Genomic DNA, 72089 nt, shown 5'->3' on the forward strand with positions numbered 1-72089 from the left:
CCCGGACACGATCGGTGGCGACGTTTCGCGCGGTTCGGACCGTACCAGAGCTCCGGCCGGCGTGCGTGGCAGTTAAGCCGTAGAGGAGCACCTTCCCCGGGCGCGGGCGGTGCCAAGCGGCCCCTAAGTTTAACCGAATGGAAGCTCCGGAGGAGGAGGGCATGCTCGCGTCACAGTAAGCCGAAGAGGAGCACCTTCCCCGGGCACGGGCGGTTCCAAGCGGCCCCTAAGTTTAACCGAATGGAAGCTCCGGAGGAGGAGGGCATGCTCGCGACACAGTAAGCCGAAGAGGAGCACCTTCCCCGGGCACGGGCGGTGCCAAGCGGCCCCTAAGTTTAACCGAATGGAAGCTCCGGGGGAGGAGGGTGGGCGTGTGTCACAGTTAAGCCGAATTGGAGCACCTCTTCCGCCCGGGCACGAGCGGAGCGCGAAGCTGTCAGTTATGAATGAATAAATGAATAAATAAATAAATAAATAAAGAATGGCACCTTTCATTTCACAGGGCACACCAGACGGTGTACCAGCAGGTAAAAGTCTGAGTAATTAAATAAATACAAAAAGAATGGCTGGGGAATAAAAAAATAATACGTTTTAATAATAATTTGTTTTTTTTGTTATAACATGAATTTCACTCTCTCTCTCCCCGTATATATATATATATATATATATATATATATATATATATATTATATATTTATTATATATATTGTATTTTTTTTTTAAGCATTTTTGAAGGTGCGCCGCTACTTCGCGGATTTTCAGTTTTCGCGGGTGGTCTCGGTCCCCATTAACCGCGATAACCGAGGGTTCACTGTACTCCATAAAATTTACAAAAAGCGAGGTGAAACACTCAACCAGGGCTGCTCTGCATGTTGTGCTGGGCCACCTGGAACAACAGCGGAGCTATGCAAGGATGCTCTTTGTGGACTACAGCTCGGCATTCAACACGATCATCCCAGACATCCTCGTCGCCAAACTGGACACTCTCGGCCTCCCTGCCCTCACACGCATCTGGATTAAGGACTTTCTGACCAACAGACCCCAGACTGTGTTGCTCGGCCCCTACACGTCCTCCACCCTCATGCTGAGCACCGGTTCCCCCCAAGGATGCGTGCTGAGCCCTCTCCTGTACGCCCTCTACACCTACGACTGCAGCCCGGCCCACGGCAACAACACCATCGTCAAGTTTGCTGACGACACGACAGTGGTCGGTCTGATCTCGGAAGGTGACGAGACAGCCTACAGAGAGGAGGTAGGGAGACTGACAACTTGGTGCAAGGACAACAGACTGCACCTTAACTCTGCTAAAACAAAGGAGATTGTCGTCGACTTCAGGAGGAACAAGACGCTGCCGCCCCCCCTCTGCATCGAAGGCGTGTGTGTGGAGAGGGTCCACACGTTCAAGTTCCTGGGAGTACAGATCTCCGATGACCTTTCTTGGAGTCACAACACCACAGCAGTGGTAAAGAAGGTCCGCCAACGTCTGCACTTCCTGAGAGTCCTCAGGAAATTCAACCTGGACAGGAAGCTGCTGCTGGCCTTCTACCACTCGTCCATCGAGAGCCTGCTGACGTACTGTGTCTCCACCTGGTACAGCGGCTGCACTGAGGCGGACAGAGTGAGGCTCCAGAGGACAGTCAAAACAGCGCAAAGGATTATTGGCTGCCCTCTCCCCTCGCTGTCGGACATCTACACCGCCCGGTGCCTCAGAAGGGCTCTCAACATCGTCAAAGACAATACCCACCCAAACTCACACCTGTTCGACCTGTTGCCCTCTGGCAGGCGCTACAGATGCATCAAATCAAGGACCAATAGACTGAGAAACAGTTTCTTTCCGAGAGCCATCTCCATACTGAACTCTCACACACACACGAGACCACCCTAACCTTGCAAAACAGCATTGTGATGTGTTTCTATATGCCCTATTCAGTACTGAATTCCATTGCACTGTCGTATTTATTTATCTAATTTATATATTGTCTGTATTATTGTTGTATTGCACTGGAGAGGGGAGCCCTCTAATCTCGTTGCACACTTGAGTACAATGACAATAAAGGGATTTCTATTTCTATTCTATTCTTTTTTTTAACTTTTCTCGAGGGCCATGGCGAGCCATTTCAAAAAAGCTGCACAACTAACGTATAAAATATTGATAAATTTGCTCTGCCTGATGTGTGTGTAAAGTTTCACGAGTTGTCGTTCATATTTAGAACCTCATAATCAGCGTTGTTTTATTGCCGAACAGTGCAATGCCACTCCCACAACTTTTCACGAAAAAGGATGAATTTCGTATTGTGACATCCTCATGGCCGAAACAGTCATCCGAGCATATATGAGGGCGACCTTGTTGAGTTGCACGGAGAAAAACATCCAAGAAAATAACTTGTATTAGCTTTTACCAGTTGGTGGCGCTACTACTACGATGAAAAATAAGTTGGTAGATGTCTTCAGGGCTGAAGTATCCTCAAATGTGTACAACTTCGAGAAGATAGGATCATCTGAGTCATGTTGCCGGAGCTTTTGTTGCCACAAAGTACAATCGGATTTTTCAGCACCGTAATAGCCACGCCTTTTGCCAAAACGTCACAAAATTCGGCACAGAGTAAGATCATTGTCTTGAGTCTTTTCTGACTAATTTTCAGTCGGATTCGTCAAAAGGGCACCGTGCAGTACGTGAAAATTAAAATAAAAACAAATTTTTGATTCCACTTGGCGGCGCTGTGTGTATAACAAAATAATAACATTAAGATGTCTTCAGGTCGGGACGTTTTATTTACAGGTGAAGGTTTGGATTTTTAGGAGCATGTGCAGGGGCGTTATTAAGCATTCATTTATTTGTATTAGGTTCATTTTGTCTTCTTATTATTGATATTTGACTGATTCATTAAAAGCAGACAATTATGTTTTAGGTTAATTTTTTACCTGACATGTTTCGGCGAGTCTTTCGCCTTCTTCAGAGTGTCGCATGATGGTGTCTTGAGACCCGTCTTTATCAGCTGATGTTCCATGAGGGTGTGACTTACCTGTCAAAAAAATGAAAAATCAGAGCAGTAAAAGAACAAGCACAACATGAACATTACAAATCAGCAATCACTGACCACTGCAAAAGGGAAAACCACATCATGGACCGGGAGAAGGGCAGGGTCATCCGCACCGAAGAGAACAAACAACAGCGCTGGATCAGAGAGGCCATTGAGATCTGCAAGCGAGGCATAAACACCATGAACAGAGACAAGGGAGCCTTCATCCTCTCTACCACCTGGAGCAGCATCTTGGCGGAGTGAACGGACAGCGGGGGGCGTGACTTGCCTTCATTCTTGTGACAGGTAAGTCACGCCCTCATGGAACATCAGCTGATAAAGACGGGCCACAAGACACCATCATGTGACACTCTGAAGAAGGCGAAAGACTTTCGTATTGTGACATCCTCAAGGCCTAAACACTCATCCGATCAAAAATAAGTTGGCAGCCGTCTTCAGGGCCTGAATATCCTCAAATGTGAAAAATTTCGAGAAGATGGATCATCTGAATCATTTTGCAGGAACTTTTGTTGCCACGGAGAATAATCAGACTCTGCGGCACCGTAATAGCCACGCCCTTCGAAGGAAAGTCACAAAAATAGGGATAGAGTAAGATCAATGTCTTGAGTCTTTTCTAGCCAATTTTCAATCGGATTCGTTAAAAGGGCACCGTGCAGGACGTCAAAATGTAAAAAATGATATTGATTGGCGCAAGGTGTATAACAGAATATAAACATATAGATGTCTTCAGGTACCGACTCTTGATGTACATGTGAAGTTTTGGATTTTGAGCAGCATGTGCAAGAGAGTTATTAAGCATTTTGTCCATTGCGGCGAAGGAAATCTTAAGTGAAAACTTCGAAGCCCCGCCCCCGTCATATAGTATTTCGGAAACAAAAAATTTTAGCCCCAGTGTTTGTCCCAGGTCTTAAGATGCTACAGACAGAATTTTAAGGCAATCAGATGAAGCCTTTAGGATCAGGGTGCAAAAGAATGACCCCTGTAAACATGCAAAAAAGGGCAAAAGTCGGACTTTCAAAAATTCATAACTCACTTCCTGTTCATATTAGACGTTAAAATATCAAATTTTTCGCCATGCCCGATGAGACTGCCAAGTTTGGTGAATTTTTGTGCATGTTTCGGGGGTCAAAAATGCAATCGAACAATCGGAAAAATAATAATAATAATAATTTCTACAAAAACAACAGGGACTTCGCAGCGGTCGCTGCTCAGGCCCTAATAATAATAATAATAATAAAAGTATTAATATTTTCTACAAAAACAATAGGGACCTCGCAGCCGTCGCAGTTCGGGCCCTAATAACAATTTCTAGAAAAACAATAGGGACCTCGCAGCGGTCACTGCTCGGGCCCTAATAATAATAATAATAATAATTTCCACAAAAACAATGGGGACCTCGTAGCGGTCGCTGCTCGGGCCCTAATAATAATTTCTACATAAACAATAGGGACCTCGCCGCGGTCGCTGCTCGGGCCCCAATAATAATTTCTACACAAAGTCCATTGTGGTGACCCGCCCCTTTTAAGTAAATTCAAAATGGCCGACTTCCTGTAAAACCTAGCTCATTGCTCCAAGAGACTTTTTTGTAGGTCTTGGTCTTATACATACAGTGAACCCTCGCTACTTCGCGGTTCACCTTTCGCGGGTTCAGTGCTTCGCGGGTATAAAAAATATTCGGGGGCATTGTAGTTTCGCCGAGCGGCACGACGGGCGCTGGAGCGGTTAGACGGCCGGCGTGCGCCGAAGAAGAGCGTGGGCGAAGAGGAGAGTGGACGAAGAAGAGCACGTTCCCCCGGACACGATCGGTGGCGACGTTTCGCGCGGTTCGGACCGTACCAGAGCTCCGGCCGGCGTGCGTGGCAGTTAAGCCGTAGAGGAGCACCTTCCCCGGGCACGGGCGGTGCCAAGCGGCCCCTAAGTTTAACCGAATGGAAGCTCCGGAGGAGGAGGGCATGCTCGCGTCACAGTAAGCCGAAGAGGAGCACCTTCCTCGGGCACGGGCGGTTCCAAGCGGCCCCTAAGTTTAACCAAATGGAAGCTCCGGAGGAGGAGGGCATGCTCGCGTTACAGTAAGCCGAAGAGGAGCACCTTCGCCGGGCACGGGCGGTTCCAAGCGGCCCCTAAGTTTAACCGAATGGAAGCTCCGGAGGAGGCGGGCATGCTCGCGTCACAGTAAGCCGAAGAGGAGCACCTTCCCCGGGCACGGGCGGTGCCAAGCGGCCCCTAAGTTTAACCGAATGGAAGCTCCGGGGGAGGAGGGTGGGCGTGTGTCACAGTTAAGCCGAATTGGAGCACCTCTTCCGCCCGGGCACGAGCGGAGCGCGAAGCTGTCAGTTATGAATGAATAAATGAATAAATAAATAAATAAATAAAGAATGCCACCTTTCATTTCACAGGGCACACCGGACGGCGTACCAGCAGGTAATAGTCGGAGTAATTAAATAAATACAAAAAGAATGGCTGGGGAATAAAAAAATAATACGTTTTAATAATAATTTGTTTTTTTTGTTATAACATGAATTTCACTCTCTCTCTCTCTCTGTATATATATATATATATATATCAATATATATCTATATATATATCTATATATATATATATTTATTATATATATTGTATTTTTTTTTAAGCATTTTTGAAGGTGCGCCGCTACTTCGCGGATTTTCAGTTTCCGCGGGTGGTCTCGGTCCCCATTAACCGCGACAACCGAGGGTTCACTGTACTCCATAAAATTTACAAAAAGCGAGGTGAAACACTCAACCAGGGCTGCTTTTTTGAACATTTCTCGAGGGCCATGGCGAGCCATTTAAAAAAAGCTGCACAACTAACGTATAAAATATTGATAAATTTGCTCTGCCTGATGTGTGTGTCAAGTTTCACGAGTTGTCGTTCATATTTAGAACCTCATAATCAGCGTTGTTTTATTGCCGGACAGTGCAATGCCACTCCCACAACTTTTCACGAAAAAGGATGAATTTCGTATTGTGACATCCTCATGGACGAAACAGTCCTCCGAGCATATATGAGGGCGACCTTGTTGAGTTGCACGGAGAAAAACATCCAAGAAAATAACTTGTATTAGCTTTTACCAGTTGGTGGCGCTACTACTACGATGAAAAATAAGTTGGTAGATGTCTTCAGGGTTGAAGTATCCTCAAATGTGTACAACTTCGAGAAGATAGGATCATCTCAGTCATGTTGCCGGAGCTTTTGTTGCCACAAAGTACAATCGGACTTTTCAGCACCGTAATAGCCACGCCTTTTGCCAAAACGTCACAAAACTCGGCAGAGAGTAAGATCATTGTCTTGAGTCTTTTCTGACTAATTTTCAGTCGGATTCGTCAAAAGGGCACCGTGCAGTACGTGAAAATTAAAATAAAAACAAATTTTTTATTCCACTTGGCGGCGCTGTGTGTATAACAAAATAATAACATTAAGATGTCTTCAGGTCGGGACATTTTATTTACAGGTGAAGGTTTGGATTTTTAGGAGCATGTGCAGGGGAGTTATTAAGCATTCATTTATTTGTATTAGGTTCATTTTGTCTTCTTATTATTGATATTTGACAGATTCATTAAAAGCAGACAATTATGTTTTAGGTAAATTTTTTACCTGACATGTTTCGGCGAGTCTTTCGCCTTCTTCAGAGTGTCGCATGATGGTGTCTTGAGACCCGTCTTTATCAGCTGATGTTCCATGAGGGTGTGAATTACCTGTCAAAAAAATGAAAAATCATAGCAGTAAAAGAACAAGCACAACATGAACATTACAAATCAGCAATCACTGACCACTGCAAAAGGGAAAACCACATCATGGACCGGGAGAAGGGCAGGGTCATCCGCACCGAAGAGAACAAACAACAGCGCTGGATCAGAGAGGCCATTGAGATCTGCAAGCGAGGCATAAAAACCATGAACAGAGACAAGGGAGCCTTCATCAACTCTACCACCTGGAGCAGCATCTTGGCGGAGTGAACGGACAGCGGGGGGCGTGACTTGCCTTCATTCTTGTGACAGGTAAGTCACGCCCTCATGGAACATCAGCTGATAAAGACGGGTCACAAGACACCATCATGTGACACTCTGAAGAAGGCGAAAGACTTTCGTATTGTGACATCCTCAAGGCCTAAACACTCATCCGAGCAAATATAAGGTAGATTTTGTTAACCTGCCCGGAGAAAAACATCAACGAAAATAATTTGTATTTGTTTTAACCAGTTGGTGGCGCTACCACTGCGATCAAAAATAAGTTGGCAGCCGTCTTCAGGGCCTGAATATCCTCAAATGTGAAAAATTTCGAGAAGATGGATCATCTGAATCATTTTGCAGGAACTTTTGTTGCCACGGAGAATAATCAGACTCTGCGGCACCGCAATAGCCACGCCCTTCGAAGGAAAGTCACAAAAATAGGGATAGAGTAAGATCAATGTCTTGAGTCTTTTCTAGCCAATTTTCAATCGGATTCGTTAAAAGGGCACCGTGCAGTACGTCAAAATGTAAAAAATTATATTGATTGGCGCAAGGTGTATAACAGAATATAAACATATAGATGTCTTCAGGTACCGACTCTTTATGTATATGTGAAGTTTTGGATTTTTAGCAGCATGTGCAGGAGAGTTATTAAGCATTTTGTCCATTGCGGCGAAGGAAATCTTAAGTGAAAACTTTGAAGCCCCGCCCCCGTCATATAGTATTTCGGAAACAAAAGATTTTAGCCCCAGTGTTTGTCCCAGGTCTTAAGATGCTACAGACAGAATTTTAAGGCAATCAGATGAAGCCTTTAGGATCAGGGTGCAAAAGAATGACCCCTGTAAACATGCAAAAAAGGGCAAAAGTCGGACTTTCAAAAATTCATAACTCACTTCCTGTTCATATTAGACGTTAAAATATCAAATTTCTCGCCATGCCCGATGAGACTGCCAAGTTTGGTGAGTTTTTGTGCATGTTTCGGGGGTCAAAAATGCAATCGTACAATCGGAAAAATAATAATAATAATAATTTCTACAAAAACAACAGGGACTTCGCAGCGGTCGCTGCTCAGGCCCTAATAATAATAATAATAATAATAATAAAAGTAATAATATTTTCTACAAAAACAATAGGGACCTCGCAGCCGTCGTAGCTCGGGCCCTAATAACAATTTCTAGAAAAACAATAGGGACCTCGCAGCGGTCACTGCTCGGGCCCTAATAATAATAATAATAATAAAAATTTCCACAAAAACAATGGGGACCTCGTAGCGGTCGCTGCTCGGGCCCTAATAATAATTTCTACATAAACAATAGGGACCTCGCCGCGGTCGCGGCTCGGGCCCCAATAATAATTTCTACACAAAGTCCATTGTGGTGACCCGCCCCCTTTTAATAAATTCAAAATGGCCGACTTCCTGTAAAACCTAGCTCATTGCTCCAAGAGACTTTTTTGTAGGTCTTGGTCTTATACATACAGTGAACCCTCGCTACTTCGCGGTTCACCTTTCGCGGGTTCAGTGCTTCGCGGGTATAAAAAATATTCGGGGGCATTGTAGTTTCGCCGAGCGGCACGACGGGGCGCTGGAGCGGTTAGACGGCCGGCGTGCGCCGAAGAAGAGCGTGGGCGAAGAGAAGAGTGGACGAAGAAGAGCACGTTCCCCCGGACACGATCGGTGGCGACGTTTCGCGCGGTTCGGACCGTACCAGAGCTCCGGCCGGCGTGCGTGGCAGTTAAGCCGTAGAGGAGCACCTTCCCCGGGCACGGGCGGTGCCAAGCGGCCCCTAAGTTTAACCGAATGGAAGCTCCGGAGGAGGAGGGCATGCTCGCGTCACAGTAAGCCGAAGAGGAGCACCTTCCCCGGGCACGGGCGGTTCCAAGCGGCCCCTAAGTTTAACCGAATGGAAGCTCCGGAGGAGGAGGGCATGCTTGCGACACAGTAAGCCGAAGAGGAGCACCTTCCCCGGGCACGGGCGGTGCCAAGCGGCCCCTAAGTTTAACCGAATGGAAGCTCCGGGGGAGGAGGGTGGGCGTGTGTCACAGTTAAGCCGAATTGGAGCACCTCTTCCGCCCGGGCACGAGCGGAGCGCGAAGCTGTCAGTTATGAATGAATAAATGAATAAATAAATAAATAAAGAAAGAATGGCACCTTTCATTTCACAGGGCACACCAGACGGCGTACCAGCAGGTAAAAGTCTGAGTAATTAAATAAATACAAAAAGAATGGCTGGGGAATAAAAAAATAATACGTTTTAATAATAATTTGTTTTTTTTGTTATAACATGAATTTCACTCTCTCTCTCCCCGTATATATATATATATATATATATATATATATATATATATATATATATTTATATATTTATTATATATATTGTATTTTTTTTTTAAGCATTTTTGAAGGTGCGCCGCTACTTCGCGGATTTTCAGTTTTCGCGGGTGGTCTCGGTCCCCATTAACCGCGATAACCGAGGGTTCACTGTACTCCATAAAATTTACAAAAAGCGAGGTGAAACACTCAACCAGGGCTGCTCTGCATGTTGTGCTGGGCCACCTGGAACAACAGCGGAGCTATGCAAGGATGCTCTTTGTGGACTACAGCTCGGCATTCAACACGATCATCCCAGACATCCTCGTCGCCAAACTGGACACTCTCGGCCTCCCTGCCCTCACACGCATCTGGATTAAGGACTTTCTGACCAACAGACCCCAGACTGTGTTGCTCGGCCCCTACACGTCCTCCACCCTCATGCTGAGCACCGGTTCCCCCCAAGGATGCGTGCTGAGCCCTCTCCTGTACGCCCTCTACACCTACGACTGCAGCCCGGCCCACGGCAACAACACCATCGTCAAGTTTGCTGACGACACGACAGTGGTCGGTCTGATCTCGGAAGGTGACGAGACAGCCTATAGAGAGGAGGTAGGGAGACTGACAACTTGGTGCAAGGACAACAGACTGCACCTTAACTCTGCTAAAACAAAGGAGATTGTCGTCGACTTCAGGAGGAACAAGACGCTGCCGCCCCCCCTCTGCATCGAAGGCGTGTGTGTGGAGAGGGTCCACACGTTCAAGTTCCTGGGAGTACAGATCTCCGATGACCTTTCTTGGAGTCACAACACCACAGCAGTGGTAAAGAAGGTCCGCCAACGTCTGCACTTCCTGAGAGTCCTCAGGAAATTCAACCTGGACAGGAAGCTGCTGCTGGCCTTCTACCACTCGTCCATCGAGAGCCTGCTGACGTACTGTGTCTCCACCTGGTACAGCGGCTGCACTGAGGCGGACAGAGTGAGGCTCCAGAGGACAGTCAAAACAGCGCAAAGGATTATTGGCTGCCCTCTCCCCTCGCTGTCGGACATCTACACCGCCCGGTGCCTCAGAAGGGCTCTCAACATCGTCAAAGACAATACCCACCCAAACTCACACCTGTTCGACCTGTTGCCCTCTGGCAGGCGCTACAGATGCATCAAATCAAGGACCAATAGACTGAGAAACAGTTTCTTTCCGAGAGCCATCTCCATACTGAACTCTCACACACACACGAGACCACCCTAACCTTGCAAAACAGCATTGTGATGTGTTTCTATATGCCCTATTCAGTACTGAATTCCATTGCACTGTCGTATTTATTTATCTAATTTATATATTGTCTGTATTATTGTTGTATTGCACTGGAGAGGGGAGCCCTCTAATCTCGTTGCACACTTGAGTACAATGACAATAAAGGGATTTCTATTTCTATTCTATTCTTTTTTTAACTTTTCTCGAGGGCCATGGCGAGCCATTTCAAAAAAGCTGCACAACTAACGTATAAAATATTGATAAATTTGCTCTGCCTGATGTGTGTGTAAAGTTTCACGAGTTGTCGTTCATATTTAGAACCTCATAATCAGCGTTGTTTTATTGCCGAACAGTGCAATGCCACTCCCACAACTTTTCACGAAAAAGGATGAATTTCGTATTGTGACATCCTCATGGCCGAAACAGTCATCCGAGCATATATGAGGGCGACCTTGTTGAGTTGCACGGAGAAAAACATCCAAGAAAATAACTTGTATTAGCTTTTACCAGTTGGTGGCGCTACTACTACGATGAAAAATAAGTTGGTAGATGTCTTCAGGGCTGAAGTATCCTCAAATGTGTACAACTTCGAGAAGATAGGATCATCTGAGTCATGTTGCCGGAGCTTTTGTTGCCACAAAGTACAATCGGATTTTTCAGCACCGTAATAGCCACGCCTTTTGCCAAAACGTCACAAAATTCGGCACAGAGTAAGATCATTGTCTTGAGTCTTTTCTGACTAATTTTCAGTCGGATTCGTCAAAAGGGCACCGTGCAGTACGTGAAAATTAAAATAAAAACAAATTTTTGATTCCACTTGGCGGCGCTGTGTGTATAACAAAATAATAACATTAAGATGTCTTCAGGTCGGGACGTTTTATTTACAGGTGAAGGTTTGGATTTTTAGGAGCATGTGCAGGGGCGTTATTAAGCATTCATTTATTTGTATTAGGTTCATTTTGTCTTCTTATTATTGATATTTGACTGATTCATTAAAAGCAGACAATTATGTTTTAGGTTAATTTTTTACCTGACATGTTTCGGCGAGTCTTTCGCCTTCTTCAGAGTGTCGCATGATGGTGTCTTGAGACCCGTCTTTATCAGCTGATGTTCCATGAGGGTGTGACTTACCTGTCAAAAAAATGAAAAATCAGAGCAGTAAAAGAACAAGCACAACATGAACATTACAAATCAGCAATCACTGACCACTGCAAAAGGGAAAACCACATCATGGACCGGGAGAAGGGCAGGGTCATCCGCACCGAAGAGAACAAACAACAGCGCTGGATCAGAGAGGCCATTGAGATCTGCAAGCGAGGCATAAAAACCATGAACAGAGACAAGGGAGCCTTCATCCTCTCTACCACCTGGAGCAGCATCTTGGCGGAGTGAACGGACAGCGGGGGGCGTGACTTGCCTTCATTCTTGTGACAGGTAAGTCACGCCCTCATGGAACATCAGCTGATAAAGACGGGCCACAAGACACCATCATGTGACACTCTGAAGAAGGCGAAAGACTTTCGTATTGTGACATCCTCAAGGCCTAAACACTCATCCGATCAAAAATAAGTTGGCAGCCGTCTTCAGGGCCTGAATATCCTCAAATGTGAAAAATTTCGAGAAGATGGATCATCTGAATCATTTTGCAGGAACTTTTGTTGCCACGGAGAATAATCAGACTCTGCGGCACCGTAATAGCCACGCCCTTCGAAGGAAAGTCACAAAAATAGGGATAGAGTAAGATCAATGTCTTGAGTCTTTTCTAGCCAATTTTCAATCGGATTCGTTAAAAGGGCACCGTGCAGGACGTCAAAATGTAAAAAATGATATTGATTGGCGCAAGGTGTATAACAGAATATAAACATATAGATGTCTTCAGGTACCGACTCTTGATGTACATGTGAAGTTTTGGATTTTTAGCAGCATGTGCAAGAGAGTTATTAAGCATTTTGTCCATTGCGGCGAAGGAAATCTTAAGTGAAAACTTCGAAGCCCCGCCCCCGTCATATAGTATTGCGGAAACAAAAAATTTTAGCCCCAGTGTTTGTCCCAGGTCTTAAGATGCTACAGACAGAATTTTAAGGCAATCAGATGAAGCCTTTAGGATCAGGGTGCAAAAGAATGACCCCTGTAAACATGCAAAAAAGGGCAAAAGTCGGACTTTCAAAAATTCATAACTCACTTCCTGTTCATATTAGACGTTAAAATATCAAATTTTTCGCCATGCCCGATGAGACTGCCAAGTTTGGTGAATTTTTGTGCATGTTTCGGGGGTCAAAAATGCAATCGAACAATCGGAAAAATAATAATAATAATAATTTCTACAAAAACAACAGGGACTTCGCAGCGGTCGCTGTTCAGGCCCTAATAATAATAATAATAATAAAAGTATTAATATTTTCTACAAAAACAATAGGGACCTCGCAGCCGTCGCAGCTCGGGCCCTAATAACAATTTCTAGAAAAACAATAGGGACCTCGCAGCGGTCACTGCTCGGGCCCTAATAATAATAATAATAATAATAATTTCCACAAAAACAATGGGGACCTCGTAGCGGTCGCTGCTCGGGCCCTAATAATAATTTCTACATAAACAATAGGGACCTCGCCGCGGTCGCTGCTCGGGCCCCAATAATAATTTCTACACAAAGTCCATTGTGGTGACCCGCCCCTTTTAAGTAAATTCAAAATGGCCGACTTCCTGTAAAACCTAGCTCATTTCTCCAAGAGACTTTTTTTGTAGGTCTTGGTCTTATACATACAGTGAACCCTCGCTACTTCGCGGTTCACCTTTCGCGGGTTCAGTGCTTCGCGGGTATAAAAAATATTTGGGGGCATTGTAGTTTCGCCGAGCGGCACGACGGGCGCTGGAGCGGTTAGACGGCCGGCGTGCGCCGAAGAAGAGCGTGGGCGAAGAGGAGAGTGGACGAAGAAGAGCACGTTCCCCCGGACACGATCGGTGGCGACGTTTCGCGCGGTTCGGACCGTACCAGAGCTCCGGCCGGCGTGCGTGGCAGTTAAGCCGTAGAGGAGCACCTTCCCCGGGCACGGGCGGTGCCAAGCGGCCCCTAAGTTTAACCGAATGGAAGCTCCGGAGGAGGAGGGCATGCTCGCGTCACAGTAAGCCGAAGAGGAGCACCTTCGCCGGGCACGGGCGGTTCCAAGCGGCCCCTAAGTTTAACCGAATGGAAGCTCCGGAGGAGGCGGGCATGCTCGCGTCACAGTAAGCCGAAGAGGAGCACCTTCCCCGGGCACGGGCGGTGCCAAGCGGCCCCTAAGTTTAACCGAATGGAAGCTCCGGGGGAGGAGGGCGGGCGTGTGTCACAGTTAAGCCGAATTGGAACACCTCTTCCGCCCGGGCACGAACGGAGCGCGAAGCTGTCAGTTATGAATGAATAAATGAATAAATAAATAAATAAATAAAGAATGCCACCTTTCATTTCACAGGGCACACCGGACGGCGTACCAGCAGGTAATAGTCGGAGTAATTAAATAAATACAAAAAGAATGGCTGGGGAATAAAAAAATAATACGTTTTAATAATAATTTGTTTTTTTTGGTATAACATGAATTTCACTCTCTCTCTCTCTCTGTATATATATATATATATATATCTATATATATATCTATATATATATATATTCATTATATATATTGTATTTTTTTTTAAGCATTTTTGAAGGTGCGCCGCTACTTCGCGGATTTTCAGTTTCCGCGGGTGGTCTCGGTCCCCATTAACCGCGACAACCGAGGGTTCACTGTACTCCATAAAATTTACAAAAAGCGAGGTGAAACACTCAACCAGGGCTGCTTTTTTGAACATTTCTCGAGGGCCATGGCGAGCCATTTAAAAAAAGCTGCACAACTAACGTATAAAATATTGATAAATTTGCTCTGCCTGATGTGTGTGTCAAGTTTCACGAGTTGTCGTTCATATTTAGAACCTCATAATCAGCGTTGTTTTATTGCCGGACAGTGCAATGCCACTCCCACAACTTTTCACGAAAAAGGATGAATTTCGTATTGTGACATCCTCATGGACGAAACAGTCCTCCGAGCATATATGAGGGCGACCTTGTTGAGTTGCACGGAGAAAAACATCCAAGAAAATAACTTGTATTAGCTTTTACCAGTTGGTGGCGCTACTACTACGATGAAAAATAAGTTGGTAGATGTCTTCAGGGCTGAAGTATCCTCAAATGTGTACAACTTCGAGAAGATAGGATCATCTGAGTCATGTTGCCGGAGCTTTTGTTGCCACAAAGTACAATCGGATTTTTCAGCACCGTAATAGCCACGCCTTTTGCCAAAACGTCACAAAATTCGGCACAGAGTAAGATCATTGTCTTGAGTCTTTTCTGACTAATTTTCAGTCGGATTCGTCAAAAGGGCACCGTGCAGTACGTGAAAATTAAAATAAAAACAAATTTTTTATTCCACTTGGCGGCGCTGTGTGTATAACAAAATAATAACATTAAGATGTCTTCAGGTCGGGACATTTTATTTACAGGTGAAGGTTTGGATTTTTAGGAGCATGTGCAGGGGAGTTATTAAGCATTCATTTATTTGTATTAGGTTCATTTTGTCTTCTTATTATTGATATTTGACAGATTCATTAAAAGCAGACAATTATGTTTTAGGTAAATTTTTTACCTGACATGTTTCGGCGAGTCTTTCGCCTTCTTTAGAGTGTCGCATGATGGTGTCTTGAGACCCGTCTTTATCAGCTGATGTTCCATGAGGGTGTGAATTACCTGTCAAAAAAATGAAAAATCATAGCAGTAAAAGAACAAGCACAACATGAACATTACAAATCAGCAATCACTGACCACTGCAAAAGGGAAAACCACATCATGGACCGGGAGAAGGGCAGGGTCATCCGCACCGAAGAGAACAAACAACAGCGCTGGATCAGAGAGGCCATTGAGATCTGCAAGCGAGGCATAAAAACCATGAACAGAGACAAGGGAGCCTTCATCCTCTCTACCACCTGGAGCAGCATCTTGGCGGAGTGAACGGACAGCGGGGGGCGTGACTTGCCTTCATTCTTGTGACAGGTAAGTCACGCCCTCATGGAACATCAGCTGATAAAGACGGGTCACAAGACACCATCATGTGACACTCTGAAGAAGGCGAAAGACTTTCGTATTGTGACATCCTCAAGGCCTAAACACTCATCCGAGCAAATATAAGGTTGATTTTGTTAACCTGCCCGGAGAAAAACATCAACGAAAATAATTTGTATTTGTTTTAACCAGTTGGTGGCGCTACCACTGCGATCAAAAATAAGTTGGCAGCCGTCTTCAGGGCCTGAATATCCTCAAATGTGAAAAATTTCGAGAAGATGGATCATCTGAATCATTTTGCAGGAACTTTTGTTGCCACGGAGAATAATCAGACTCTGCGGCACCGCAATAGCCACGCCCTTCGAAGGAAAGTCACAAAAATAGGGATAGAGTAAGATCAATGTCTTGAGTCTTTTCTAGCCAATTTTCAATCGGATTCGTTAAAAGGGCACCGTGCAGTACGTCAAAATGTAAAAAATGATATTGATTGGCGCAAGGTGTATAACAGAATATAAACATATAGATGTCTTCAGGTACCGACTCTTTATGTATATGTGAAGTTTTGGATTTTTAGCAGCATGTGCAGGAGAGTTATTAAGCATTTTGTCCATTGCGGCGAAGGAAATCTTAAGTGAAAACTTTGAAGCCCCGCCCCCGTCATATAGTATTTCGGAAACAAAAGATTTTAGCCCCAGTGTTTGTCCCAGGTCTTAAGATGCTACAGACAGAATTTTAAGGCAATCAGATGAAGCCTTTAGGATCAGGGTGCAAAAGAATGACCCCTGTAAACATGCAAAAAAGGGCAAAAGTCGGACTTTCAAAAATTCATAACTCACTTCCTGTTCATATTAGACGTTAAAATATCAAATTTCTCGCCATGCCCGATGAGACTGCCAAGTTTGGTGAGTTTTTGTGCATGTTTCGGGGGTCAAAAATGCAATCGTACAATCGGAAAAATAATAATAATAATAATTTCTACAAAAACAACAGGGACTTCGCAGCGGTCGCTGCTCAGGCCCTAATAATAATAATAATAATAATAATAAAAGTAATAATATTTTCTACAAAAACAATAGGGACCTCGCAGCCGTCGTAGCTCGGGCCCTAATAACAATTTCTAGAAAAACAATAGGGACCTCGCAGCGGTCACTGCTCGGGCCCTAATAATAATAATAATAATAAAAATTTCCACAAAAACAATGGGGACCTCGTAGCGGTCGCTGCTCGGGCCCTAATAATAATTTCTACATAAACAATAGGGACCTCGCCGCGGTCGCGGCTCGGGCCCCAATAATAATTTCTACACAAAGTCCATTGTGGTGACCCGCCCCCTTTTAATAAATTCAAAATGGCCGACTTCCTGTAAAACCTAGCTCATTGCTCCAAGAGACTTTTTTGTAGGTCTTGGTCTTATACATACAGTGAACCCTCGCTACTTCGCGGTTCACCTTTCGCGGGTTCAGTGCTTCGCGGGTATAAAAAATATTCGGGGGCATTGTAGTTTCGCCGAGCGGCACGACGGGGCGCTGGAGCGGTTAGACGGCCGGCGTGCGCCGAAGAAGAGCGTGGGCGAAGAGAAGAGTGGACGAAGAAGAGCACGTTCCCCCGGACACGATCGGTGGCGACGTTTCGCGCGGTTCGGACCGTACCAGAGCTCCGGCCGGCGTGCGTGGCAGTTACGCCGTAGAGGAGCACCTTCCCCGGGCACGGGCGGTGCCAAGCGGCCCCTAAGTTTAACCGAATGGAAGCTCCGGAGGAGGAGGGCATGCTCGCGTCACAGTAAGCCGAAGAGGAGCACCTTCCCCGGGCACGGGCGGTTCCAAGCGGCCCCTAAGTTTAACCGAATGGAAGCTCCGGAGGAGGAGGGCATGCTCGCGACACAGTAAGCCGAAGAGGAGCACCTTCCCCGGGCACGGGCGGTGCCAAGCGGCCCCTAAGTTTAACCGAATGGAAGCTCCGGGGGAGGAGGGTGGGCGTGTGTCACAGTTAAGCCGAATTGGAGCACCTCTTCCGCCCGGGCACGAGCGGAGCGCGAAGCTGTCAGTTATGAATGAATAAATGAATAAATAAATAAATAAATAAAGAATGGCACCTTTCATTTCACAGGGCACACCAGACGGCGTACCAGCAGGTAAAAGTCTGAGTAATTAAATAAATACAAAAAGAATGGCTGGGGAATAAAAAAATAATACGTTTTAATAATAATTTGTTTTTTTTGTTATAACATGAATTTCACTCTCTCTCTCCCCGTATATATATATATATATATATATATATATATATATATATATATATATATATATATATATATATATTTATTATATATATTGTATTTTTTTTTTAAGCATTTTTGAAGGTGCGCCGCTACTTCGCGGATTTTCAGTTTTCGCGGGTGGTCTCGGTCCCCATTAACCGCGATAACCGAGGGTTCACTGTACTCCATAAAATTTACAAAAAGCGAGGTGAAACACTCAACCAGGGCTGCTCTGCATGTTGTGCTGGGCCACCTGGAACAACAGCGGAGCTATGCAAGGATGCTCTTTGTGGACTACAGCTCGGCATTCAACACGATCATCCCAGACATCCTCGTCGCCAAACTGGACACTCTCGGCCTCCCTGCCCTCACACGCATCTGGATTAAGGACTTTCTGACCAACAGACCCCAGACTGTGTTGCTCGGCCCCTACACGTCCTCCACCCTCATGCTGAGCACCGGTTCCCCCCAAGGATGCGTGCTGAGCCCTCTCCTGTACGCCCTCTACACCTACGACTGCAGCCCGGCCCACGGCAACAACACCATCGTCAAGTTTACTGACGACACGACAGTGGTCGGTCTGATCTCGGAAGGTGACGAGACAGCCTATAGAGAGGAGGTAGGGAGACTGACAACTTGGTGCAAGGACAACAGACTGCACCTTAACTCTGCTAAAACAAAGGAGATTGTCGTCGACTTCAGGAGGAACAAGACGCTGCCGCCCCCCCTCTGCATCGAAGGCGTGTGTGTGGAGAGGGTCCACACGTTCAAGTTCCTGGGAGTACAGATCTCCGATGACCTTTCTTGGAGTCACAACACCACAGCAGTGGTAAAGAAGGTCCGCCAACGTCTGCACTTCCTGAGAGTCCTCAGGAAATTCAACCTGGACAGGAAGCTGCTGCTGGCCTTCTACCACTCGTCCATCGAGAGCCTGCTGACGTACTGTGTCTCCACCTGGTACAGCGGCTGCACTGAGGCGGACAGAGTGAGGCTCCAGAGGACAGTCAAAACAGCGCAAAGGATTATTGGCTGCCCTCTCCCCTCGCTGTCGGACATCTACACCGCCCGGTGCCTCAGAAGGGCTCTCAACATCGTCAAAGACAATACCCACCCAAACTCACACCTGTTCGACCTGTTGCCCTCTGGCAGGCGCTACAGATGCATCAAATCAAGGACCAATAGACTGAGAAACAGTTTCTTTCCGAGAGCCATCTCCATACTGAACTCTCACACACACACGAGACCACCCTAACCTTGCAAAACAGCATTGTGATGTGTTTCTATATGCCCTATTCAGTACTGAATTCCATTGCACTGTCGTATTTATTTATCTAATTTATATATTGTCTGTATTATTGTTGTATTGCACTGGAGAGGGGAGCCCTCTAATCTCGTTGCACACTTGAGTACAATGACAATAAAGGGATTTCTATTTCTATTCTATTCTTTTTTTAACTTTTCTCGAGGGCCATGGCGAGCCATTTCAAAAAAGCTGCACAACTAACGTATAAAATATTGATAAATTTGCTCTGCCTGATGTGTGTGTAAAGTTTCACGAGTTGTCGTTCATATTTAGAACCTCATAATCAGCGTTGTTTTATTGCCGAACAGTGCAATGCCACTCCCACAACTTTTCACGAAAAAGGATGAATTTCGTATTGTGACATCCTCATGGCCGAAACAGTCATCCGAGCATATATGAGGGCGACCTTGTTGAGTTGCACGGAGAAAAACATCCAAGAAAATAACTTGTATTAGCTTTTACCAGTTGGTGGCGCTACTACTACGATGAAAAATAAGTTGGTAGATGTCTTCAGGGCTGAAGTATCCTCAAATGTGTACAACTTCGAGAAGATAGGATCATCTGAGTCATGTTGCCGGAGCTTTTGTTGCCACAAAGTACAATCGGATTTTTCAGCACCGTAATAGCCACGCCTTTTGCCAAAACGTCACAAAATTCGGCACAGAGTAAGATCATTGTCTTGAGTCTTTTCTGACTAATTTTCAGTCGGATTCGTCAAAAGGGCACCGTGCAGTACGTGAAAATTAAAATAAAAACAAATTTTTGATTCCACTTGGCGGCGCTGTGTGTATAACAAAATAATAACATTAAGATGTCTTCAGGTCGGGACGTTTTATTTACAGGTGAAGGTTTGGATTTTTAGGAGCATGTGCAGGGGCGTTATTAAGCATTCATTTATTTGTATTAGGTTCATTTTGTCTTCTTATTATTGATATTTGACTGATTCATTAAAAGCAGACAATTATGTTTTAGGTTAATTTTTTACCTGACATGTTTCGGCGAGTCTTTCGCCTTCTTCAGAGTGTCGCATGATGGTGTCTTGAGACCCGTCTTTATCAGCTGATGTTCCATGAGGGTGTGACTTACCTGTCAAAAAAATGAAAAATCAGAGCAGTAAAAGAACAAGCACAACATGAACATTACAAATCAGCAATCACTGACCACTGCAAAAGGGAAAACCACATCATGGACCGGGAGAAGGGCAGGGTCATCCGCACCGAAGAGAACAAACAACAGCGCTGGATCAGAGAGGCCATTGAGATCTGCAAGCGAGGCATAAAAACCATGAACAGAGACAAGGGAGCCTTCATCCTCTCTACCACCTGGAGCAGCATCTTGGCGGAGTGAACGGACAGCGGGGGGCGTGACTTGCCTTCATTCTTGTGACAGGTAAGTCACGCCCTCATGGAACATCAGCTGATAAAGACGGGCCACAAGACACCATCATGTGACACTCTGAAGAAGGCGAAAGACTTTCGTATTGTGACATCCTCAAGGCCTAAACACTCATCCGATCAAAAATAAGTTGGCAGCCGTCTTCAGGGCCTGAATATCCTCAAATGTGAAAAATTTCGAGAAGATGGATCATCTGAATAATTTTGCAGGAACTTTTGTTGCCACGGAGAATAATCAGACTCTGCGGCACCGTAATAGCCACGCCCTTCGAAGGAAAGTCACAAAAATAGGGATAGAGTAAGATCAATGTCTTGAGTCTTTTCTAGCCAATTTTCAATCGGATTCGTTAAAAGGGCACCGTGCAGGACGTCAAAATGTAAAAAATGATATTGATTGGCGCAAGGTGTATAACAGAATATAAACATATAGATGTCTTCAGGTACCGACTCTTGATGTACATGTGAAGTTTTGGATTTTGAGCAGCATGTGCAAGAGAGTTATTAAGCATTTTGTCCATTGCGGCGAAGGAAATCTTAAGTGAAAACTTCGAAGCCCCGCCCCCGTCATATAGTATTTCGGAAACAAAAAATTTTAGCCCCAGTGTTTGTCCCAGGTCTTAAGATGCTACAGACAGAATTTTAAGGCAATCAGATGAAGCCTTTAGGATCAGGGTGCAAAAGAATGACCCCTGTAAACATGCAAAAAAGGGCAAAAGTCGGACTTTCAAAAATTCATAACTCACTTCCTGTTCATATTAGACGTTAAAATATCAAATTTTTCGCCATGCCCGATGAGACTGCCAAGTTTGGTGAATTTTTGTGCATGTTTCGGGGGTCAAAAATGCAATCGAACAATCGGAAAAATAATAATAATAATAATTTCTACAAAAACAACAGGGACTTCGCAGCGGTCGCTGCTCAGGCCCTAATAATAATAATAATAATAAAAGTATTAATATTTTCTACAAAAACAATAGGGACCTCGCAGCCGTCGCAGCTCGGGCCCTAATAACAATTTCTAGAAAAACAATAGGGACCTCGCAGCGGTCACTGCTCGGGCCCGAATAATAATAATAATAATAATTTCCACAAAAACAATGGGGACCTCGTAGCGGTCGCTGCTCGGGCCCTAATAATAATTTCTACATAAACAATAGGGACCTCGCCGCGGTCACTGCTCGGGCCCCAATAATAATTTCTACACAAAGTCCATTGTGGTGACCCGCCCCTTTTAAGTAAATTCAAAATGGCCGACTTCCTGTAAAACCTAGCTCATTGCTCCAAGAGACTTTTTTGTAGGTCTTGGTCTTATACATACAGTGAACCCTCGCTACTTCGCGGTTCACCTTTCGCGGGTTCAGTGCTTCGCGGGTATAAAAAATATTCGGGGGCATTGTAGTTTCGCCGAGCGCTGGAGCGGTTAGACGGCCGGCGTGCGCCGAAGAAGAGCGTGGGCGAAGAGGAGAGTGGACGAAGAAGAGCACGTTCCCCCGGACACGATCGGTGGCGACGTTTCGCGCGGTTCGGACCGTACCAGAGCTCCGGCCGGCGTGCGTGGCAGTTAAGCCGTAGAGGAGCACCTTCCCCGGGCACGGGTGGTGCCAAGCGGCCCCTAAGTTTAACCGAATGGAAGCTCCGGAGGAGGAGGGCATGCTCGCGTCACAGTAAGCCGAAGAGGAGCACCTTCCCCGGGCACGGGCGGTTCCAAGCGGCCCCTAAGTTTAACCAAATGGAAGCTCCGGAGGAGGAGGGCATGCTCGCGTTACAGTAAGCCGAAGAGGAGCACCTTCGCCGGGCACGGGCGGTTCCAAGCGGCCCCTAAGTTTAACCGAATGGAAGCTCCGGAGGAGGCGGGCATGCTCGCGTCACAGTAAGCCGAAGAGGAGCACCTTCCCCGGGCACGGGCGGTGCCAAGCGGCCCCTAAGTTTAACCGAATGGAAGCTCCGGGGGAGGAGGGTGGGCGTGTGTCACAGTTAAGCCGAATTGGAGCACCTCTTCCGCCCGGGCACGAGCGGAGCGCGAAGCTGTCAGTTATGAATGAATAAATGAATAAATAAATAAATAAAGAATGGCACATTTCATTTCACAGGGCACACCAGACGGCGTACCAGCAGGTAAAAGTCTGAGTAATTAAATAAATACAAAAAGAATGGCTGGGGAATAAAAAAATAATACGTTTTAATAATAATTTGTTTTTTTTGTTATAACATGAATTTCACTCTCTCTCTCCCCGTATATATATATATATATATATATATATATATATATATATATATTTATATATTTATTATATATATTGTATTTTTTTTTTAAGCATTTTTGAAGGTGCGCCGCTACTTCGCGGATTTTCAGTTTTCGCGGGTGGTCTCGGTCCCCATTAACCGCGATAACCGAGGGTTCACTGTACTCCATAAAATTTACAAAAAGCGAGGTGAAACACTCAACCAGGGCTGCTCTGCATGTTGTGCTGGGCCACCTGGAACAACAGCGGAGCTATGCAAGGATGCTCTTTGTGGACTACAGCTCGGCATTCAACACGATCATCCCAGACATCCTCGTCGCCAAACTGGACACTCTCGGCCTCCCTGCCCTCACACGCATCTGGATTAAGGACTTTCTGACCAACAGACCCCAGACTGTGTTGCTCGGCCCCTACACGTCCTCCACCCTCATGCTGAGCACCGGTTCCCCCCAAGGATGCGTGCTGAGCCCTCTCCTGTACGCCCTCTACACCTACGACTGCAGCCCGGCCCACGGCAACAACACCATCGTCAAGTTTGCTGACGACACGACAGTGGTCGGCCTGATCTCGGAAGGTGACGAGACAGCCTACAGAGAGGAGGTAGGGAGACTGACAACTTGGTGCAAGGACAACAGACTGCACCTTAACTCTGCTAAAACAAAGGAGATTGTCGTCGACTTCAGGAGGAACAAGACGCTGCCGCCCCCCCTCTGCATCGAAGGCGTGTGTGTGGAGAGGGTCCACACGTTCAAGTTCCTGGGAGTACAGATCTCTGATGACCTTTCTTGGAGTCACAACACCACAGCAGTGGTAAAGAAGGTCCGCCAACGTCTGCACTTCCTGAGAGTCCTCAGGAAATTCAACCTGGACAGGAAGCTGCTGCTGGCCTTCTACCACTCGTCCATCGAGAGCCTGCTGACGTACTGTGTCTCCACCTGGTACAGCGGCTGCACTGAGGCGGACAGAGTGAGGCTCCAGAGGACAGTCAAAACAGCGCAAAGGATTATTGGCTGCCCTCTCCCCTCGCTGTCGGACATCTACACCGCCCGGTGCCTCAGAAGGGCTCTCAACATCGTCAAAGACAATACCCACCCAAACTCACACCTGTTCGACCTGTTGCCCTCTGGCAGGCGCTACAGATGCATCAAATCAAGGACCAATAGACTGAGAAACAGTTTCTTTCCGAGAGCCATCTCCATACTGAACTCTCACACACACACGAGACCACCCTAACCTTGCAAAACAGCATTGTGATGTGTTTCTATATGCCCTATTCAGCACTGAATTCCATTGCACTGTCTTATTTATTTATCTAATTTATATATTGTCTGTATTATTGTTGTATTGCACTGGAGAGGGGAGCCCTCTAATCTCGTTGCATACTTGAGTACAATGACAATAAAGGGATTTCTATTTCTATTCTATTCTTTTTTTAACTTTTCTCGAGGGCCATGGCGAGCCATTTAAAAAAAGCTGCACAACTAACGTATAAAATATTGATAAATTTGCTCTGCCTGATGTGTGTGTCAAGTTTCACGAGTTGTCCTTCATATTTAGAACCTCATAATCAGCGTTGTTTTATTGCCGGACAGTGCAATGCCACTCCCACAACTTTTCACGAAAAAGGATGAATTTCGTATTGTGACATCCTCATGGCCGAAACAGTCATCCGAGCATATATGAGGGCGACCTTGTTGAGTTGCACGGAGAAAAACATCCAAGAAAATAACTTGTATTAGCTTTTACCAGTTGGTGGCGCTACTACTACGATGAAAAATAAGTTGGTAGATGTCTTCAGGGTTGAAGTATCCTCAAATGTGTACAACTTCGAGAAGATAGGATCATCTCAGTCATGTTGCCGGAGCTTTTGTTGCCACAAAGTACAATCGGACTTTTCAGCACCGTAATAGCCACGCCTTTTGCCAAAACGTCACAAAACTCGGCAGAGAGTAAGATCATTGTCTTGAGTCTTTTCTGACTAATTTTCAGTCGGATTCGTCAAAAGGGCACCGTGCAGTACGTGAAAATTAAAATAAAAACAAATTTTTTATTCCACTTGGCGGCGCTGTGTGTATAACAAAATAATAACATTAAGATGTCTTCAGGTCGGGACATTTTATTTACAGGTGAAGGTTTGGATTTTTAGGAGCATGTGCAGGGGAGTTATTAAGCATTCATTTATTTGTATTAGGTTCATTTTGTCTTCTTATTATTGATATTTGACAGATTCATTAAAAGCAGACAATTATGTTTTAGGTAAATTTTTTACCTGACATGTTTCGGCGAGTCTTTCACCTTCTTCAGAGTGTCGCATGATGGTGTCTTGAGACCCGTCTTTATCAGCTGATGTTCCATGAGGATGTGAATTACCTGTCAAAAAAATGAAAAATCATAGCAGTAAAAGAACAAGCACAACATGAACATTACAAATCAGCAATCACTGACCACTGCAAAAGGGAAAACCACATCATGGACCGGGAGAAGGGCAGGGTCATCCGCACCGAAGAGAACAAACAACAGCGCTGGATCAGAGAGGCCATTGAGATCTGCAAGCGAGGCATAAAAACCATGAACAGAGACAAGGGAGCCTTCATCCTCTCTACCACCTGGAGCAGCATCTTGGCGGAGTGAACGGACAGCGGGGGGCGTGACTTGCCTTCATTCTTGTGACAGGTAAGTCACGCCCTCATGGAACATCAGCTGATAAAGACGGGTCACAAGACACCATCATGTGACACTCTGAAGAAGGCGAAAGACTTTCGTATTGTGACATCCTCAAGGCCTAAACACTCATCCGAGCAAATATAAGGTAGATTTTGTTAACCTGCCCGGAGAAAAACATCAACGAAAATAATTTGTATTTGTTTTAACCAGTTGGTGGCGCTACCACTGCGATCAAAAATAAGTTGGCAGCCGTCTTCAGGGCCTGAATATCCTCAAATGTGAAAAATTTCGAGAAGATGGATCATCTGAATCATTTTGCAGGAACTTTTGTTGCCACGGAGAATAATCAGACTGTGCGGCACCGCAATAGCCACGCCCTTCGAAGGAAAGTCACAAAAATAGGGATAGAGTAAGATCAATGTCTTGAGTCTTTTCTAGCCAATTTTCAATCGGATTCGTTAAAAGGGCACCGTGCAGTACGTCAAAATGTAAAAAATGATATTGATTGGCGCAAGGTGTATAACACAATATAAACATATAGATGTCTTCAGGTACCGACTCTTTATGTATATGTGAAGTTTTGGATTTTTAGCAGCATGTGCAGGAGAGTTATTAAGCATTTTGTCCATTGCGGCGAAGGAAATCTTAAGTGAAAACTTTGAAGCCCCGCCCCCGTCATATAGTATTTCGGAAACAAAAGATTTTAGCCCCAGTGTTTGTCCCAGGTCTTAAGATGCTACAGACAGAATTTTAAGGCAATCAGATGAAGCCTTTAGGATCAGGGTGCAAAAGAATGACCCCTGTAAACATGCAAAAAAGGGCAAAAGTCGGACTTTCAAAAATTCATAACTCACTTCCTGTTCATATTAGACGTTAAAATATCAAATTTCTCGCCATGCCCGATGAGACTGCCAAGTTTGGTGAGTTTTTGTGCATGTTTCGGGGGTCAAAAATGCAATCGTACAATCGGAAAAATAATAATAATAATAATTTCTACAAAAACAACAGGGACTTCGCAGCGGTCGCTGCTCAGGCCCTAATAATAATAATAATAATAATAATAAAAGTAATAATATTTTCTACAAAAACAATAGGGACCTCGCAGCCGTCGTAGCTCGGGCCCTAATAACAATTTCTAGAAAAACAATAGGGACCTCGCAGCGGTCACTGCTCGGGCCCTAATAATAATAATAATAATAAAAATTTCCACAAAAACAATGGGGACCTCGTAGCGGTCGCTGCTCGGGCCCTAATAATAATTTCTACATAAACAATAGGGACCTCGCCGCGGTCGCTGCTCGGGCCCCAATAATAATTTCTACACAAAGTCCATTGTGGTGACCCGCCCCCTTTTAATAAATTCAAAATGGCCGACTTCCTGTAAAACCGAGCTCATTGCTCCAAGAGACTTTTTTGTAGGTCTTGGTCTTATACATACAGTGAACCCTCGCTACTTCGCGGTTCACCTTTCGCGGGTTCAGTGCTTCGCGGGTATAAAAAATATTCGGGGGCATTGTAGTTTCGCCGAGCGGCACGACGGGGCGCTGGAGCGGTTAGACGGCCGGCGTGCGCCGAAGAAGAGCGTGGGCGAAGAGAAGAGTGGACGAAGAAGAGCACGTTCCCCCGGACACGATCGGTGGCGACGTTTCGCGCGGTTCGGACCGTACCAGAGCTCCGGCCGGCGTGCGTGGCAGTTAAGCCGTAGAGGAGCACCTTCCCCGGGCGCGGGCGGTGCCAAGCGGCCCCTAAGTTTAACCGAATGGAAGCTCCGGAGGAGGAGGGCATGCTCGCGTCACAGTAAGCCGAAGAGGAGCACCTTCCCCGGGCACGGGCGGTTCCAAGCGGCCCCTAAGTTTAACCGAATGGAAGCTCCGGAGGAGGAGGGCATGCTCGCGACACAGTAAGCCGAAGAGGAGCACCTTTCCCGGGCACGGGCGGTGCCAAGCGGCCCCTAAGTTTAACCGAATGGAAGCTCCGGGGGAGGAGGGTGGGCGTGTGTCACAGTTAAGCCGAATTGGAGCACCTCTTCCGCCCGGGCACGAGCGGAGCGCGAAGCTGTCAGTTATGAATGAATAAATGAATAAATAAATAAATAAATAAAGAATGGCACCTTTCATTTCACAGGGCACACCAGACGGCGTACCAGCAGGTAAAAGTCTGAGTAATTAAATAAATACAAAAAGAATGGCTGGGGAATAAAAAAATAATACGTTTTAATAATAATTTGTTTTTTTTGGTATAACATGAATTTCACTCTCTCTCTCTCTCTGTATATATATATATATATATCTATATATATATCTATATATATATATATTCATTATATATATTGTATTTTTTTTTAAGCATTTTTGAAGGTGCGCCGCTACTTCGCGGATTTTCAGTTTCCGCGGGTGGTCTCGGTCCCCATTAACCGCGACAACCGAGGGTTCACTGTACTCCATAAAATTTACAAAAAGCGAGGTGAAACACTCAACCAGGGCTGCTTTTTTGAACATTTCTCGAGGGCCATGGCGAGCCATTTAAAAAAAGCTGCACAACTAACGTATAAAATATTGATAAATTTGCTCTGCCTGATGTGTGTGTCAAGTTTCACGAGTTGTCGTTCATATTTAGAACCTCATAATCAGCGTTGTTTTATTGCCGGACAGTGCAATGCCACTCCCACAACTTTTCACGAAAAAGGATGAATTTCGTATTGTGACATCCTCATGGACGAAACAGTCCTCCGAGCATATATGAGGGCGACCTTGTTGAGTTGCACGGAGAAAAACATCCAAGAAAATAACTTGTATTAGCTTTTACCAGTTGGTGGCGCTACTACTACGATGAAAAATAAGTTGGTAGATGTCTTCAGGGCTGAAGTATCCTCAAATGTGTACAACTTCGAGAAGATAGGATCATCTGAGTCATGTTGCCGGAGCTTTTGTTGCCACAAAGTACAATCGGATTTTTCAGCACCGTAATAGCCACGCCTTTTGCCAAAACGTCACAAAATTCGGCACAGAGTAAGATCATTGTCTTGAGTCTTTTCTGACTAATTTTCAGTCGGATTCGTCAAAAGGGCACCGTGCAGTACGTGAAAATTAAAATAAAAACAAATTTTTTATTCCACTTGGCGGCGCTGTGTGTATAACAAAATAATAACATTAAGATGTCTTCAGGTCGGGACATTTTATTTACAGGTGAAGGTTTGGATTTTTAGGAGCATGTGCAGGGGAGTTATTAAGCATTCATTTATTTGTATTAGGTTCATTTTGTCTTCTTATTATTGATATTTGACAGATTCATTAAAAGCAGACAATTATGTTTTAGGTAAATTTTTTACCTGACATGTTTCGGCGAGTCTTTCGCCTTCTTTAGAGTGTCGCATGATGGTGTCTTGAGACCCGTCTTTATCAGCTGATGTTCCATGAGGGTGTGAATTACCTGTCAAAAAAATGAAAAATCATAGCAGTAAAAGAACAAGCACAACATGAACATTACAAATCAGCAATCACTGACCACTGCAAAAGGGAAAACCACATCATGGACCGGGAGAAGGGCAGGGTCATCCGCACCGAAGAGAACAAACAACAGCGCTGGATCAGAGAGGCCATTGAGATCTGCAAGCGAGGCATAAAAACCATGAACAGAGACAAGGGAGCCTTCATCCTCTCTACCACCTGGAGCAGCATCTTGGCGGAGTGAACGGACAGCGGGGGGCGTGACTTGCCTTCATTCTTGTGACAGGTAAGTCACGCCCTCATGGAACATCAGCTGATAAAGACGGGTCACAAGACACCATCATGTGACACTCTGAAGAAGGCGAAAGACTTTCGTATTGTGACATCCTCAAGGCCTAAACACTCATCCGAGCAAATATAAGGTTGATTTTGTTAACCTGCCCGGAGAAAAACATCAACGAAAATAATTTGTATTTGTTTTAACCAGTTGGTGGCGCTACCACTGCGATCAAAAATAAGTTGGCAGCCGTCTTCAGGGCCTGAATATCCTCAAATGTGAAAAATTTCGAGAAGATGGATCATCTGAATCATTTTGCAGGAACTTTTGTTGCCACGGAGAATAATCAGACTCTGCGGCACCGCAATAGCCACGCCCTTCGAAGGAAAGTCACAAAAATAGGGATAGAGTAAGATCAATGTCTTGAGTCTTTTCTAGCCAATTTTCAATCGGATTCGTTAAAAGGGCACCGTGCAGTACGTCAAAATGTAAAAAATGATATTGATTGGCGCAAGGTGTATAACAGAATATAAACATATAGATGTCTTCAGGTACCGACTCTTTATGTATATGTGAAGTTTTGGATTTTTAGCAGCATGTGCAGGAGAGTTATTAAGCATTTTGTCCATTGCGGCGAAGGAAATCTTAAGTGAAAACTTTGAAGCCCCGCCCCCGTCATATAGTATTTCGGAAACAAAAGATTTTAGCCCCAGTGTTTGTCCCAGGTCTTAAGATGCTACAGACAGAATTTTAAGGCAATCAGATGAAGCCTTTAGGATCAGGGTGCAAAAGAATGACCCCTGTAAACATGCAAAAAAGGGCAAAAGTCGGACTTTCAAAAATTCATAACTCACTTCCTGTTCATATTAGACGTTAAAATATCAAATTTCTCGCCATGCCCGATGAGACTGCCAAGTTTGGTGAGTTTTTGTGCATGTTTCGGGGGTCAAAAATGCAATCGTACAATCGGAAAAATAATAATAATAATAATTTCTACAAAAACAACAGGGACTTCGCAGCGGTCGCTGCTCAGGCCCTAATAATAATAATAATAATAATAATAAAAGTAATAATATTTTCTACAAAAACAATAGGGACCTCGCAGCCGTCGTAGCTCGGGCCCTAATAACAATTTCTAGAAAAACAATAGGGACCTCGCAGCGGTCACTGCTCGGGCCCTAATAATAATAATAATAATAAAAATTTCCACAAAAACAATGGGGACCTCGTAGCGGTCGCTGCTCGGGCCCTAATAATAATTTCTACATAAACAATAGGGACCTCGCCGCGGTCGCGGCTCGGGCCCCAATAATAATTTCTACACAAAGTCCATTGTGGTGACCCGCCCCCTTTTAATAAATTCAAAATGGCCGACTTCCTGTAAAACCTAGCTCATTGCTCCAAGAGACTTTTTTGTAGGTCTTGGTCTTATACATACAGTGAACCCTCGCTACTTCGCGGTTCACCTTTCGCGGGTTCAGTGCTTCGCGGGTATAAAAAATATTCGGGGGCATTGTAGTTTCGCCGAGCGGCACGACGGGGCGCTGGAGCGGTTAGACGGCCGGCGTGCGCCGAAGAAGAGCGTGGGCGAAGAGAAGAGTGGACGAAGAAGAGCACGTTCCCCCGGACACGATCGGTGGCGACGTTTCGCGCGGTTCGGACCGTACCAGAGCTCCGGCCGGCGTGCGTGGCAGTTACGCCGTAGAGGAGCACCTTCCCCGGGCACGGGCGGTGCCAAGCGGCCCCTAAGTTTAACCGAATGGAAGCTCCGGAGGAGGAGGGCATGCTCGCGTCACAGTAAGCCGAAGAGGAGCACCTTCCCCGGGCACGGGCGGTTCCAAGCGGCCCCTAAGTTTAACCGAATGGAAGCTCCGGAGGAGGAGGGCATGCTCGCGACACAGTAAGCCGAAGAGGAGCACCTTCCCCGGGCACGGGCGGTGCCAAGCGGCCCCTAAGTTTAACCGAATGGAAGCTCCGGGGGAGGAGGGTGGGCGTGTGTCACAGTTAAGCCGAATTGGAGCACCTCTTCCGCCCGGGCACGAGCGGAGCGCGAAGCTGTCAGTTATGAATGAATAAATGAATAAATAAATAAATAAATAAAGAATGGCACCTTTCATTTCACAGGGCACACCAGACGGCGTACCAGCAGGTAAAAGTCTGAGTAATTAAATAAATACAAAAAGAATGGCTGGGGAATAAAAAAATAATACGTTTTAATAATAATTTGTTTTTTTTGTTATAACATGAATTTCACTCTCTCTCTCCCCGTATATATATATATATATATATATATATATATATATATATATATATATATATATATATATATATATATATATATATATATATAGTATTTTTTTTTTAAGCATTTTTGAAGGTGCGCCGCTACTTCGCGGATTTTCAGTTTTCGCGGGTGGTCTCGGTCCCCATTAACCGCGATAACCGAGGGTTCACTGTACTCCATAAAATTTACAAAAAGCGAGGTGAAACACTCAACCAGGGCTGCTCTGCATGTTGTGCTGGGCCACCTGGAACAACAGCGGAGCTATGCAAGGATGCTCTTTGTGGACTACAGCTCGGCATTCAACACGATCATCCCAGACATCCTCGTCGCCAAACTGGACACTCTCGGCCTCCCTGCCCTCACACGCATCTGGATTAAGGACTTTCTGACCAACAGACCCCAGACTGTGTTGCTCGGCCCCTACACGTCCTCCACCCTCATGCTGAGCACCGGTTCCCCCCAAGGATGCGTGCTGAGCCCTCTCCTGTACGCCCTCTACACCTACGACTGCAGCCCGGCCCACGGCAACAACACCATCGTCAAGTTTACTGACGACACGACAGTGGTCGGTCTGATCTCGGAAGGTGACGAGACAGCCTATAGAGAGGAGGTAGGGAGACTGACAACTTGGTGCAAGGACAACAGACTGCACCTTAACTCTGCTAAAACAAAGGAGATTGTCGTCGACTTCAGGAGGAACAAGACGCTGCCGCCCCCCCTCTGCATCGAAGGCGTGTGTGTGGAGAGGGTCCACACGTTCAAGTTCCTGGGAGTACAGATCTCCGATGACCTTTCTTGGAGTCACAACACCACAGCAGTGGTAAAGAAGGTCCGCCAACGTCTGCACTTCCTGAGAGTCCTCAGGAAATTCAACCTGGACAGGAAGCTGCTGCTGGCCTTCTACCACTCGTCCATCGAGAGCCTGCTGACGTACTGTGTCTCCACCTGGTACAGCGGCTGCACTGAGGCGGACAGAGTGAGGCTCCAGAGGACAGTCAAAACAGCGCAAAGGATTATTGGCTGCCCTCTCCCCTCGCTGTCGGACATCTACACCGCCCGGTGCCTCAGAAGGGCTCTCAACATCGTCAAAGACAATACCCACCCAAACTCACACCTGTTCGACCTGTTGCCCTCTGGCAGGCGCTACAGATGCATCAAATCAAGGACCAATAGACTGAGAAACAGTTTCTTTCCGAGAGCCATCTCCATACTGAACTCTCACACACACACGAGACCACCCTAACCTTGCAAAACAGCATTGTGATGTGTTTCTATATGCCCTATTCAGTACTGAATTCCATTGCACTGTCGTATTTATTTATCTAATTTATATATTGTCTGTATTATTGTTGTATTGCACTGGAGAGGGGAGCCCTCTAATCTCGTTGCACACTTGAGTACAATGACAATAAAGGGATTTCTATTTCTATTCTATTCTTTTTTTAACTTTTCTCGAGGGCCATGGCGAGCCATTTCAAAAAAGCTGCACAACTAACGTATAAAATATTGATAAATTTGCTCTGCCTGATGTGTGTGTAAAGTTTCACGAGTTGTCGTTCATATTTAGAACCTCATAATCAGCGTTGTTTTATTGCCGAACAGTGCAATGCCACTCCCACAACTTTTCACGAAAAAGGATGAATTTCGTATTGTGACATCCTCATGGCCGAAACAGTCATCCGAGCATATATGAGGGCGACCTTGTTGAGTTGCACGGAGAAAAACATCCAAGAAAATAACTTGTATTAGCTTTTACCAGTTGGTGGCGCTACTACTACGATGAAAAATAAGTTGGTAGATGTCTTCAGGGCTGAAGTATCCTCAAATGTGTACAACTTCGAGAAGATAGGATCATCTGAGTCATGTTGCCGGAGCTTTTGTTGCCACAAAGTACAATCGGATTTTTCAGCACCGTAATAGCCACGCCTTTTGCCAAAACGTCACAAAATTCGGCACAGAGTAAGATCATTGTCTTGAGTCTTTTCTGACTAATTTTCAGTCGGATTCGTCAAAAGGGCACCGTGCAGTACGTGAAAATTAAAATAAAAACAAATTTTTGATTCCACTTGGCGGCGCTGTGTGTATAACAAAATAATAACATTAAGATGTCTTCAGGTCGGGACGTTTTATTTACAGGTGAAGGTTTGGATTTTTAGGAGCATGTGCAGGGGCGTTATTAAGCATTCATTTATTTGTATTAGGTTCATTTTGTCTTCTTATTATTGATATTTGACTGATTCATTAAAAGCAGACAATTATGTTTTAGGTTAATTTTTTACCTGACATGTTTCGGCGAGTCTTTCGCCTTCTTCAGAGTGTCGCATGATGGTGTCTTGAGACCCGTCTTTATCAGCTGATGTTCCATGAGGGTGTGACTTACCTGTCAAAAAAATGAAAAATCAGAGCAGTAAAAGAACAAGCACAACATGAACATTACAAATCAGCAATCACTGACCACTGCAAAAGGGAAAACCACATCATGGACCGGGAGAAGGGCAGGGTCATCCGCACCGAAGAGAACAAACAACAGCGCTGGATCAGAGAGGCCATTGAGATCTGCAAGCGAGGCATAAAAACCATGAACAGAGACAAGGGAGCCTTCATCCTCTCTACCACCTGGAGCAGCATCTTGGCGGAGTGAACGGACAGCGGGGGGCGTGACTTGCCTTCATTCTTGTGACAGGTAAGTCACGCCCTCATGGAACATCAGCTGATAAAGACGGGCCACAAGACACCATCATGTGACACTCTGAAGAAGGCGAAAGACTTTCGTATTGTGACATCCTCAAGGCCTAAACACTCATCCGATCAAAAATAAGTTGGCAGCCGTCTTCAGGGCCTGAATATCCTCAAATGTGAAAAATTTCGAGAAGATGGATCATCTGAATAATTTTGCAGGAACTTTTGTTGCCACGGAGAATAATCAGACTCTGCGGCACCGTAATAGCCACGCCCTTCGAAGGAAAGTCACAAAAATAGGGATAGAGTAAGATCAATGTCTTGAGTCTTTTCTAGCCAATTTTCAATCGGATTCGTTAAAAGGGCACCGTGCAGGACGTCAAAATGTAAAAAATGATATTGATTGGCGCAAGGTGTATAACAGAATATAAACATATAGATGTCTTCAGGTACCGACTCTTGATGTACATGTGAAGTTTTGGATTTTGAGCAGCATGTGCAAGAGAGTTATTAAGCATTTTGTCCATTGCGGCGAAGGAAATCTTAAGTGAAAACTTCGAAGCCCCGCCCCCGTCATATAGTATTTCGGAAACAAAAAATTTTAGCCCCAGTGTTTGTCCCAGGTCTTAAGATGCTACAGACAGAATTTTAAGGCAATCAGATGAAGCCTTTAGGATCAGGGTGCAAAAGAATGACCCCTGTAAACATGCAAAAAAGGGCAAAAGTCGGACTTTCAAAAATTCATAACTCACTTCCTGTTCATATTAGACGTTAAAATATCAAATTTTTCGCCATGCCCGATGAGACTGCCAAGTTTGGTGAATTTTTGTGCATGTTTCGGGGGTCAAAAATGCAATCGAACAATCGGAAAAATAATAATAATAATAATTTCTACAAAAACAACAGGGACTTCGCAGCGGTCGCTGCTCAGGCCCTAATAATAATAATAATAATAAAAGTATTAATATTTTCTACAAAAACAATAGGGACCTCGCAGCCGTCGCAGCTCGGGCCCTAATAACAATTTCTAGAAAAACAATAGGGACCTCGCAGCGGTCACTGCTCGGGCCCGAATAATAATAATAATAATAATTTCCACAAAAACAATGGGGACCTCGTAGCGGTCGCTGCTCGGGCCCTAATAATAATTTCTACATAAACAATAGGGACCTCGCCGCGGTCACTGCTCGGGCCCCAATAATAATTTCTACACAAAGTCCATTGTGGTGACCCGCCCCTTTTAAGTAAATTCAAAATGGCCGACTTCCTGTAAAACCTAGCTCATTGCTCCAAGAGACTTTTTTGTAGGTCTTGGTCTTATACATACAGTGAACCCTCGCTACTTCGCGGTTCACCTTTCGCGGGTTCAGTGCTTCGCGGGTATAAAAAATATTCGGGGGCATTGTAGTTTCGCCGAGCGCTGGAGCGGTTAGACGGCCGGCGTGCGCCGAAGAAGAGCGTGGGCGAAGAGGAGAGTGGACGAAGAAGAGCACGTTCCCCCGGACACGATCGGTGGCGACGTTTCGCGCGGTTCGGACCGTACCAGAGCTCCGGCCGGCGTGCGTGGCAGTTAAGCCGTAGAGGAGCACCTTCCCCGGGCACGGGTGGTGCCAAGCGGCCCCTAAGTTTAACCGAATGGAAGCTCCGGAGGAGGAGGGCATGCTCGCGTCACAGTAAGCCGAAGAGGAGCACCTTCCCCGGGCACGGGCGGTTCCAAGCGGCCCCTAAGTTTAACCAAATGGAAGCTCCGGAGGAGGAGGGCATGCTCGCGTTACAGTAAGCCGAAGAGGAGCACCTTCGCCGGGCACGGGCGGTTCCAAGCGGCCCCTAAGTTTAACCGAATGGAAGCTCCGGAGGAGGCGGGCATGCTCGCGTCACAGTAAGCCGAAGAGGAGCACCTTCCCCGGGCACGGGCGGTGCCAAGCGGCCCCTAAGTTTAACCGAATGGAAGCTCCGGGGGAGGAGGGTGGGCGTGTGTCACAGTTAAGCCGAATTGGAGCACCTCTTCCGCCCGGGCACGAGCGGAGCGCGAAGCTGTCAGTTATGAATGAATAAATGAATAAATAAATAAATAAAGAATGGCACATTTCATTTCACAGGGCACACCAGACGGCGTACCAGCAGGTAAAAGTCTGAGTAATTAAATAAATACAAAAAGAATGGCTGGGGAATAAAAAAATAATACGTTTTAATAATAATTTGTTTTTTTTGTTATAACATGAATTTCACTCTCTCTCTCCCCGTATATATATATATATATATATATATATATATATATATATATATATATATATTTATATATTTATTATATATATTGTATTTTTTTTTTAAGCATTTTTGAAGGTGCGCCGCTACTTCGCGGATTTTCAGTTTTCGCGGGTGGTCTCGGTCCCCATTAACCGCGATAACCGAGGGTTCACTGTACTCCATAAAATTTACAAAAAGCGAGGTGAAACACTCAACCAGGGCTGCTCTGCATGTTGTGCTGGGCCACCTGGAACAACAGCGGAGCTATGCAAGGATGCTCTTTGTGGACTACAGCTCGGCATTCAACACGATCATCCCAGACATCCTCGTCGCCAAACTGGACACTCTCGGCCTCCCTGCCCTCACACGCATCTGGATTAAGGACTTTCTGACCAACAGACCCCAGACTGTGTTGCTCGGCCCCTACACGTCCTCCACCCTCATGCTGAGCACCGGTTCCCCCCAAGGATGCGTGCTGAGCCCTCTCCTGTACGCCCTCTACACCTACGACTGCAGCCCGGCCCACGGCAACAACACCATCGTCAAGTTTGCTGACGACACGACAGTGGTCGGCCTGATCTCGGAAGGTGACGAGACAGCCTACAGAGAGGAGGTAGGGAGACTGACAACTTGGTGCAAGGACAACAGACTGCACCTTAACTCTGCTAAAACAAAGGAGATTGTCGTCGACTTCAGGAGGAACAAGACGCTGCCGCCCCCCCTCTGCATCGAAGGCGTGTGTGTGGAGAGGGTCCACACGTTCAAGTTCCTGGGAGTACAGATCTCTGATGACCTTTCTTGGAGTCACAACACCACAGCAGTGGTAAAGAAGGTCCGCCAACGTCTGCACTTCCTGAGAGTCCTCAGGAAATTCAACCTGGACAGGAAGCTGCTGCTGGCCTTCTACCACTCGTCCATCGAGAGCCTGCTGACGTACTGTGTCTCCACCTGGTACAGCGGCTGCACTGAGGCGGACAGAGTGAGGCTCCAGAGGACAGTCAAAACAGCGCAAAGGATTATTGGCTGCCCTCTCCCCTCGCTGTCGGACATCTACACCGCCCGGTGCCTCAGAAGGGCTCTCAACATCGTCAAAGACAATACCCACCCAAACTCACACCTGTTCGACCTGTTGCCCTCTGGCAGGCGCTACAGATGCATCAAATCAAGGACCAATAGACTGAGAAACAGTTTCTTTCCGAGAGCCATCTCCATACTGAACTCTCACACACACACGAGACCACCCTAACCTTGCAAAACAGCATTGTGATGTGTTTCTATATGCCCTATTCAGCACTGAATTCCATTGCACTGTCTTATTTATTTATCTAATTTATATATTGTCTGTATTATTGTTGTATTGCACTGGAGAGGGGAGCCCTCTAATCTCGTTGCATACTTGAGTACAATGACAATAAAGGGATTTCTATTTCTATTCTATTCTTTTTTTAACTTTTCTCGAGGGCCATGGCGAGCCATTTAAAAAAAGCTGCACAACTAACGTATAAAATATTGATAAATTTGCTCTGCCTGATGTGTGTGTCAAGTTTCACGAGTTGTCCTTCATATTTAGAACCTCATAATCAGCGTTGTTTTATTGCCGGACAGTGCAATGCCACTCCCACAACTTTTCACGAAAAAGGATGAATTTCGTATTGTGACATCCTCATGGCCGAAACAGTCATCCGAGCATATATGAGGGCGACCTTGTTGAGTTGCACGGAGAAAAACATCCAAGAAAATAACTTGTATTAGCTTTTACCAGTTGGTGGCGCTACTACTACGATGAAAAATAAGTTGGTAGATGTCTTCAGGGTTGAAGTATCCTCAAATGTGTACAACTTCGAGAAGATAGGATCATCTCAGTCATGTTGCCGGAGCTTTTGTTGCCACAAAGTACAATCGGACTTTTCAGCACCGTAATAGCCACGCCTTTTGCCAAAACGTCACAAAACTCGGCAGAGAGTAAGATCATTGTCTTGAGTCTTTTCTGACTAATTTTCAGTCGGATTCGTCAAAAGGGCACCGTGCAGTACGTGAAAATTAAAATAAAAACAAATTTTTTATTCCACTTGGCGGCGCTGTGTGTATAACAAAATAATAACATTAAGATGTCTTCAGGTCGGGACATTTTATTTACAGGTGAAGGTTTGGATTTTTAGGAGCATGTGCAGGGGAGTTATTAAGCATTCATTTATTTGTATTAGGTTCATTTTGTCTTCTTATTATTGATATTTGACAGATTCATTAAAAGCAGACAATTATGTTTTAGGTAAATTTTTTACCTGACATGTTTCGGCGAGTCTTTCACCTTCTTCAGAGTGTCGCATGATGGTGTCTTGAGACCCGTCTTTATCAGCTGATGTTCCATGAGGATGTGAATTACCTGTCAAAAAAATGAAAAATCATAGCAGTAAAAGAACAAGCACAACATGAACATTACAAATCAGCAATCACTGACCACTGCAAAAGGGAAAACCACATCATGGACCGGGAGAAGGGCAGGGTCATCCGCACCGAAGAGAACAAACAACAGCGCTGGATCAGAGAGGCCATTGAGATCTGCAAGCGAGGCATAAAAACCATGAACAGAGACAAGGGAGCCTTCATCCTCTCTACCACCTGGAGCAGCATCTTGGCGGAGTGAACGGACAGCGGGGGGCGTGACTTGCCTTCATTCTTGTGACAGGTAAGTCACGCCCTCATGGAACATCAGCTGATAAAGACGGGTCACAAGACACCATCATGTGACACTCTGAAGAAGGCGAAAGACTTTCGTATTGTGACATCCTCAAGGCCTAAACACTCATCCGAGCAAATATAAGGTAGATTTTGTTAACCTGCCCGGAGAAAAACATCAACGAAAATAATTTGTATTTGTTTTAACCAGTTGGTGGCGCTACCACTGCGATCAAAAATAAGTTGGCAGCCGTCTTCAGGGCCTGAATATCCTCAAATGTGAAAAATTTCGAGAAGATGGATCATCTGAATCATTTTGCAGGAACTTTTGTTGCCACGGAGAATAATCAGACTGTGCGGCACCGCAATAGCCACGCCCTTCGAAGGAAAGTCACAAAAATAGGGATAGAGTAAGATCAATGTCTTGAGTCTTTTCTAGCCAATTTTCAATCGGATTCGTTAAAAGGGCACCGTGCAGTACGTCAAAATGTAAAAAATGATATTGATTGGCGCAAGGTGTATAACACAATATAAACATATAGATGTCTTCAGGTACCGACTCTTTATGTATATGTGAAGTTTTGGATTTTTAGCAGCATGTGCAGGAGAGTTATTAAGCATTTTGTCCATTGCGGCGAAGGAAATCTTAAGTGAAAACTTTGAAGCCCCGCCCCCGTCATATAGTATTTCGGAAACAAAAGATTTTAGCCCCAGTGTTTGTCCCAGGTCTTAAGATGCTACAGACAGAATTTTAAGGCAATCAGATGAAGCCTTTAGGATCAGGGTGCAAAAGAATGACCCCTGTAAACATGCAAAAAAGGGCAAAAGTCGGACTTTCAAAAATTCATAACTCACTTCCTGTTCATATTAGACGTTAAAATATCAAATTTCTCGCCATGCCCGATGAGACTGCCAAGTTTGGTGAGTTTTTGTGCATGTTTCGGGGGTCAAAAATGCAATCGTACAATCGGAAAAATAATAATAATAATAATTTCTACAAAAACAACAGGGACTTCGCAGCGGTCGCTGCTCAGGCCCTAATAATAATAATAATAATAATAATAAAAGTAATAATATTTTCTACAAAAACAATAGGGACCTCGCAGCCGTCGTAGCTCGGGCCCTAATAACAATTTCTAGAAAAACAATAGGGACCTCGCAGCGGTCACTGCTCGGGCCCTAATAATAATAATAATAATAAAAATTTCCACAAAAACAATGGGGACCTCGTAGCGGTCGCTGCTCGGGCCCTAATAATAATTTCTACATAAACAATAGGGACCTCGCCGCGGTCGCTGCTCGGGCCCCAATAATAATTTCTACACAAAGTCCATTGTGGTGACCCGCCCCCTTTTAATAAATTCAAAATGGCCGACTTCCTGTAAAACCGAGCTCATTGCTCCAAGAGACTTTTTTGTAGGTCTTGGTCTTATACATACAGTGAACCCTCGCTACTTCGCGGTTCACCTTTCGCGGGTTCAGTGCTTCGCGGGTATAAAAAATATTCGGGGGCATTGTAGTTTCGCCGAGCGGCACGACGGGGCGCTGGAGCGGTTAGACGGCCGGCGTGCGCCGAAGAAGAGCGTGGGCGAAGAGAAGAGTGGACGAAGAAGAGCACGTTCCCCCGGACACGATCGGTGGCGACGTTTCGCGCGGTTCGGACCGTACCAGAGCTCCGGGCGGCGTGCGTGGCAGTTAAGCCGTAGAGGAGCACCTTCCCCGGGCGCGGGCGGTGCCAAGCGGCCCCTAAGTTTAACCGAATGGAAGCTCCGGAGGAGGAGGGCATGCTCGCGTCACAGTAAGCCGAAGAGGAGCACCTTCCCCGGGCACGGGCGGTTCCAAGCGGCCCCTAAGTTTAACCGAATGGAAGCTCCGGAGGAGGAGGGCATGCTCGCGACACAGTAAGCCGAAGAGGAGCACCTTTCCCGGGCACGGGCGGTGCCAAGCGGCCCCTAAGTTTAACCGAATGGAAGCTCCGGGGGAGGAGGGTGGGCGTGTGTCACAGTTAAGCCGAATTGGAGCACCTCTTCCGCCCGGGCACGAGCGGAGCGCGAAGCTGTCAGTTATGAATGAATAAATGAATAAATAAATAAATAAATAAAGAATGGCACCTTTCATTTCACAGGGCACACCAGACGGCGTACCAGCAGGTAAAAGTCTGAGTAATTAAATAAATACAAAAAGAATGGCTGGGGAATAAAAAAATAATACGTTTTAATAATAATTTGTTTTTTTTGTTATAACATGAATTTCACTCTCTCTCTCCCCGTATATATATATATATATATATATATATATATATATTTATATATTTATTATATATATTGTATTTTTTTTTTAAGCATTTTTGAAGGTGCGCCGCTACTTCGCGGATTTTCAGTTTTCGCGGGTGGTCTCGGTCCCCATTAACCGCGATAACCGAGGGTTCACTGTACTCCATAAAATTTACAAAAAGCGAGGTGAAACACTCAACCAGGGCTGCTCTGCATGTTGTGCTGGGCCACCTGGAACAACAGCGGAGCTATGCAGGGATGCTCTTTGTGGACTACAGCTCGGCATTCAACACGATCATCCCAGACATCCTCGTCGCCAAACTGGACACTCTCGGCCTCCCTGCCCTCACACGCATCTGGATTAAGGACTTTCTGACCAACAGACCCCAGACTGTGTTGCTCGGCCCCTACACGTCCTCCACCCTCATGCTGAGCACCGGTTCCCCCCAAGGATGCGTGCTGAGCCCTCTCCTGTACGCCCTCTACACCTACGACTGCAGCCCGGCCCACGGCAACAACACCATCGTCAAGTTTGCTGACGACACGACAGTGGTCGGTCTGATCTCGGAAGGTGACGAGACAGCCTACAGAGAGGAGGTAGGGAGACTGACAACTTGGTGCAAGGACAACAGACTGCACCTTAACTCTGCTAAAACAAAGGAGATTGTCGTCGACTTCAGGAGGAACAAGACGCTGCCGCCCCCCCTCTGCATCGAAGGCGTGTGTGTGGAGAGGGTCCACACGTTCAAGTTCCTGGGAGTACAGATCTCTGATGACCTTTCTTGGAGTCACAACACCACAGCAGTGGTAAAGAAGGTCCGCCAACGTCTGCACTTCCTGAGAGTCCTCAGGAAATTCAACCTGGACAGGAAGCTGCTGCTGGCCTTCTACCACTCGTCCATCGAGAGCCTGCTGACGTACTGTGTCTCCACCTGGTACAGCGGCTGCACTGAGGCGGACAGAGTGAGGCTCCAGAGGACAGTCAAAACAGCGCAAAGGATTATTGGCTGCCCTCTCCCCTCGCTGTCGGACATCTACACCGCCCGGTGCCTCAGAAGGGCTCTCAACATCGTCAAAGACAATACCCACCCAAACTCACACCTGTTCGACCTGTTGCCCTCTGGCAGGCGCTACAGATGCATCAAATCAAGGACCAATAGACTGAGAAACAGTTTCTTTCCGAGAGCCATCTCCATACTGAACTCTCACACACACACGAGACCACCCTAACCTTGCAAAACAGCATTGTGATGTGTTTCTATATGCCCTATTCAGTACTGAATTCCATTGCACTGTCTTATTTATTTATCTAATTTATATATTGTCTGTATTATTGTTGTATTGCCCTGGAGAGGGGAGCCCTCTAATCTCGTTGCACACTTGAGTACAATGACAATAAAGGGATTTCTATTTCTATTCTATTCTTTTTTTAACTTTTCTCGAGGGCCATGGCGAGCCATTTCAAAAAAGCTGCACAACTAACGTATAAAATATTGATAAATTTGCTCTGCCTGATGTGTGTGTAAAGTTTCACGAGTTGTCGTTCATATTTAGAACCTCATAATCAGCGTTGTTTTATTGCCGAACAGTGCAATGCCACTCCCACAACTTTTCACGAAAAAGGATGAATTTCGTATTGTGACATCCTCATGGCCGAAACAGTCATCCGAGCATATATGAGGGCGACCTTGTTGAGTTGCACGGAGAAAAACATCCAAGAAAATAACTTGTATTAGCTTTTACCAGTTGGTGGCGCTACTACTACGATGAAAAATAAGTTGGTAGATGTCTTCAGGGCTGAAGTATCCTCAAATGTGTACAACTTCGAGAAGATAGGATCATCTGAGTCATGTTGCCGGAGCTTTTGTTGCCACAAAGTACAATCGGATTTTTCAGCACCGTAATAGCCACGCCTTTTGCCAAAACGTCACAAAATTCGGCACAGAGTAAGATCATTGTCTTGAGTCTTTTCTGACTAATTTTCAGTCGGATTCGTCAAAAGGGCACCGTGCAGTACGTGAAAATTAAAATAAAAACAAATTTTTGATTCCACTTGGCGGCGCTGTGTGTATAACAAAATAATAACATTAAGATGTCTTCAGGTCGGGACGTTTTATTTACAGGTGAAGGTTTGGATTTTTAGGAGCATGTGCAGGGGCGTTATTAAGCATTCATTTATTTGTATTAGGTTCATTTTGTCTTCTTATTATTGATATTTGACTGATTCATTAAAAGCAGACAATTATGTTTTAGGTTAATTTTTTACCTGACATGTTTCGGCGAGTCTTTCGCCTTCTTCAGAGTGTCGCATGATGGTGTCTTGAGACCCGTCTTTATCAGCTGATGTTCCATGAGGGTGTGAATTACCTGTCAAAAAAATGAAAAATCATAGCAGTAAAAGAACAAGCACAACATGAACATTACAAATCAGCAATCACTGACCACTGCAAAAGGGAAAACCACATCATGGACCGGGAGAAGGGCAGGGTCATCCGCACCGAAGAGAACAAACAACAGCGCTGGATCAGAGAGGCCATTGAGATCTGCAAGCGAGGCATAAAAACCATGAACAGAGACAAGGGAGCCTTCATCCTCTCTACCACCTGGAGCAGCATCTTGGCGGAGTGAACGGACAGCGGGGGGCGTGACTTGCCTTCATTCTTGTGACAGGTAAGTCACGCCCTCATGGAACATCAGCTGATAAAGACGGGTCACAAGGCACCATCATGTGACACTCTGAAGAAGGCGAAAGACTTTCGTATTGTGACATCCTCAAGGCCTAAACACTCATCCGATCAAAAATAAGTTGGCAGCCGTCTTCAGGGCCTGAATATCCTCAAATGTGAAAAATTTCGAGAAGATGGATCATCTGAATCATTTTGCAGGAACTTTTGTTGCCACGGAGAATAATCAGACTCTGCGGCACCGTAATAGCCACGCCCTTCGAAGGAAAGTCACAAAAATAGGGAAAGAGTAAGATCAATGTCTTGAGTCTTTTCTAGCCAATTTTCAATCGGATTCGTTAAAAGGGCACCGTGCAGGACGTCAAAATGTAAAAAATGATATTGATTGGCGCAAGGTGTATAACAGAATATAAACATATAGATGTCTTCAGGTACCGACTCTTGATGTACATGTGAAGTTTTGGATTTTTAGCAGCATGTGCAAGAGAGTTATTAAGCATTTTGTCCATTGCGGCGAAGGAAATCTTAAGTGAAAACTTTGAAGCCCCGCCCCCGTCATATAGTATTTCGGAAACAAAAAATTTTAGCCCCAGTGTTTGTCCCAGGTCTTAAGATGCTACAGACAGAATTTTAAGGCAATCAGATGAAGCCTTTAGGATCAGGGTGCAAAAGAATGACCCCTGTAAACATGCAAAAAAGGGCAAAAGTCGGACTTTCAAAAATTCATAACTCACTTCCTTTTCATATTAGACGTTAAAATATCACATTTTTCGCCATGCCCGATGAGACTGCCAAGTTTGGTGAATTTTTGTGCATGTTTCGGGGGTCAAAAATGCAATCGAACAATCGGAAAAATAATAATAATAATAATTTCTACAAAAACAACAGGGACTTCGCAGCGGTCGCTGCTCAGGCCCTAATAATAATAATAATAATAATAATAAAAGTATTAATATTTTCTACAAAAACAATAGGGACCTCGCAGCCGTCGCAGCTCGGGCCCTAATAACAATTTTTAGAAAAACAATAGGGACCTCGCAGCGGTCACTGCTCGGGCCCTAATAATAATAATAATAATAATTTCCACAAAAACAATGGGGACCTCGTAGCGGTCGCTGCTCGGGCCCTAATAATAATTTCTACATAAACAATAGGGACCTCGCCGCGGTCGCTGCTCGGGCCCCAATAATAATTTCTACACAAAGTCCATTGTGGTGACCCGCCCCTTTTAAGTAAATTCAAAATGGCCGACTTCCTGTAAAACCTAGCTCATTGCTCCAAGAGACTTTTTTTGTAGGTCTTGGTCTTATACATACAGTGAACCCTCGCTACTTCGCGGTTCACCTTTCGCGGGTTCAGTGCTTCGCGGGTATAAAAAATATTTGGGGGCATTGTAGTTTCGCCGAGCGGCACGACGGGCGCTGGAGCGGTTAGACGGCCGGCGTGCGCCGAAGAAGAGCGTGGGCGAAGAGGAGAGTGGACGAAGAAGAGCACGTTCCCCCGGACACGATCGGTGGCGACGTTTCGCGCGGTTCGGACCGTACCAGAGCTCCGGCCGGCGTGCGTGGCAGTTAAGCCGTAGAGGAGCACCTTCCCTGGGGCACGGGCGGTGCCAAGCGGCCCCTAAGTTTAACCGAATGGAAGCTCCGGAGGAGGAGGGCATGCTCGCGTCACAGTAAGCCGAAGAGGAGCACCTTCCCCGGGCACGGGCGGTTCCAAGCGGCCCCTAAGTTTAACCAAATGGAAGCTCCGGAGGAGGAGGGCATGCTCGCGTCACAGTAAGCCGAAGAGGAGCACCTTCGCCGGGCACGGGCGGTTCCAAGCGGCCCCTAAGTTTAACCGAATGGAAGCTCCGGAGGAGGCGGGCATGCTCGCGTCACAGTAAGCCGAAGAGGAGCACCTTCCCCGGGCACGGGCGGTGCCAAGCGGCCCCTAAGTTTAACCGAATGGAAGCTCCGGGGGAGGAGGGCGGGCGTGTGTCACAGTTAAGCCGAATTGGAACACCTCTTCCGCCCGGGCACGAACGGAGCGCGAAGCTGTCAGTTATGAATGAATAAATGAATAAATAAATAAATAAATAAAGAATGCCACCTTTCATTTCACAGGGCACACCGGACGGCGTACCAGCAGGTAATAGTCGGAGTAATTAAATAAATACAAAAAGAATGGCTGGGGAATAAAAAAATAATACGTTTTAATAATAATTTGTTTTTTTTGTTATAACATGAATTTCACTCTCTCTCTCTCTCTGTATATATATATATATATATCTATATATATATCTATATATATATATATTTATTATATATATTGTATTTTTTTTTAAGCATTTTTGAAGGTGCGCCGCTACTTCGCGGATTTTCAGTTTCCGCGGGTGGTCTCGGTCCCCATTAACCGCGACAACCGAGGGTTCACTGTACTCCATAAAATTTACAAAAAGCGAGGTGAAACACTCAACCAGGGCTGCTTTTTTGAACATTTCTCGAGGGCCATGGCGAGCCATTTAAAAAAAGCTGCACAACTAACGTATAAAATATTGATAAATTTGCTCTGCCTGATGTGTGTGTCAAGTTTCACGAGTTGTCCTTCATATTTAGAACCTCATAATCAGCGTTGTTTTATTGCCGGACAGTGCAATGCCACTCCCACAACTTTTCACGAAAAAGGATGAATTTCGTATTGTGACATCCTCATGGACGAAACAGTCCTCCGAGCATATATGAGGGCGACCTTGTTGAGTTGCACGGAGAAAAACATCCAAGAAAATAACTTGTATTAGCTTTTACCAGTTGGTGGCGCTACTACTACGATGAAAAATAAGTTGGTAGATGTCTTCAGGGTTGAAGTATCCTCAAATGTGTACAACTTCGAGAAGATAGGATCATCTCAGTCATGTTGCCGGAGCTTTTGTTGCCACAAAGTACAATCGGACTTTTCAGCACCGTAATAGCCACGCCTTTTGCCAAAACGTCACAAAACTCGGCAGAGAGTAAGATCATTGTCTTGAGTCTTTTCTGACTAATTTTCAGTCGGATTCGTCAAAAGGGCACCGTGCAGTACGTGAAAATTAAAATAAAAACAAATTTTTTATTCCACTTGGCGGCGCTGTGTGTATAACAAAATAATAACATTAAGATGTCTTCAGGTCGGGACATTTTATTTACAGGTGAAGGTTTGGATTTTTAGGAGCATGTGCAGGGGAGTTATTAAGCATTCATTTATTTGTATTAGGTTCATTTTGTCTTCTTATTATTGATATTTGACAGATTCATTAAAAGCAGACAATTATGTTTTAGGTAAATTTTTTACCTGACATGTTTCGGCGAGTCTTTCACCTTCTTCAGAGTGTCGCATGATGGTGTCTTGAGACCCGTCTTTATCAGCTGATGTTCCATGAGGATGTGAATTACCTGTCAAAAAAATGAAAAATCATAGCAGTAAAAGAACAAGCACAACATGAACATTACAAATCAGCAATCACTGACCACTGCAAAAGGGAAAACCACATCATGGACCGGGAGAAGGGCAGGGTCATCCGCACCGAAGAGAACAAACAACAGCGCTGGATCAGAGAGGCCATTGAGATCTGCAAGCGAGGCATAAAAACCATGAACAGAGACAAGGGAGCCTTCATCCTCTCTACCACCTGGAGCAGCATCTTGGCGGAGTGAACGGACAGCGGGGGGCGTGACTTGCCTTCATTCTTGTGACAGGTAAGTCACGCCCTCATGGAACATCAGCTGATAAAGACGGGTCACAAGACACCATCATGTGACACTCTGAAGAAGGCGAAAGACTTTCGTATTGTGACATCCTCAAGGCCTAAACACTCATCCGAGCAAATATAAGGTAGATTTTGTTAACCTGCCCGGAGAAAAACATCAACGAAAATAATTTGTATTTGTTTTAACCAGTTGGTGGCGCTACCACTGCGATCAAAAATAAGTTGGCAGCCGTCTTCAGGGCCTGAATATCCTCAAATGTGAAAAATTTCGAGAAGATGGATCATCTGAATCATTTTGCAGGAACTTTTGTTGCCACGGAGAATAATCAGACTGTGCGGCACCGCAATAGCCACGCCCTTCGAAGGAAAGTCACAAAAATAGGGATAGAGTAAGATCAATGTCTTGAGTCTTTTCTAGCCAATTTTCAATCGGATTCGTTAAAAGGGCACCGTGCAGTACGTCAAAATGTAAAAAATGATATTGATTGGCGCAAGGTGTATAACAGAATATAAACATATAGATGTCTTCAGGTACCGACTCTTTATGTATATGTGAAGTTTTGGATTTTTAGCAGCATGTGCAGGAGAGTTATTAAGCATTTTGTCCATTGCGGCGAAGGAAATCTTAAGTGAAAACTTTGAAGCCCCGCCCCCGTCATATAGTATTTCGGAAACAAAAGATTTTAGCCCCAGTGTTTGTCCCAGGTCTTAAGATGCTACAGACAGAATTTTAAGGCAATCAGATGAAGCCTTTAGGATCAGGGTGCAAAAGAATGACCCCTGTAAACATGCAAAAAAGGGCAAAAGTCGGACTTTCAAAAATTCATAACTCACTTCCTGTTCATATTAGACGTTAAAATATCAAATTTCTCGCCATGCCCGATGAGACTGCCAAGTTTGGTGAGTTTTTGTGCATGTTTCGGGGGTCAAAAATGCAATCGTACAATCGGAAAAATAATAATAATAATAATTTCTACAAAAACAACAGGGACTTCGCAGCGGTCGCTGCTCAGGCCCTAATAATAATAATAATAATAATAATAAAAGTAATAATATTTTCTACAAAAACAATAGGGACCTCGCAGCCGTCGTAGCTCGGGCCCTAATAACAATTTCTAGAAAAACAATAGGGACCTCGCAGCGGTCACTGCTCGGGCCCTAATAATAATAATAATAATAAAAATTTCCACAAAAACAATGGGGACCTCGTAGCGGTCGCTGCTCGGGCCCTAATAATAATTTCTACATAAACAATAGGGACCTCGCCGCGGTCGCTGCTCGGGCCCCAATAATAATTTCTACACAAAGTCCATTGTGGTGACCCGCCCCCTTTTAATAAATTCAAAATGGCCGACTTCCTGTAAAACCGAGCTCATTGCTCCAAGAGACTTTTTTGTAGGTCTTGGTCTTATACATACAGTGAACCCTCGCTACTTCGCGGTTCACCTTTCGCGGGTTCAGTGCTTCGCGGGTATAAAAAATATTCGGGGGCATTGTAGTTTCGCCGAGCGGCACGACGGGGCGCTGGAGCGGTTAGACGGCCGGCGTGCGCCGAAGAAGAGCGTGGGCGAAGAGAAGAGTGGACGAAGAAGAGCACGTTCCCCCGGACACGATCGGTGGCGACGTTTCGCGCGGTTCGGACCGTACCAGAGCTCCGGCCGGCGTGCGTGGCAGTTAAGCCGTAGAGGAGCACCTTCCCCGGGCGCGGGCGGTGCCAAGCGGCCCCTAAGTTTAACCGAATGGAAGCTCCGGAGGAGGAGGGCATGCTCGCGTCACAGTAAGCCGAAGAGGAGCACCTTCCCCGGGCACGGGCGGTTCCAAGCGGCCCCTAAGTTTAACCGAATGGAAGCTCCGGAGGAGGAGGGCATGCTCGCGACACAGTAAGCCGAAGAGGAGCACCTTTCCCGGGCACGGGCGGTGCCAAGCGGCCCCTAAGTTTAACCGAATGGAAGCTCCGGGGGAGGAGGGTGGGCGTGTGTCACAGTTAAGCCGAATTGGAGCACCTCTTCCGCCCGGGCACGAGCGGAGCGCGAAGCTGTCAGTTATGAATGAATAAATGAATAAATAAATAAAGAATGGCACCTTTCATTTCACAGGGCACACCAGACGGCGTACCAGCAGGTAAAAGTCTGAGTAATTAAATAAATACAAAAAGAATGGCTGGGGAATAAAAAAATAATACGTTTTAATAATAATTTGTTTTTTTTGTTATAACATGAATTTCACTCTCTCTCTCCCCGTATATATATATATATATATATATATATATATATATTTATATATTTATTATATATATTGTATTTTTTTTTTAAGCATTTTTGAAGGTGCGCCGCTACTTCGCGGATTTTCAGTTTTCGCGGGTGGTCTCGGTCCCCATTAACCGCGATAACCGAGGGTTCACTGTACTCCATAAAATTTACAAAAAGCGAGGTGAAACACTCAACCAGGGCTGCTCTGCATGTTGTGCTGGGCCACCTGGAACAACAGCGGAGCTATGCAGGGATGCTCTTTGTGGACTACAGCTCGGCATTCAACACGATCATCCCAGACATCCTCGTCGCCAAACTGGACACTCTCGGCCTCCCTGCCCTCACACGCATCTGGATTAAGGACTTTCTGACCAACAGACCCCAGACTGTGTTGCTCGGCCCCTACACGTCCTCCACCCTCATGCTGAGCACCGGTTCCCCCCAAGGATGCGTGCTGAGCCCTCTCCTGTACGCCCTCTACACCTACGACTGCAGCCCGGCCCACGGCAACAACACCATCGTCAAGTTTGCTGACGACACGACAGTGGTCGGTCTGATCTCGGAAGGTGACGAGACAGCCTACAGAGAGGAGGTAGGGAGACTGACAACTTGGTGCAAGGACAACAGACTGCACCTTAACTCTGCTAAAACAAAGGAGATTGTCGTCGACTTCAGGAGGAACAAGACGCTGCCGCCCCCCCTCTGCATCGAAGGCGTGTGTGTGGAGAGGGTCCACACGTTCAAGTTCCTGGGAGTACAGATCTCTGATGACCTTTCTTGGAGTCACAACACCACAGCAGTGGTAAAGAAGGTCCGCCAACGTCTGCACTTCCTGAGAGTCCTCAGGAAATTCAACCTGGACAGGAAGCTGCTGCTGGCCTTCTACCACTCGTCCATCGAGAGCCTGCTGACGTACTGTGTCTCCACCTGGTACAGCGGCTGCACTGAGGCGGACAGAGTGAGGCTCCAGAGGACAGTCAAAACAGCGCAAAGGATTATTGGCTGCCCTCTCCCCTCGCTGTCGGACATCTACACCGCCCGGTGCCTCAGAAGGGCTCTCAACATCGTCAAAGACAATACCCACCCAAACTCACACCTGTTCGACCTGTTGCCCTCTGGCAGGCGCTACAGATGCATCAAATCAAGGACCAATAGACTGAGAAACAGTTTCTTTCCGAGAGCCATCTCCATACTGAACTCTCACACACACACGAGACCACCCTAACCTTGCAAAACAGCATTGTGATGTGTTTCTATATGCCCTATTCAGTACTGAATTCCATTGCACTGTCTTATTTATTTATCTAATTTATATATTGTCTGTATTATTGTTGTATTGCACTGGAGAGGGGAGCCCTCTAATCTCGTTGCACACTTGAGTACAATGACAATAAAGGGATTTCTATTTCTATTCTATTCTTTTTTTAACTTTTCTCGAGGGCCATGGCGAGCCATTTCAAAAAAGCTGCACAACTAACGTATAAAATATTGATAAATTTGCTCTGCCTGATGTGTGTGTAAAGTTTCACGAGTTGTCGTTCATATTTAGAACCTCATAATCAGCGTTGTTTTATTGCCGAACAGTGCAATGCCACTCCCACAACTTTTCACGAAAAAGGATGAATTTCGTATTGTGACATCCTCATGGCCGAAACAGTCATCCGAGCATATATGAGGGCGACCTTGTTGAGTTGCACGGAGAAAAACATCCAAGAAAATAACTTGTATTAGCTTTTACCAGTTGGTGGCGCTACTACTACGATGAAAAATAAGTTGGTAGATGTCTTCAGGGCTGAAGTATCCTCAAATGTGTACAACTTCGAGAAGATAGGATCATCTGAGTCATGTTGCCGGAGCTTTTGTTGCCACAAAGTACAATCGGATTTTTCAGCACCGTAATAGCCACGCCTTTTGCCAAAACGTCACAAAATTCGGCACAGAGTAAGATCATTGTCTTGAGTCTTTTCTGACTAATTTTCAGTCGGATTCGTCAAAAGGGCACCGTGCAGTACGTGAAAATTAAAATAAAAACAAATTTTTGATTCCACTTGGCGGCGCTGTGTGTATAACAAAATAATAACATTAAGATGTCTTCAGGTCGGGACGTTTTATTTACAGGTGAAGGTTTGGATTTTTAGGAGCATGTGCAGGGGCGTTATTAAGCATTCATTTATTTGTATTAGGTTCATTTTGTCTTCTTATTATTGATATTTGACTGATTCATTAAAAGCAGACAATTATGTTTTAGGTTAATTTTTTACCTGACATGTTTCGGCGAGTCTTTCGCCTTCTTCAGAGTGTCGCATGATGGTGTCTTGAGACCCGTCTTTATCAGCTGATGTTCCATGAGGGTGTGACTTACCTGTCAAAAAAATGAAAAATCAGAGCAGTAAAAGAACAAGCACAACATGAACATTACAAATCAGCAATCACTGACCACTGCAAAAGGGAAAACCACATCATGGACCGGGAGAAGGGCAAAGTCATCCGCACCGAAGAGAACAAACAACAGCGCTGGATCAGAGAGGCCATTAAGATCTGCAAGCGAGGCATAAAAACCATGAACAGAGACAAGGGAGCCTTCATCCTCTCTACCACCTGGAGCAGCATCTTGGCGGAGTGAACGGACAGCGGGGGGCGTGACTTGCCTTCATTCTTGTGACAGGTAAGTCACGCCCTCATGGAACATCATCTGATAAAGACGGGCCACAAGGCACCATCATGTGACACTCTGAAGAAGGCGAAAGACTTTCGTATTGTGACATCCTCAAGGCCTAAACACTCATCCGATCAAAAATAAGTTGGCAGCCGTCTTCAGGGCCTGAATATCCTCAAATGTGAAAAATTTCGAGAAGATGGATCATCTGAATCATTTTGCAGGAACTTTTGTTGCCACGGAGAATAATCAGACTCTGCGGCACCGTAATAGCCACGCCCTTCGAAGGAAAGTCACAAAAATAGGGAAAGAGTAAGATCAATGTCTTGAGTCTTTTCTAGCCAATTTTCAATCGGATTCGTTAAAAGGGCACCGTGCAGGACGTCAAAATGTAAAAAATGATATTGATTGGCGCAAGGTGTATAACAGAATATAAACATATAGATGTCTTCAGGTACCGACTCTTGATGTACATGTGAAGTTTTGGATTTTTAGCAGCATGTGCAAGAGAGTTATTAAGCATTTTGTCCATTGCGGCGAAGGAAATCTTAAGTGAAAACTTCGAAGCCCCGCCCCCGTCATATAGTATTTCGGAAACAAAAAATTTTAGCCCCAGTGTTTGTCCCAGGTCTTAAGATGCTACAGACAGAATTTTAAGGCAATCAGATGAAGCCTTTAGGATCAGGGTGCAAAAGAATGACCCCTGTAAACATGCAAAAAAGGGCAAAAGTCGGACTTTCAAAAATTCATAACTCACTTCCTTTTCATATTAGACGTTAAAATATCACATTTTTCGCCATGCCCGATGAGACTGCCAAGTTTGGTGAATTTTTGTGCATGTTTCGGGGGTCAAAAATGCAATCGAACAATCGGAAAAATAATAATAATAATAATTTCTACAAAAACAACAGGGACTTCGCAGCGGTCGCTGCTCAGGCCCTAATAATAATAATAATAATAATAATAAAAGTATTAATATTTTCTACAAAAACAATAGGGACCTCGCAGCCGTCGCAGCTCGGGCCCTAATAACAATTTTTAGAAAAACAATAGGGACCTCGCAGCGGTCACTGCTCGGGCCCTAATAATAATAATAATAATAATTTCCACAAAAACAATGGGGACCTCGTAGCGGTCGCTGCTCGGGCCCTAATAATAATTTCTACATAAACAATAGGGACCTCGCCGCGGTCGCTGCTCGGGCCCCAATAATAATTTCTACACAAAGTCCATTGTGGTGACCCGCCCCTTTTAAGTAAATTCAAAATGGCCGACTTCCTGTAAAACCTAGCTCATTGCTCCAAGAGACTTTTTTTGTAGGTCTTGGTCTTATACATACAGTGAACCCTCGCTACTTCGCGGTTCACCTTTCGCGGGTTCAGTGCTTCGCGGGTATAAAAAATATTTGGGGGCATTGTAGTTTCGCCGAGCGGCACGACGGGCGCTGGAGCGGTTAGACGGCCGGCGTGCGCCGAAGAAGAGCGTGGGCGAAGAGGAGAGTGGACGAAGAAGAGCACGTTCCCCCGGACACGATCGGTGGCGACGTTTCGCGCGGTTCGGACCGTACCAGAGCTCCGGCCGGCGTGCGTGGCAGTTAAGCCGTAGAGGAGCACCTTCCCCGGGCACGGGCGGTGCCAAGCGGCCCCTAAGTTTAACCGAATGGAAGCTCCGGAGGAAGAGGGCATGCTCGCGTCACAGTAAGCCGAAGAGGAGCACCTTCCCCGGGCACGGGCGGTTCCAAGCGGCCCCTAAGTTTAACCAAATGGAAGCTCCGGAGGAGGAGGGCATGCTCGCGTCACAGTAAGCCGAAGAGGAGCACCTTCGCCGGGCACGGGCGGTTCCAAGCGGCCCCTAAGTTTAACCGAATGGAAGCTCCGGAGGAGGCGGGCATGCTCGCGTCACAGTAAGCCGAAGAGGAGCACCTTCCCCGGGCACGGGCGGTGCCAAGCGGCCCCTAAGTTTAACCGAATGGAAGCTCCGGGGGAGGAGGGCGGGCGTGTGTCACAGTTAAGCCGAATTGGAACACCTCTTCCGCCCGGGCACGAACGGAGCGCGAAGCTGTCAGTTATGAATGAATAAATGAATAAATAAATAAATAAATAAAGAATGCCACCTTTCATTTCACAGGGCACACCGGACGGCGTACCAGCAGGTAATAGTCGGAGTAATTAAATAAATACAAAAAGAATGGCTGGGGAATAAAAAAATAATACGTTTTAATAATAATTTGTTTTTTTTGTTATAACATGAATTTCACTCTCTCTCTCTCTCTGTATATATATATATATATATCTATATATATATCTATATATATATATATTTATTATATATATTGTATTTTTTTTTAAGCATTTTTGAAGGTGCGCCGCTACTTCGCGGATTTTCAGTTTCCGCGGGTGGTCTCGGTCCCCATTAACCGCGACAACCGAGGGTTCACTGTACTCCATAAAATTTACAAAAAGCGAGGTGAAACACTCAACCAGGGCTGCTTTTTTGAACATTTCTCGAGGGCCATGGCGAGCCATTTAAAAAAAGCTGCACAACTAACGTATAAAATATTGATAAATTTGCTCTGCCTGATGTGTGTGTCAAGTTTCACGAGTTGTCCTTCATATTTAGAACCTCATAATCAGCGTTGTTTTATTGCCGGACAGTGCAATGCCACTCCCACAACTTTTCACGAAAAAGGATGAATTTCGTATTGTGACATCCTCATGGACGAAACAGTCCTCCGAGCATATATGAGGGCGACCTTGTTGAGTTGCACGGAGAAAAACATCCAAGAAAATAACTTGTATTAGCTTTTACCAGTTGGTGGCGCTACTACTACGATGAAAAATAAGTTGGTAGATGTCTTCAGGGTTGAAGTATCCTCAAATGTGTACAACTTCGAGAAGATAGGATCATCTCAGTCATGTTGCCGGAGCTTTTGTTGCCACAAAGTACAATCGGACTTTTCAGCACCGTAATAGCCACGCCTTTTGCCAAAACGTCACAAAACTCGGCAGAGAGTAAGATCATTGTCTTGAGTCTTTTCTGACTAATTTTCAGTCGGATTCGTCAAAAGGGCACCGTGCAGTACGTGAAAATTAAAATAAAAACAAATTTTTTATTCCACTTGGCGGCGCTGTGTGTATAACAAAATAATAACATTAAGATGTCTTCAGGTCGGGACATTTTATTTACAGGTGAAGGTTTGGATTTTTAGGAGCATGTGCAGGGGAGTTATTAAGCATTCATTTATTTGTATTAGGTTCATTTTGTCTTCTTATTATTGATATTTGACAGATTCATTAAAAGCAGACAATTATGTTTTAGGTAAATTTTTTACCTGACATGTTTCGGCGAGTCTTTCACCTTCTTCAGAGTGTCGCATGATGGTGTCTTGAGACCCGTCTTTATCAGCTGATGTTCCATGAGGATGTGAATTACCTGTCAAAAAAATGAAAAATCATAGCAGTAAAAGAACAAGCACAACATGAACATTACAAATCAGCAATCACTGACCACTGCAAAAGGGAAAACCACATCATGGACCGGGAGAAGGGCAGGGTCATCCGCACCGAAGAGAACAAACAACAGCGCTGGATCAGAGAGGCCATTGAGATCTGCAAGCGAGGCATAAAAACCATGAACAGAGACAAGGGAGCCTTCATCCTCTCTACCACCTGGAGCAGCATCTTGGCGGAGTGAACGGACAGCGGGGGGCGTGACTTGCCTTCATTCTTGTGACAGGTAAGTCACGCCCTCATGGAACATCAGCTGATAAAGACGGGTCACAAGACACCATCATGTGACACTCTGAAGAAGGCGAAAGACTTTCGTATTGTGACATCCTCAAGGCCTAAACACTCATCCGAGCAAATATAAGGTAGATTTTGTTAACCTGCCCGGAGAAAAACATCAACGAAAATAATTTGTATTTGTTTTAACCAGTTGGTGGCGCTACCACTGCGATCAAAAATAAGTTGGCAGCCGTCTTCAGGGCCTGAATATCCTCAAATGTGAAAAATTTCGAGAAGATGGATCATCTGAATCATTTTGCAGGAACTTTTGTTGCCACGGAGAATAATCAGACTGTGCGGCACCGCAATAGCCACGCCCTTCGAAGGAAAGTCACAAAAATAGGGATAGAGTAAGATCAATGTCTTGAGTCTTTTCTAGCCAATTTTCAATCGGATTCGTTAAAAGGGCACCGTGCAGTACGTCAAAATGTAAAAAATGATATTGATTGGCGCAAGGTGTATAACAGAATATAAACATATAGATGTCTTCAGGTACCGACTCTTTATGTATATGTGAAGTTTTGGATTTTTAGCAGCATGTGCAGGAGAGTTATTAAGCATTTTGTCCATTGCGGCGAAGGAAATCTTAAGTGAAAACTTTGAAGCCCCGCCCCCGTCATATAGTATTTCGGAAACAAAAGATTTTAGCCCCAGTGTTTGTCCCAGGTCTTAAGATGCTACAGACAGAATTTTAAGGCAATCAGATGAAGCCTTTAGGATCAGGGTGCAAAAGAATGACCCCTGTAAACATGCAAAAAAGGGCAAAAGTCGGACTTTCAAAAATTCATAACTCACTTCCTGTTCATATTAGACGTTAAAATATCAAATTTCTCGCCATGCCCGATGAGACTGCCAAGTTTGGTGAGTTTTTGTGCATGTTTCGGGGGTCAAAAATGCAATCGTACAATCGGAAAAATAATAATAATAATAATTTCTACAAAAACAACAGGGACTTCGCAGCGGTCGCTGCTCAGGCCCTAATAATAATAATAATAATAATAATAAAAGTAATAATATTTTCTACAAAAACAATAGGGACCTCGCAGCCGTCGTAGCTCGGGCCCTAATAACAATTTCTAGAAAAACAATAGGGACCTCGCAGCGGTCACTGCTCGGGCCCTAATAATAATAATAATAATAAAAATTTCCACAAAAACAATGGGGACCTCGTAGCGGTCGCTGCTCGGGCCCTAATAATAATTTCTACATAAACAATAGGGACCTCGCCGCGGTCGCTGCTCGGGCCCCAATAATAATTTCTACACAAAGTCCATTGTGGTGACCCGCCCCCTTTTAATAAATTCAAAATGGCCGACTTCCTGTAAAACCGAGCTCATTGCTCCAAGAGACTTTTTTGTAGGTCTTGGTCTTATACATACAGTGAACCCTCGCTACTTCGCGGTTCACCTTTCGCGGGTTCAGTGCTTCGCGGGTATAAAAAATATTCGGGGGCATTGTAGTTTCGCCGAGCGGCACGACGGGGCGCTGGAGCGGTTAGACGGCCGGCGTGCGCCGAAGAAGAGCGTGGGCGAAGAGAAGAGTGGACGAAGAAGAGCACGTTCCCCCGGACACGATCGGTGGCGACGTTTCGCGCGGTTCGGACCGTACCAGAGCTCCGGCCGGCGTGCGTGGCAGTTAAGCCGTAGAGGAGCACCTTCCCCGGGCGCGGGCGGTGCCAAGCGGCCCCTAAGTTTAACCGAATGGAAGCTCCGGAGGAGGAGGGCATGCTCGCGTCACAGTAAGCCGAAGAGGAGCACCTTCCCCGGGCACGGGCGGTTCCAAGCGGCCCCTAAGTTTAACCGAATGGAAGCTCCGGAGGAGGAGGGCATGCTCGCGACACAGTAAGCCGAAGAGGAGCACCTTTCCCGGGCACGGGCGGTGCCAAGCGGCCCCTAAGTTTAACCGAATGGAAGCTCCGGGGGAGGAGGGTGGGCGTGTGTCACAGTTAAGCCGAATTGGAGCACCTCTTCCGCCCGGGCACGAGCGGAGCGCGAAGCTGTCAGTTATGAATGAATAAATGAATAAATAAATAAATAAATAAAGAATGGCACCTTTCATTTCACAGGGCACACCAGACGGCGTACCAGCAGGTAAAAGTCTGAGTAATTAAATAAATACAAAAAGAATGGCTGGGGAATAAAAAAATAATACGTTTTAATAATAATTTGTTTTTTTTGTTATAACATGAATTTCACTCTCTCTCTCCCCGTATATATATATATATATATATATATTTATATATTTATTATATATTATATTATATATTTATTATATATATTGTATTTTTTTTTAAGCATTTTTGAAGGTGCGCCGCTACTTCGCGGATTTTCAGTTTTCGCGGGTGGTCTCGGTCCCCATTAACCGCGATAACCGAGGGTTCACTGTACTCCATAAAATTTACAAAAAGCGAGGTGAAACACTCAACCAGGGCTGCTCTGCATGTTGTGCTGGGCCACCTGGAACAACAGCGGAGCTATGCAAGGATGCTCTTGGTGGACTACAGCTCGGCATTCAACACGATCATCCCAGACATCCTCGTCGCCAAACTGGACACTCTCGGCCTCCCTGCCCTCACACGCATCTGGATTAAGGACTTTCTGACCAACAGACCCCAGACTGTGTTGCTCGGCCCCTACACGTCCTCCACCCTCATGCTGAGCACCGGTTCCCCCCAAGGATGCGTGCTGAGCCCTCTCCTGTACGCCCTCTACACCTACGACTGCAGCCCGGCCCACGGCAACAACACCATCGTCAAGTTTGCTGACGACACGACAGTGGTCGGTCTGATCTCGGAAGGTGACGAGACAGCCTACAGAGAGGAGGTAGGGAGACTGACAACTTGGTGCAAGGACAACAGACTGCACCTTAACTCTGCTAAAACAAAGGAGATTGTCGTCGACTTCAGGAGGAACAAGACGCTGCCGCCCCCCCTCTGCATCGAAGGCGTGTGTGTGGAGAGGGTCCACACGTTCAAGTTCCTGGGAGTACAGATCTCCGATGACCTTTCTTGGAGTCACAACACCACAGCAGTGGTAAAGAAGGTCCGCCAACGTCTGCACTTCCTGAGAGTCCTCAGGAAATTCAACCTGGACAGGAAGCTGCTGCTGGCCTTCTACCACTCGTCCATCGAGAGCCTGCTGACGTACTGTGTCTCCACCTGGTACAGCGGCTGCACTGAGGCGGACAGAGTGAGGCTCCAGAGGACAGTCAAAACAGCGCAAAGGATTATTGGCTGCCCTCTCCCCTCGCTGTCGGACATCTACACCGCCCGGTGCCTCAGAAGGGCTCTCAACATCGTCAAAGACAATACCCACCCAAACTCACACCTGTTCGACCTGTTGCCCTCTGGCAGGCGCTACAGATGCATCAAATCAAGGACCAATAGACTGAGAAACAGTTTCTTTCCGAGAGCCATCTCCATACTGAACTCTCACACACACACGAGACCACCCTAACCTTGCAAAACAGCATTGTGATGTGTTTCTATATGCCCTATTCAGTACTGAATTCCATTGCACTGTCTTATTTATTTATCTAATTTATATATTGTCTGTATTATTGTTGTATTGCACTGGAGAGGGGAGCCCTCTAATCTCGTTGCACACTTGAGTACAATGACAATAAAGGGATTTCTATTTCTATTCTATTCTTTTTTTAACTTTTCTCGAGGGCCATGGCGAGCCATTTCAAAAAAGCTGCACAACTAACGTATAAAATATTGATAAATTTGCTCTGCCTGATGTGTGTGTAAAGTTTCACGAGTTGTCGTTCATATTTAGAACCTCATAATCAGCGTTTTATTGCCGAACAGTGCAATGCCACTCCCACAACTTTTCACGAAAAAGGATGAATTTCGTATTGTGACATCCTCATGGCCGAAACAGTCATCCGAGCATATATGAGGGCGACCTTGTTGAGTTGCACGGAGAAAAACATCCAAGAAAATAACTTGTATTAGCTTTTACCAGTTGGTGGCGCTACTACTACGATGAAAAATAAGTTGGTAGATGTCTTCAGGGCTGAAGTATCCTCAAATGTGTACAACTTCGAGAAGATAGGATCATCTGAGTCATGTTGCCGGAGCTTTTGTTGCCACAAAGTACAATCGGATTTTTCAGCACCATAATAGCCACGCCTTTTGCCAAAACGTCACAAAATTCGGCACAGAGTAAGATCATTGTCTTGAGTCTTTTCTGACTAATTTTCAGTCGGATTCGTCAAAAGGGCACCGTGCAGTACGTGAAAATTAAAATAAAAACAAATTTTTGATTCCACTTGGCGGCGCTGTGTGTATAACAAAATAATAACATTAAGATGTCTTCAGGTCGGGACGTTTTATTTACAGGTGAAGGTTTGGATTTTTAGGAGCATGTGCAGGGGCGTTATTAAGCATTCATTTATTTGTATTAGGTTCATTTTGTCTTCTTATTATTGATATTTGACTGATTCATTAAAAGCAGACAATTATGTTTTAGGTTAATTTTTTACCTGACATGTTTCGGCGAGTCTTTCGCCTTCTTCAGAGTGTCGCATGATGGTGTCTTGAGACCCGTCTTTATCAGCTGATGTTCCATGAGGGTGTGACTTACCTGTCAAAAAAATGAAAAATCAGAGCAGTAAAAGAACAAGCACAACATGAACATTACAAATCAGCAATCACTGACCACTGCAAAAGGGAAAACCACATCATGGACCGGGAGAAGGGCAGGGTCATCCGCACCGAAGAGAACAAACAACAGCGCTGGATCAGAGAGGCCATTGAGATCTGCAAGCGAGGCATAAAAACCATGAACAGAGACAAGGGAGCCTTCATCCTCTCTACCACCTGGAGCAGCATCTTGGCGGAGTGAACGGACAGCGGGGGGCGTGACTTGCCTTCATTCTTGTGACAGGTAAGTCACGCCCTCATGGAACATCAGCTGATAAAGACGGGCCACAAGACACCATCATGTGACACTCTGAAGAAGGCGAAAGACTTTCGTATTGTGACATCCTCAAGGCCTAAACACTCATCCGATCAAAAATAAGTTGGCAGCCGTCTTCAGGGCCTGAATATCCTCAAATGTGAAAAATTTCGAGAAGATGGATCATCTGAATCATTTTGCAGGAACTTTTGTTGCCACGGAGAATAATCAGACTCTGCGGCACCGCAATAGCCACGCCCTTCGAAGGAAAGTCACAAAAATAGGGATAGAGTAAGATCAATGTCTTGAGTCTTTTCTAGCCAATTTTCAATCGGATTCGTTAAAAGGCACCGTGCAGTACGTCAAAATGTAAAAAATGATATTGATTGGCGCAAGGTGTATAACAGAATATAAACATATAGATGTCTTCAGGTACCGACTCTTTATGTACATGTGAAGTTTTGGATTTTTAGCAGCATGTGCAGGAGAGTTATTAAGCATTTTGTCCATTGCGGCGAAGGAAATCTTAAGTGAAAACTTTGAAGCCCCGCCCCGTCATATAGTATTTCGGAAACAAAAGATTTTAGCCCCAGTGTTTGTCCCAGGTCTTAAGATGCTACAGACAGAATTTTAAGGCAATCAGATGAAGCCTTTAGGATCATGGTGCAAAAGAATGACCCCTGTAAACATGCAAAAAAGGGCAAAAGTCGGACTTTCAAAAATTCATAACTCACTTCCTGTTCATATTAGACGTTAAAATATCAAATTTCTCGCCATGCCCGATGAGACTGCCAAGTTTGGTGAGTTTTTGTGCATGTTTCGGGGTCAAAAATGCGATCGTACAAATCGGAAAAATAATAATAATAATAATTTCTACAAAAACAACAGGGACTTCGCAGCGGTCGCTGCTCAGGCCCTAATAATAATAATAATAATAATAATAAAAGTAATAATATTTTCTACAAAAACAATAGGGACCTCGCAGCCGTCGCAGCTCGGGCCCTAATAACAATTTCTAGAAAAACAATAGGGACCTCGCAGCGGTCACTGCTCGGGCCCTAATAATAATAATAATAATAATTTCCACAAAAACAATGGGGACCTCGTAGCGGTCGCTGCTCGGGCCCTAATAATAATTTCTACATAAACAATAGGGACCTCGCCGCGGTCGCTGCTCGGGCCCCAATAATAATTTCTACACAAAGTCCATTGTGGTGACCCGCTCCTTTTAAGTAAATTCAAAATGGCCGACTTCCTGTAAAACCTAGCTCATTGCTCCAAGAGACTTTTTTGTAGGTCTTGGTCTTATACATACAGTGAACCCTCGCTACTTCGCGGTTCACCTTTCGCGGGTTCAGTGCTTCGCGGGTATAAAAAATATTCGGGGGCATTGTAGTTTCGCCGAGCGGCACGACGGGCGCTGGAGCGGTTAGACGGCCGGCGTGCGCCGAAGAAGAGCGTGGGCGAAGAGGAGAGTGGACGAAGAAGAGCACGTTCCCCCGGACACGATCGGTGGCGACGTTTCGCACGGTTCGGACCGTACCAGGGCTCCGGCCGGCGTGCGTGGCAGTTAAGCCGTAGAGGAGCACCGTCCCCGGGCACGGGCGGTGCCAAGCGGCCCCTAAGTTTAACCGAATGGAAGCTCCGGAGGAGGAGGGCATGCTCGCGTCACAGTAAGCCGAAGAGGAGCACCTTCCCCAGGCACGGGCGGTTCCAAGCGGCCCCTAAGTTTAACCAAATGGAAGCTCCGGAGGAGGAGGGCATGCTCGCGTCACAGTAAGCCGAAGAGGAGCACCTTTGCCGGGCACGGGCGGTTCCAAGCGGCCCCTAAGTTTAACCGAATGGAAGCTCCGGAGGAGGCGGGCATGCTCGCGTCACAGTAAGCCGAAGAGGAGCACCTTCCCCGGGCACGGGCGGTGCCAAGCGGCCCCTAAGTTTAACCGAATGGAAGCTCCGGGGGAGGAGGGCGGGCGTGTGTCACAGTTAAGCCGAATTGGAACACCTCTTCCGCCCGGACACGAACGGAGCGCGAAGCTGTCAGTTATGAATGAATAAATGAATAAATAAATAAATAATTAAAGAATGCCACCTTTCATTTCACAGGGAACACCGGACGGCGTACCAGCAGGTAAAAGTCGGAGTAATTAAATAAATACAAAAAGAATGGCTGGGGAATAAAAAAATAATACGTTTTAATAATAATTTGGTTTTTTTGTTATAACATGAATTTCACTCTCTCTCTCTCTCTCCCCGTATATATATATATATATATATATATATATTTATTATATATATTGTATTTTCTTTTAAGCATTTTTGAAGGTGCGCCGCTACTTCGCGGATTTTCAGTTTCCGCGGGTGGTCTCGGTCCCCATTAACCGCGATAACCGAGGGTTCACTGTACTCCATAAAATTTACAAAAAGCGAGGTGAAACACTCAACCAGGGCTGCTTTTTTGAACATTTCTCGAGGGCCATGGCGAGCCATTTCAAAAAAGCTGCACAACTAACGTATAAAATATTGATAAATTTGCTCTGCCTGATGTGTGTGTCAAGTTTCACGAGTTGTCGTTCATATTTAGAACCTCATAATCAGCGTTGTTTTATTGCCAAACAGTGCAATGCCACTCCCACAACTTTTCACGAAAAAGGATGAATTTCGTATTGTGACATCCTCATGGCCGAAACAGTCCTCCGAGCATATATGAGGGTGACCTTGTTGAGTTGCACGGAGAAAAACATCCAAGAAAATAACTTGTATTAGCTTTTACCAGTTGGTGGCGCTACTACTACGATGAAAAATAAGTTGGTAGATGTCTTCAGGGCTGAAGTATCCTCAAATGTGTACAACTTCGAGAAGATAGGATCATCTGAGTCATGTTGCCGGAGCTTTTGTTGCCACAAAGTACAATCGGACTTTTCAGCACCGTAATAGCCACGCCTTTTGCCAAAACGTCACAAAACTCTGAAAAAGCTGAGTGAGCCTCAAACCAGACATACACATTCACTGACAAATATCCTGTGACACCAGATATATTAGAAGTCTTGTCTAATCAGCACACGTCTATCTAACTGCAATTTTAACATCTCGAGACACGACAGGATGAGTACACGATACGCATACCTCCATTTCTGAGTCTGTAAAGCCTGGAGGAGGCTGCTTCGATGTTTTAGTAGCATCATAAATTTATTGAATTAATTATATTTGAGGTTGGATTAGATTTTTACACATTTTAAGCCTTAGCCACCCAAAACAAAACATAAGCTCATGAATGAAATAAAACTAATTAATTTCGCCCATGCCAATTAATCTTCTGTAGACACGTGTTGTGACCAGTGTTGTTTTTGGCAGGCATTTTAGATTTTGTCCAAGTCATTTGGACAAAGTGCTGATTTGTTTACATCACATTTAGTCATCCCAATTCGTTATAGTTTTAGTCCAGTTTTAGTCAACGAAAACTAAAAAAAGGGTTTTAGTCCAGTTTTAATCGACGGAAACGCAAAAAAAGTTTTACCCTAGTTTTCGTCAATTTATTCACAAAGGTTTTAGTCCAAGCGGCACGGTGGCCCAACTGGTTAGCAGGATGGCCTCACAATATTGAGGTCGTAGGTACGATTCTGGCTCCGGCCTTCCTGCGTGGGTTTCCTCTGGGTAATTCGGTTTCCTCCCATATTCTTAAAACATGCATGGCAAGTTGCTTGGACACTCTAATTGCCCCTAGGCATGAGTGTGAGCGTGGATGGTTGTTCGTCTATGTATGCCCTGCGATTGGCTGGACACCAATTCAAGGGTGTACCTCGCCTACTGCCGAAGACAGCTGGGATCGGCTCCAACACCCCCCGCGACCCTAGTGAGGAGAAGCGGTACAGATAACGGATGGATGGATGGATGGGTTTAAGTCCATTTGAGTTAAAACAAGGCATTCAAGGTTTCCACCCAATAACAAAGACTTTTGGATGGACTACAAAGGATTCTTCATTACAAACAGAAAAAAGTGGCAACAGTGGAATCAATGCTCACTGCTCCAAAATAAGCAGAGAAGCAAAACATTTTGTTGGGCAACTGTTGTGGCTTTATTTCACTAAAAGCAACATAAAATAATTTATGAACCACATGCTAACAATTTTGTCTCGTCAACGAAAAAAATTCATGTACATCACGTCATGTTTTCGTCATAAAAGAACCTCGTTTAGCTTGTCATCGTCATTAAAAAAGGGGCGTTAACGAAGTATTTTCGTCATAGTCATCAGTGACGAAAACAACACTGGTTGTGACTGATATTTCAGTCCCAGGTTGTCTCCTGAACACCACCAATTGGGCAAGGGAGCGCAGGAAAGCCTGGGGTCTTCTATTTTTACAGTATAGAAAGGCTAAATATCAAATTGAAACAGTGTTTTATATCATGAATATACAGGGTTGGTGCTGGTTCTGGTAGGGAAACCACAACATAAAGATGTCCTTAATTAGTCCCACAATGGGGATATTTGCAATATGGCATATGATGGCCTAACAGGGCCACCGCCCAGAAAAGAGTAACGCAGAACTTTGTAATACTGTCACTCCCTGACCAGTTCGTTGTTCCTGAAGAGCCAAACTTTGACTCAGACCCACAAATTTGAATTACAGATAGTGGACAATGGAGAACTCCCCCAGTCAGTCAGCATGTTCAACTTCCATAGAAACCTCAACATACATTTATTAGATTGCCAAACTAATTGGAAACTACATCACCAGAACACCACAAGTGGGCTCTGTTATTGTACTTAAAGATGCATCTTACAAACCTGTGTTCTCCAAGGCCAGCTGGTCCATAGTCTTAAGTTATTTCTTCGCCAACATCAATGTCTCGGAGCGCAAACAGACAGAGGTGTGGTCTGTCCTCTGTTGTCTTCTTCTTCATTTTACAGTTGGGGTGCATGTGGTCATCATTAACCAGTCTTCCCAGACTGCCATCTTCTTGAGCGGCATCAACACTTAAAATAGATTTAAAAAAAAAAAAAAAAAATTATTCAATCAATGTCAGAAATTAATCTTTGAGACAATCTTGTGTACACAAAACATAAAAATAGGAAATCCACAATTTTTAAATCTTCTAAATAAAATCATACAAGAAATTTCTATTGGAATCAGACCCTATTAACAGCTTGTCTTTGAGACTTCATGGTCTATATTTTCATTTGTACAGATTCAACGCATGAATAAAAGTAATCACCGTATTTTCGCAGTCATAAGCAAACAAAGCGCCCTGTCAGTCGATGCGTCCATTAAATGGACAAAGTACCACTCACGTCCATCAGCCCTTGTCATCAACGAGCTGTTGGAAGTGCATGTTAGCACACCCTGCTGGGCAAAGAGTGAGTTGTCCATGCTTACAATCGACCGTGACAAATACACCATCTGACTATAATGTTTGGGTGATGGTGTTGGAAAAAGCTGGACAAAGGGCAGCTGTCCACAATGTTTTAGTCTGTCTTATCATTTATGTTATTGCAAGCAAGAAACGTCCCAGGTTTAGACAACAGACAAAAAGTCCAAAGCATAACAGCACATCTCTTTAAACAGCCATGCAAATCTCTCTAAACAGCTATGGGATTGTGGGTCTCTGCTCCCAGAATGCATTGCTTGAATTAGCTAAGGCTGAGTGGCTTTTGTATTATTTTCATTTTTTTTGGGTATATTGATGGCATGAGAGATACATGTTTGTGTTAATCTTATTTCTATGTTTCATTGTTTGCTTGTATGATGAGTTTTTTATTTTTTGTGTGTGGTGAGCAGCCAAGTCCCTCCCCTGACGTTGCTTTGTAGGCTATTGCCAATGCACCTAATATTGGCCTGAGCCATTGTCAGCTATTGTCAATAGAGACTTGGCGTCTGCTGCAACAATGGGGTGATTGCTCATGTTATTGGGGCATAGTAGGCTGCTATCGGCTGTGTCAGTGTGGGCAGCTCTGCCAAGTTCATGCTATGCTAACAGCAGCTGTGCTATCGTCTTGTCAGGCGGTGCGTCCAGTATATGTTACAAAGACAGAAATAGCGGCCTCAACAGGTGTTGCGCCCTTTGACACGGCGCGTCTTTTGGGTGCGAAAATACGGTATACATTTTTGCTTAGAGAATGATTTTTCCCCTAACACTTATGGGATGAGTATGTGTTTATTTTTTTAAATAAAAACAAAAATAAGATAACATCTCAATCTTTGCCTCACCTCCAAGTTTTTTCTTGCCGGCGGAAGTCAAACAAAAAGACAGTGCCTCTTCCATCCATCTTCCTGCGTTGAGATTTATCAGAATCTATCAATTTTCCTCTGTACTCCATAATAAAGAATAAAGTCGTCTTTCCTGAAAGGGGCCTTGGTAAATACTCCTCGACCTAGTTAACAGGGAAATCAAGATAGCTTCGTCATATTTTTAAGCACACAAATAAGGAGTCATCATATTCATTTGGGCCACTATACTAATGTAGGGTGGTTTGAAACATTGCTTCTTGTGAGGGATAGAGCAGAGCCCTTCTTTATGATTTTAAAGGAACAGACCAGCCAAAATTCATTTTCCAGCATTGCATTAGCCAGTATGTATTAGGACTGAAAGTACAAATGTCAATGGCACCTGGTTACGTAAAAAAAAAACTTTAAGATTATTTAGTTTCATAACAATGACATACACTGTATACACAGTCATATTGGATCGCGTCACGTGATCTCTGTGACGTATAACGTGCTTTACACTAGACTATCAATATCGGACTTGTTCACCGGTCTATTGTGGTATAAAAATGCCGGAGGGCGTCATCAAGTACAGCCTTAATTTAGATAGAACTCCTACCATCAGGTTTCACGCTCACTGAAATAACTTGAAACTGACAAAAGAAAAGGTCAAGACACTCTTAATGTAAAATAACCACTTAAAAAACGATGTCAGCTTGGTTATCAGAAAACAATAATATATCTTAGCAAAAGCGTTAACATCATACCTTTAAATGAGTTTATATACTTCGCTTCTAACTCTGCAGTCTTGTCCAGACCCTTGACTGCATGTTCAATAGTATCCTGCTTTGGGGACTTCCTGCATCTCAGGGAAGGCATTGTTTATTCTATAAAGAAAAAAGACAGTTTTGTGTTGAGAATTATTAATACTATAGGCTAAATGGAGTTTTAACAATATCAGTGTAAGAAAAATAAATTATAAATTAAAAAAATATCAATCCCTCCATCCCAATTAACGATTTCAACCATAATAGTTTATATTGAAGTTTAAACAACAGACAGACAGATTTATGCAGTGTGACTACAAAAATCTTACCAAAATTGCATTCACAGTAACCTTTGCTTTAAGAATCATGTAATTAACCAGTGAACATCGTGTCTTACACAAAAATTAATGACAGAAATTATCATGGTACTTGCATTCTGTTGTTCTATAACAAAAGTGCAAGCTGTTAGCTCCGCAAAGCTAACGCAACAAGCTAGCGTCCCTCGTGCTCACATTCAATGCAAACCTGACCACCGAATGAAAATACGCGTCGGTTTAGTTCTTTAAATGAGTAAAAGCACCATGACGTTTTATAATTATTCAATGCTTAACTGGAGCTCGTCAATTATGTCGATGTAGGAGCACATGTTTGCTAGGCCAGTGTTGTAGGCCCACATCCATGGTGCTACTTTGTATAGTGTTTTCCACACAACTATCTCTAACCATGAACAAATGCACTCGAGGCATGTTTTGAATAAAAACAAACGAAAAACACTTACCTCTCCGTTTCAACAGCAGTTCGAACTTCGAAGTGGTGATATTCTCCAGCGTTAAGCACCTGCTCGAACTGCGAATAGGTCAAATTCAACAGCGTCTTTTTTCTGTCTTAATAAGGACGCGATGAGAGGAGGAGCGCTTGCCTTTTCGTCAGCACGCCCCGCGCGGGTGGTGCTGCTTTATCACTCTCTATCTGTGCCCGCCCGCCGGCATGTCGATAGAAAAATAATATTCCTTCAAACATTACTTTCATCTTCTTAACGTTTTGTAGTGAATTTAACAGGTTCACCACTTTTTTCAAATACACCAATGGAAAACAGGTCTTAATTGAGGAAACATACAAAGAGCGTCTCACAAACACCTTATGATGAGCAATGTAATTTGATCACGTTTTTTGTCACTGCCTGGACGTCGGTTCACTGGCCTGGTGGCAGTGGCTTGTAGACACTGTCACTGAGTGGGAACGGATCTCAAGGTGGGTCAAACTAACCCAAGCAGTGGATCGGTCCGTTTTTTAAATTTATTAATTTTTTTATTTTATGTATTTATTTATTATTTAATACAAGGGCTTCGGCTCACTACCAGTGGGCGGGACCAAAGAATTTGGGTTTCCTTTGAGCTAGGAGGCAGTCAAAGGCAGTCCAATCCCCGGCAACATAAAGCGCCTAGCTCTGGGGACATGGAATGTCATTTCTCTGGTAGGGAATGAACCCGAGCTGGTGTGTGACTAGACCAGTGGTTCTCAATTATTTCCTGTCATGCCCCCCCTACCAAGAAGAAAACAATTCGCACCCCCCCCCACCACAATTTTTTTTTACATTTCGTACTAATGTACATGTTCTTTGCATATTAATGTTAGATTGTCAATAAAATATCTTACCTTAACAAAGCTAAATTGATAAAAAAAAATATCATTTTGAGAACGACTATTGTGAGGATCTCGAAACTCAGTACTCTGTGGTGCTAATATTGATGAGATGATAAATATGTTGAAGCCACAGAACAAAAAGATTAGATATTGTTTGGAAATTAATGACGTACATAACAAAGGAATATCAGCCTTGATTGGAGTACATTACTGCATTTAAATTTTTAATAAAAATGAAACAATTATTGATGTTATGACCACTATGAAGAATTTAAAAAAACAATATATAGGGATAATTATAGTTTTCATTTTGTTATGTTTAGTCTGTTCATGTTGCATTATTTTTATGACAAAGATGATGGTTAATCGTAGGTTTGTTGCCCAAATGTACCGTTACAACCTGATTAATGTTGAGAATGACGAACTCAAACTGGACACTAAAACGTAAAAACACATGGACTTCTTGCCCCTGTCCACACACGTGCACACACACACACACCATACACGAAGATCCGGGAGGTAAGGACGGCTGTCCTCTCCTACAACGAGGCAAGGGCCTCCACCAAGTCACCCCAGGGACAAGTTTTATTCCCTGATGGTCATCAAATTATGAGGATCTCATTCTACGCCGGAAGGGAGGAGGGGAATTTTTCCCTAATGTGAGGTTTTCGCTCCTCCACTGATGATCACACTGTTGTATGATTTCATTATGATGATCTGTCTTAAAGCCGTAAGGACATGATTTTTAAATCCACAACAGGGGGGAAATGTAAGATGGGCTGAGGATAGGTAATCAGTTTGTGTATTCATAATCATGTTTTTATACACTCATTAATGTTTAACACACACAGAGACACTTACTTGTTATTTTAACACACACACACACAGACACCCCATCCTGAAGATGTGTTTAGTTAAACTGACCTTGGGTTATGATTTTCTGCCTGCTGGAGTCCCTGGTGATTAGTTATTGATGCTTTAGTTAAACTGACCTTTATACCGTGAGTTATTGATGTTTTCTGTCTCTTGGTGATTAGTTGTTGATGCTTTTCTGTCTTCTGGTGATTAGTTATTGATGAGTTAGTTTCAATAAAAAGGCAGAACGGAGGGTGAGAGTCAGAGGGTGTGCGGGATTGAACTGGCAAGACGGCTGTTTCGCCTCCTGGCTCCCTCTCCCATTCTGAATGGCACAAAACGAAAACTTTAGTAAGTTATTTCAGTCTAAAAAAGGCGTCAGGGCATTTTTAAACCGGACAGTAAGTCGTCACTGTCTTGGTTCCTTTTTGTGCCTTGACCCATCCCGGAATTATTGAAAGGATGCAGTCCTATTTACAGGCCCCAGTGACACCCCAGGTTTCTGTTGTTTGTACGAGGGCGCTTAATAGGTACTGCTATTCACAATCGTCTTAGGCTGTTTCTTTGCAGAAGTTTATGGACAATGTGTAGTGCTGTAGGATGCAGTCTAGAGCATTCTTGACATTGAAGCTTTTGTTTCCAGCAACTGCTAATGCGACCGTGCATCAAACATGCAAAACACAGACCCTTGCTCCTCAAGAAGTCAATCTTATCCTTGTGATGCTTTCTCCTAAATTCCTTACAAATTGTGAGACTGTTGCTCTCCATTACAATTAGCACATGGTTTGGCAATTGCATCCACTGAAACAGGTTCTGCCTTTGGCGTGGTGGTTTTGTTGTTTTCCATCTTGGCGGGCACAATGACTGTTGTGAAGACTTTCTTTGATTTTGGTGTTTCTGTGTGTTGTGATTTTGTTTTCTGTTTTATAGAATCTTTCGTGCTTGTCAACAAAGTCAACAAAATCCTTAAACTTCACTCTTCTATGTGTTCTTTCTTGGAGATTGCAGGCAAATTTTCTCCAAGATTCTATAAGTCTGTATGGAAGTTTGTTTGCCAATGCCTTTATATTAGCCATGTTGTCCAAGTCCTCCATATAATTAACATCTGCCATTATGTTCAAACAGCCCATAAGGAATAATGTGAAAGACTGAAGTGCAACACCATCTTCAGACTTGATTGTTGGCCAATCCATGGCTTCCTTTAAATATGCTTCTGCTATCATGAAGTCATCACCATAAAACTCCTT

The sequence above is a fragment of the Idiotropiscis lumnitzeri genome, unplaced genomic scaffold, assembly GCF_059441095.1.
Source record: "Idiotropiscis lumnitzeri isolate Australia: NSW breed Sydney's pygmy pipehorse unplaced genomic scaffold, RoL_Ilum_1.0 HiC_scaffold_149, whole genome shotgun sequence".
NCBI lineage: Eukaryota > Metazoa > Chordata > Actinopteri > Syngnathiformes > Syngnathidae > Idiotropiscis > Idiotropiscis lumnitzeri.